General features: G+C 46.0%; 1 protein-coding gene across 6 annotated transcripts; it reads left to right on the forward strand.

Moving 5' to 3' along the window:
• The first annotated feature begins 27009 nt into the window (after positions 1-27009).
• Positions 27010-58327, forward strand: e2f6 (E2F transcription factor 6). 6 transcript variants are annotated; one of them, XM_038800311.1, is made up of 6 exons: positions 27010-27277; positions 36449-36653; positions 40854-41012; positions 43976-44090; positions 51259-51427; positions 55451-56419. In XM_038800311.1, exons 1-6 carry the CDS (start codon positions 27235-27237, stop codon positions 55480-55482), a joined length of 723 nt encoding a protein of 240 aa, XP_038656239.1. In that variant the 5' UTR covers positions 27010-27234; the 3' UTR covers positions 55483-56419. The 6 variants fall into 6 exon arrangements, with proteins under 6 accessions (XP_038656239.1, XP_038656243.1, XP_038656244.1 ...); XM_038800315.1 differs by having other exon boundaries at positions 51259-51397; XM_038800316.1 differs by lacking the exon at positions 55451-56419 and adding an exon at positions 56427-58327 and having other exon boundaries at positions 27011-27277; positions 51259-51397.
• Positions 58328-72089: the final 13762 nt, after the last annotated feature.

Below are 72089 nucleotides of genomic sequence, written 5' to 3' on the forward strand. Positions count from 1 at the left end.
TTCTTCCAAGTCATTTATATATATTACAAAGATCAGAGCTCCCAGCACTGGCCCCTGCGGATCATCACTAGTTACAGACCTCAATTTGGAAAAACATCCTTCCACTGCTACCCTCTGTCTTCTATGGCCAAGCCAATTCTGGATCCATCCAGCTAATTCACCCCTGACCCCATATGATCTAATCTTTTGTACCAACCTGCCATGAGGGACCTTAACACATGTTTTACTAAAGTCCATGTAGACAACATCCACAGTCCTTCCCTCATCAATTATTTTTGTCACCTCCTCAAAAGATCCAATCAAATTTGTGAGACATGACCTCCCTCGTACAAAACCATGCTTTCTGTTGCTAATAAGACCATTCACTTCCAAATGTGCATAGATCCTATCTCTGAGAACCTTTTCAATAATTTCACTATCACTGACGTCAAGCTCACTGGCCTATAATGACCTGGATTATCCATCAACCTTTCTTAAATAAAGGTACAACATTGGCTCTCTTCCAATCCTCTGAGATCTCACCTGTGGCCAATGAGGACACAAAGATTTCTGTTAGAGGCCCAGCGATTTTATTTCTTATCTCCCTCAGTAATCTAGGATAGTTGCCATCTGGCCCTGGGGATTTGTCTACCTTAACACTTCCTCCCTCGTAATAATGACCTGTTCTAAAGTGTTTACATATCCATAAGACCATAAGACCATAAGACATAGGAGCGGAAGTAAGGCCATTCGGCCCATCGAGTCCACTCCACCATTCAATCATGGTTGATTTCAACTCCATTTACCCGCTCTCTCCCCATAGCCCTTAATTCCTCGAGAAATCAAGAATTTATCAATTTCTGTCTTAAAGACACTCAACGTCCCGGCCTCCACCGCCCTCTGTGGCAATGAATTCCACAGACCTACCACTCTCTGGCTGAAGAAATTTCTCCCCATCTCTGTTATAAAGTGACTCCCTTTTATTCTAAGGCTGTGCCCCCGCGTCCTAGTCTCCCCTGCTAATGGAAACAACTTCCCTACGTCCATCCTATCCAAGCCATTCATTATCTTGTAAGTTTCTATTAGATCTCCCCTCAACCTCCTAAACTCCAATGAATATAATCCCACGATCCTCAGACGTTCATCGTATGTTAGGCCTACCATTCCTGGGATCATCCGTGTGAATCTCCGCTGGACCCGCTCCAGTGCCAGTATGTCCTTCCTGAGGTGTGGGGCCCAAAATTGCTCACAGTATTCTAAATGGGGCCTAACTAGTGCTTTATAAAGCCTCAGAAGTACATCCCTGCTTTTATATTCCAAGCCTCTTGAGATAAATGACAACATTACATTTGCTTTCTTAATTACGGACTCAACCTGCAAGTTTACCTTTAGAGAATCCTGGACTAGGACTCCCAGGTCCCTTTGCACTTTAGCATTATGAATTTTGTCACCGTTTAGAAAATAGTCCATGCCTCTATTCTTTTTTCCAAAGTGCAAGACCTCGCACTTGCCCACGTTGAATTTCATCAGCCACTTCTTGGACCATTCTCCTAAACTGTCTAAATCTTTCTGCAGCCTCCCCACCTCCTCAATACTACCTGCCCCTCCACCTATCTTTGTATCATCGGCAAACTTGGCCAGAATGCCCCCAGTCCCGTCATCTAGATCGTTAATATATAAAGAGAACAGCTGTGGCCCCAACACTGAACCCTGCGGGACACCACTTGTCACCGGTTGCCATTCCGAAAAAGAACCTTTTATCCCAACTCTCTGCCTTCTGTCTGATAGCCAATCGTCAATCCATGTTAGTACCTTGCCTCAAATACCATGGGCCCTTATTTTACTCAGCAGTCTCCCGTGAGGCACCTTGTCAAAGGCCTTTTGGAAGTCAAGATAGATAACATCCATTGGCTCTCCTTGGTCTAACCTATTTGTTATCTCTTCAAAGAACTCTAACAGGTTTGTCAGGCACGACCTCCCCTTACTAAATCCATGCTGATTTGTCCTAATCCGACCCTGCACTTCCAAGAATTTAGAAATCTCATCCTTAACGATGGATTCTAGAATTTTGCCAACAACCGAGGTTAGGCTAATTGGCCTATAATTTTCCATCTTTTTTCTTGTTCCCTTCTTGAACAGGGGGGTTACAACAGCGATTTTCCAATCCTCTGGGACTTTCCCTGATTCCAGTGACTTTTGAAAGATCATAACTAACGCCTCCACTATTTCTTCAGCTAGCTCCTTTAGAACTCTAGGATGTAGCCCATCTGGGCCCGGAGATTTATCAGTTTTCAGACCTTTTAGTTTCTCTAGCACCTTCTCCTTTGTGATGGCAACCATATTCAACTCTGCCCCCTGACTTTCCTGAATTGTTGGGATATTACTCATGTCTTCTACTGTGAAGACTGACGCAAAGTACTTATTAAGTTCCTCAGCTATTTCCTTGTCTCCCATCACTAGATTACCAGCGTCATTTTGGAGTGGCCCAATGTCTACTTTTGCCTCCCGTTTGTTTTTAATGTATTTAAAGAAACTTTTACTATCATTCCTAATGTTACTGGCTAGCCTACCTTCATATTTTATCCTCTCCTTCCTTATTTCTCTCTTTGTTATCCTCTGTTTGTTTTTGTAGCCTTCCCAATCTTCTGACTTCCCACTACTCTTTGCCACATTATAGGCTCTCTCTTTTGCCTTGATGCATTCCCTGACTTCCTTTGTCAGCCATGGCTGCCTAATCCTCCCTCTGATAACCTTTCTTTTCTTTGGGATGAACCTCTGCACTGTGTCCTCAATTACTCCCAGAAACTCCTGCCATTGCTGTTCTACTGTCTTTCCCACTAGGCTCTGCTTCCAGTCGATTTTCGTCAGTTCCTCCCTCATGCGCCTGTAATTACCTTTATTTAACTGTAAAACCTTTACATCTGATTCTACCTTCCTTCTTTCAAATTGCAGACTGAATTCTACCATATTATGATCACTGCTTCCTAAGTGTTCCCTTACTTTAAGATCTTTTATCAATTCTGGCTCATTACATAACACTAAGTCCAGAATAGCCTGTTCCCTCGTGGGCTCCATCACAAGCTGTTCCAAAAAGCCATCCTGTAAACATTCAATGAATTCCCTTTCTTTAGGTCCACTGGCAACATTATTTACCCAGTCCACCTGCATATTGAAGTCCCCCATGATCACTGTGACCTTGCCTTTCTGACATGCCCTTTCTATTTCGTGGTGCATTTTGTGCCCCTGGTCCTGACCACTGTCAGGAGGCCTGTACATAACTCCCATTATGGTTTTTTTGCCTTTGTGGTTCCTCAACTCTACCCACACAGACTCCACATCGTCTGACCCTATGTCGTTTAGTGCTATTGATTTAATTTCATTTCTAATTAACAAGGCAACCCCGCCCCTTCTACCCACCTCTCTGTCTTTTCGATAGGTTGTAAATCCCTGGATGTTTATCCCTCTGAGACACCCCAATCAATGTGTCCCTCTCCTTTATGAATACTGTTATAACTTGCCTGCTTACCACTGGCTAGGGACTAATGGCAATCCCACAATCCTATGGGAGTATGAGCTTTCCCAATGAGGGGGACGGAGAAATTATTAGCAGATTCCCTGCATAAATAGAGCTGGCAAGTTTGGAACCAGCTAGAGAGGAGTGAGCAGCAAGTGAGTTGTTGCTGCTGCTGCTGTATATATATGTTATTGTAAATAAATGTTATTTCTTTCTATCCTTCAACTCGTGCTGGATTCTTTGTGGCCCTCACAAAAGTTGCAGTGCAAAGGAGCGAACGGATGGAGTGGAGCGCGTCGGGGAGAACCTCCTGCCTGCAGGAGACCGGGAGATTTTTAGACCGCAGGGCCAGCAGGACGGCCTTCCAGACCATCCCATTCTCCCTCTCCACCTGCCCGTTTCCCCAGGGATTGTAGCTGGTCGCCCTGCTCGACGCGATGCCCTTGCTGAGCAGGAACTGACGCAGCTCATCGCTCATGAAAGAGGATCCCCGATCACTGTGGATATAGGTGGGGAAATGGAACAGAGTGAAGATGCTGTGCAGGGCTTTGATTACTGTGGCAGAAGTCATATTGTTAGACGTATTAGATGCTGTGGTATGAAGAGACAAAAGTTCTGTTCCTTTTTCACCAACACACTTTTATTTCTTCCAACAGACTCTGCACAAAACTCTACACATCACCAGACCCAGAGGCCACCTGAAGCCCCTTTACCTATCAGTGTCAATTATTGGACACTAACATAAATGAGACAACTAATTGCAATGTCTCTTAATCCATTACTTAACAGTCTCCCCTTCCTTGGAGAAAAAAAAACAATTAGGTGAAAACAAAATTTCAAGAAACTAAAACACACACATGATTTCCCCACCTTTTTTCCAGTTTTTTTTTGTTTGGAAGAGAAAACAAAAAGTCAAAGAAACAAGCGCCCTTCATTAACAATATCCAAAAGTTTCCGTGAACTAGCCCCTCTTTTCGTAAAACAGTCTGGCAGTTGATAGCTACTGTCGACCCATTTAATTTTTGTTATTTCCCCTCTGTCCAACGTCTGCTTAAAACTTGTGATGTCTATCCGTAACCTCTTTTCATTGACACTTTTTGTAGAGTGCACATTTTCCCGCAGGGGTTTATTGTCAATATGACAGTCAATAGGTATATTACCCAAATCCCCTAATCCCAAAATTTCTGTCAATATCTGAGATATATAAAAGGCCACATCTACCGCTTCCACAAGGCTTAACATCTCAGCAGCCAAAGTGCTTTTGACCACTCTCCTTATTATCTTTGTTTCCCACACAAGAGGGCAACATTTCCCATTGTTCCCCAAAAGGAAAATTATAAAACCTCCTGTGCTTGAAACCCCATCGCATAAATTTGCATAGGACGAATCACTATAAACTATGAGTTTCAAGTGCCGAAGGTCACCTTAAACCGGGAACTTAAAAACACACTCCTGCATTTTTAGTTTGGCCAACGCTTTATTTGCTCTTATTACTTTGGGATCATTCATTTTTGTACTCAACTCTAAGACATCAAAACTCACGTCCGGTCTAGTCTGTCTACCTAACCAGTTCAGTTGCCCAATTAAACTTCGTAGTTGCTCTTTTTCTATCTTTGAAACAATTGCGTCTTTTTGTGAAACCCGGCCACGACTAATTGCTATTGGGCTGATGCTTTCCAAATAAGATTGCTGACGTAAAGTTGCCCCTAACTTCGTCTGTCCGATTTCCAGTCCAATATATTTAAATGCACCGGAAGCCTGACTTCCAACCCTGAAATCTTTTCTCAAACCAGAGATTACAATAGCTTCAAAATCACTAGTCCCACCCCACAAAAAATCATCGACATGTATCATAAAGATGCCAGCAAGATTTCCTTTATAGTGCCAGTAAAACATTGCAGGATCTGCTTTCAACTGGCAACAGCCTAACTTTAACAAAACTGACCTTACCGAAAAGTACCACACTCTAGATGCACCATTTAATCCATATACACCATATACACATTTGTTCAACTTCCAGAGTACTCCTTCTGTGTTAGCTGCTTCTTTAGGAGGACGGAGAAAAATGTCTCTCTGGAGCTGATGCCCCTGCAAAAAGGCAGCTTTTATATCTATTGATTTGCATTCCCATGCCTTTGTGGCTAATAGAGCCAAGAAAATCTTTAAAATAACCTTTCCTGCTCTAGGTGAATCTACCCTTAAATCCTGATCTTCTAAGTTTTCTTCAAATCCCCTCGCCACAAGCCTGGACTTTGCCTTATAAGATCCATCCGGAAGAACCTTTTCCGTGTAAATCCATTTGTGGGATAGAGTTTTTTGTCCCCTATCCGGTACTTCCATGTATACCCCAAATTCACTCCAATTATGCAATTCTTGCTTTTTAGCATCTTTGATAACTTTTTCATCTAATTTATTTGAAGCCACAAAAATCTCACGTGCATGTGGGCTTCTACTCCTATTAGTATTCGTAGTCTACTCATGTTCCGAGATCTTGATAAACTACGTCCCCTCTCCCGCCTGGTATCTCGTTCTGTACTGCTACTGCTTGATCTTTCCCTTCTGTTGTGGGATGTCCTTTCAATAGTTCTCTACCTTTTCCTGCGAATCTGTTCATTATCCAATGTTCTATCTGAACTAGCACTGCGTTTCTGTGCCCTCCATTTTTGAACTTCGTTTTCCCAATCCATTGTCTTAACTCTCTCCCCTGAATGCTGTACATTCAACCAATGTTTATACTTTCCAGTGGCCTTCCCTGCTCTACTAATAACAGTTGCATCCTTCCATTGACTAGACCCTTCAGGCAAGTATGTCACTTTTGTACCAACTTTTGCCCGTTCGGAAAAATGGCCTGTTCTAATTTATCAGAAGTGTTGGACCCACAATTGTTCACAATTTACAGAGATGATTTAGAGTTGGGGACCAAGGGCAATGTTTCCAAGTTTGCAGATGACACTAAGATGAGTGGTAAAGTGAAAAGTGCAGAGGATACTGGAAGTCTGCAGAGGGATTTGGATAGGTTAAGTGAATGGGCTAGGGTCTGGCAGATGGAATACAATGTTGACAAATGTGAGGTTACCCATTTTGGTAGGATTAACAGCAAATGGTATTATTATTTAAACGATAAAATATTAAACCATGCTGCTGTTCAGAGAGACTTGGGTGTGCTAGTGCATGAGTCACAGAAGGTTGGTTTACAGGTGCAACAGGTGATTAAGAATGCAAATGGAAGTTTGTCCTTCATTGCTAGAGGGATGGAGTTTAAGACTAGGGAGGTTATGTTGCAATTGTATAAGGTGTTAGTGAGGCCACACCTGGAGTATTGTGTTCAGTTTTGGTCTCCTTACTTGAGAAAGGACATACTGGCACTAGAGGGTGTGCAGAGGAGATTCACTAGGTTAATCCCAGAGCTGAAGGGGTTGGATTATGAGGAGAGGTTGAGTAGACTGGGACTGTACTCGTTGGAATTTAGAAGGATGAGGAGGGATCTTATAGAAACATTTAAAATTATGAAGGGAATAGATAGGATAGATGCGGGCAGGTTGTTTCCACTGGCGGGTGAAAGCAGAACTATGGGGCATAGCCTCAAAATAAGGGGAAGTAGATTTAGGACTGAGTTTAGGAGGAACTTCTTCACCCAAAGGGTTGTGAATCTATGGAATTCCTTGCCCAGTGAAGCAGTTGAGGCTCCTTCATTAAATGTTTTTAAGGTAAAGATAGATAGTTTTTTTGAAGAATAAAGGGATTAAAGGTTATGGTGTTCGGGCTGGAAAGTGGAGCTAAGTCCACAAAAGATCAGCCATGATCTCATTGAATGGCGGAGCAGGCTCGAAGGGCCAGATGGCCTACTCCTGCTCCTAGTTCTTATGTTCTTATGTTGTGTTCCTCGACAGAAACCCTGTCTATATCAGTTAACTGGTCCTCATAGTTCTGTAACACGTGCATACCAGATGACTCTGGTTCCTCGTCATGTCTGTCTGCTCTGTATACATTTGAAAATTTGTAATCGGTATCCATTATCCTTGATTCATGTACCCTAACAGTTTGATTACCATGTTGCAAAATAATTGTTTTGCTACCTATGCCTATGATCTTCCCTGGGCCTTTCCATTCATTAGAATTGTCTCTCTGATAGTACACCATGTCTCCTTGCTGAAAAACGGCATCTGATGGCCGTACATTATGTCTTAAAGCTCTGCGAATTCTTTCAGAGACTTCTGCTTCCAAAAAAACTTTTCTACTGCTGTGTACTGCATTTAAATGTTCAGCAAAACCAGAGCTAATTGTAGTCCCCTCCCAAGTTGGAGTCTGGTCATCCAAAATGGACGGAATTTTAGGAGTTCTACCAAACACTAATTGATAAGGACTATAGCCCCCAACCATCTGCAATGAATTCTTTGCATGTACCACCCATGCTAAAGCTGAATTGAGCCTGCAGTTTGGTCGATCTGCCAAGATTTTCTGAAGCATGTCATCGATGACAGCATGATTTCTTTTGCAGACGCCATTACTAAATGGTCTTTCTGCAGCCGTGTTCATTAATCTGATATTCATGTTTTCACACATATCCCTAAATTCATCATTAGCAAATTCTCCCCCATTGTCCGTCAGGAATTTTGCTGGTGGACCCTTTCCTGTCCCGATCCATTTTTCCAGGGTTTGATCCAGAGTTACTCTCTTTTCTTTACTTCGTACAATCATTGATTGACTAAATCTGGTTCCTAATCTACAAAATGCAAAATAAATATATTATTTGCTTTATCCCAGATCTTAAGGTCCATGGCCACAATGTCGTTAAAATCCCTGGCAAAAGGTAGGGTTACTATCGGTCGTGCTGGTGTCCTTCTGTACTTCCTACAAACTTCACAGTGATCACTAACCTGTTCTATCAGTTTAGTATTGTTGTCATCCCTTACCCCTGCATCCTTTAATAAATTTTTCAGCCTCCGAGGAGACGGATGTGCAAATTGCCTATGCAGTTTTACTGCAACAAGCATTTTATCAGCTAAAGTCCCATTTTCAACTGCCATTAACACACCCTTAACCACTCTACTTGAAATATTATTTGTCAGTAATGGAATACAATAGTGTCCCGACTGTGCAAATTGTAAGTCCACCGTCTTTCCAAAACTGTTCCCTTATCCTGTTCCATATCCAGTTTCATGAGTGCTTTCTTCATTGATGGTCTGCTCAGAAGCAAAGGTATCTCACTTGATACAATATCCGTGCGAATGAAATGATTCACTCCAGCAATATTGCAAGGGATCACCACTCTTTTCAGCGACTTCAGAGTATTATCACCCCCAAACCTGAAACGTGTGGAACTTTCAAATTCCTTAAACTTGTTACGATTTTCAGCATTCAAGGAGTCCAGGTAACATTTTAACCAGTCAATCCCACACACAGTCAGGGCCGGCTCAAGGCACCGGCAACTCGGGCAGTCGCCCGGGGCGCCATGTGCTAGGGGGCGCCAGAGACTCGGGTCCCGCGCATGCGCAGTTGGGCCGGTGCCAACCAGCGCATGCGTGGTGGCCGCCCTCCCCCAGGGCGGCCCCCCCGGCTCGGTCCGCCCCCCTGGCTCGGTCCGCTTCCCCGCTCGGTCCGCTCCCCCCGCCCCCCCCCCCTCGGTCCCCCCACCCCGCACCCCCCTCGGGTCCGCCCCCCCGCCCCGCCCTCGGTCTGCCCCGCCCTCGGGTCCGCCCCCCCTCGGGTCCACCCCCCCCCGGGTCCGCCCCCCCCTGCCCCCACCTCGGGTCCGCCCCCCCGCCCCCACCTCGGGTCCGCCCCCCTGCCCCCCCTCGGGTCCGCCCCCCCCCGCCCCCCCCCCCCTCGGGTCCGCCCCCCCTCGGGTCCGCCCCCCCCGCCCCACCTTCGGGTCCGCCCCCCCGCCTCCCCCTCGGCCCCGCCCCCCCAAGGGCGCCGAAGTTCAGCTTGCCCGGGGCGCCAGCAACCCTAGGGCCGGCGCTGCACACAGTAGATGTGCAGCCACTGTTAAATACAGCACAGTTGAAGGATTCTGCAACCCACACCCTTTTATTTCTTCCAACAGACTCTGCACAAAACTCTACACATCACCAGACCCAAAGGCCATCTGAAGACACTTAACATAAATGAGACAACTAATTGCAATGTCTCTTAACCCATTACTTAACAATATCAGGGCATGGGATGGCGAAAGGGAACCTGGAGGACTCATCAATTACATTGAGGAAGTACATTTTCCCCCTCGAGGTCTGTGTTGTTGAACTGATTGCCCTCAATTACCACGTGACGAGAATGGTGGAACAATCGAGGCTTTATTGAACAAGATGTTGTGCCTCCTGTAGCTGGAACCAGAATGGCTGCAGCGCCGGAGAGCACACACTTTTATACGTCGCCTGCTGGGCAGAGCCAGCAGGCAGAGATTTACCATTGTACCTCTAATATACGGGCAGTGCCGTAATACATATAATATAGCACTAGTGGTGACTACCACTTGGGGACTAATGGCAATCCCACAATCCTTTGGGAGTATGAGCTTCCCCAATGAGGCGGGGGGGACAGAGAAATCATTAGCAGATTCCCTGCATAAATAAAGTTGGCCAGTTTGGAACCAGCTAGAGAGGAGTGAGCAGCAAGGGAGTTGCTGCAGCTGCTGTTATATATATATATTTATGTATTTGTTATTTATTTCTATCCTTCAACTCGTGCTGGATTCTTCGTGACCCTTACAAAAAATATCCATCTCTGTAAATTGACATCTGCTCACTTCAAAACTCCATGCACTCAATCCTACTCCTAGTACAGACGTACATACACAATAAAAAGGAGTGCTATACTAAATCAAAGCAGCACTAGTCATTTCTCCAGATGGGCGCTGATGGACTATCAATTAAGACGAGACGAGAGTAGAATGTAATTGAGGCTTTATTTCACAGAGATGTGTAGCCTCCTGCAGCTGCTGCCGAAATGGCTGCAGCTCGGTGAGCACACACATTTATACTCCACCTACTGGGCGGAGCCAGCAGGCAGGGATCTACCCCCGTACCTGTAGTACAGGGGCCTTACCATATATACAATATAATACAACAGTGGTGACTACCACATTCACCCCCTGTTAAAAATGAGTCCAACGGGGGTGGTGGAAAACTATATACCTGCAAATTGGTTTTAAATTTACAGAGAAGGTTACAAATTGAGACGATCGGGCGCCTTAATCTGTCGTTGAGAGTGACGCAGTACTGGTGGTGACTCAGGCGTCGGCTTGGTCATTGGTGACTCCGGGAGTGAGTCGAAATCCTCTTCATCCCCGGGTGGGAGCAAGCGGAGGATAGATTGTCCTGGAGCAGGGGCTGCGGTGCGGTGCGCCGGGGGACGGGAGGGTGGCGCCAGGGCAGGGGTGTGTGTGTGTGTGGGGACCCAGCTGGTGCAAGATTCCTGAGGGAGACTGTGTCTTGGCGGCCGTCGGGGTACGCTACCTAGGCGTACTGCGGGTTTGCGTGGAGTGGCTGTACCCTCTCAACCAATGGGTCCGCCTTATGGAGCCGCACGTGCTTGCAGAGGAGAACGGGTCCTGGAGTTGCCGGCCATGTTGGGAGCGAAACCCCGGAGGTCGGCTTCCTGGAGAAAGCAAGGAGACGTTCATGGGAGGTTTCGTTAGTCACGGTGCATAGGAGCGACTGAATGCAGTGAAGTGCGTCGGGGAGGACCTCCTGCCAGCGGACGGCTGGGAGACGTCTGGACCGTAGGGCCAGCTGGACGGCCCTCCAGACCGTCCCATTCTCCCGCTCCACCTGCCCGTTTCCCCTGGGGTTGTAGCTGGTCGTCCTGCTTGAGGCAATGCCCCTGTTGAGCAGGTAGTGGCGCAGCTCATCGCTCATAAATGAGGATCACCTGTCGCTGTGGACGTAGGCGGGGAAACCGAACAGATGGTGTTGAGGGCTTTGATGACGGTGGCAGACGTCATATCGGGGCATGGGACGGCGATGGGGAATCGAGAATACTCATCGACCACATTAAGGAAGTAAGTGTTGCGGTCGGTTGAGGGGAGGGGCCCTATGAATTAGACACTGAGGCGTTCAAAGGGGCGGGAGGCCTTCATCAGACGCGCACGGTCTGGCCGGTAGAAGTCCGGTTTACACTCCGCGCAGACCTGGCAGTCTCTGGTGACAGCCCTGACTTCCTCGATGGAGTAGGGCAGATTGCGGGCCTTAATGAAGTGGCAAAAGCGGGTGACTCCTGGGTGACGGAGATCGTCAGGCAGGGTGCGGAGTCGGTCCACTTGTGCGCTGGCACATGTACCTCGGGACAGGGCATCGGGGGGCTCGTTGAGCTTACCGGGGTGATACAAAACCTCGTAGTTGTAGGTGGAGAGCTCGATCCTCCACCTCAAGATTTTATCATTTTTGATCTTACCCCGCTGTGTGTTGTTAAACATGAAGGCAACCGATCGTTGGTCAGTGAGGAGAGTGAATCTCCTGCCGGCCAGGTAATACCTCCAATGTCGCACAGCTTCAACGATCACTTGGGCCTCCTTTTCGACGGAGGAGTGCCGAATTTTGGAGGCATGGAGGGTGCGGGAAAAGGATGCCATGGGCTTGCCTGTCTGGTTGAGGGTGGCGGCCAGAGCTACGTCGGATGCATTGCTCTCGACTTGGAAGGGGAGCGTCTCATCGATTGTGCGCATTGCGGCCTTGGCGATGTCGGCCTTGATACGGTTGAAGGCCTGGTGAGTCTCGGCCGTCTGTGGGAAAGCTGTGGATTGAATGAGTGGGCGGTCGTTGTCCGCATAGTTTGGGACCTACTGGGTGTAATACGAAAAGAACCCCAGGCATTGTTTGAGGGCCTTGGGGCAGTGGGGGAGGGGGAGTTCCATGAGGGGGCGCATGTGATCGGGGTCGGGCCTAGAACTCCGTTCTGAACCACATAGCCGAGGATGGCTAATCGTATCGTGCTGAACACACACTTCTCCTTGTTGTAAGTTAGGTTGAGGAGTGTGGCAGTGTGGAGAAATTTGAAAAGGTTAGTGTCGTGGTCCTGCTGGTCGTGGCCGCAGATGGTGACGTTGTCCAGGTACGGTAAAGTGGCCCGCAGCCCGTACCGGGCAACCATTTGGTCCATCTCCCTTCGGAAGAACGAGACCCCATTGGTGACACCAAAGAGAACCCTAAGGAAATGGTAAAGGCGGCCGTCTGCTTCAAAAGCAGGTATGGGCGGTCCGCCTTGCGGATGGGGAGCTGGTGGTAGGCAGATTTCAGGTCCACTGTGGAAAAGACCCAGTACTGTGCAATCTGATTAACCATATCAGATATGCATGGGAGGGGGTACGCGTCGAGCTGCGTGTACCGATTGATGGTCTGACTGTAGTCAACGACCATCTTGTTTTTCTCCCCGGTTTTCACCACAACACTTGGGCTCTCCAGGGTCTGTTGCTGGCCTCGATGATACCTTCCCGCAGCAGTCGCTGAACCTCATACCTGATGAAGGTCCTGTCCTGGGCCCTGTACCGTCTGCTCCTGGTGGCGACGGGTTCACAATCGGGGGTGAGGTTTGAAAAAAGGGAAAGCAGGTCGACCTTAAGGGTCGCGAGGCCGCAAACAGTAAGGGGTAGTAGGGGCCCGCCAAATTTCAGTGTTAGGCTCTGGAGGTTGCACTGGAAGTCCAGGCCGAGTAGGAAGGCAGCGCAGAGGTTGGGGAGGACGTAGAGCCGGAAGCCGCTGAACTCTACGCCCTGGGCGGTGAGGGTGGCGATGCAGTACCCCCGGATCGCCGCGGAGTGGAATCCGGAGGCGAGGGAGATTCTTTGGTTCGTGGGGTGTACCGTGAAGGAGCAGCGCCTTACCGTATCGGGGTGGATGAAGCTCTCAGTGCTCCCGGAGTCCAGAAGGCAGGATATCTTGTGCCCGTCGACCTTCACCTTTGTCGAAGCGGTCACGAGGTTTTGTGGTCGAGACTGGTCGATCGTGACCGAGGCGAGACATGGCTGGTCGTCGGCGGTTGCAGGCGATGAGCAGCCTGATGAGGTGCCCGACGGGCAGGAGTCCTGAGGCGGGTAAGATGGCGGCCCCCACGGGCCGCACGTGTCCTGGGGCAGGCAAGGTGGCGGCGCACACGGGTCGCACGTGGTCTGAGGAGAGAAAGATGGTGGCGCCAACTGGCCGCACGTTGGGGGTGCCAGGACAATAACGGCGATTGAGTGGGCCTGGCACACTGCAGCGAAATGTCCCTTCTTGCCACATGCAGAGCCGCTCTGCGCCGGCAGCACTGCCGGGGGTGCTTTGCCTGCCCGCAGAAGTACCATTTGGGTCCCCCGGGGTTGGTTGGCCACCGCACAGCACAGGCGTGGGGTTGGCTGAGGGCGGTCGCTGATGGGGTCCATGATGGGGTGGCCGCTGGCGGGGTCCATGATGCACAGGGGGGGGTAGGCCGTGCGGTTGGGGGCATAAGCCTGTACGCTGCGTGAGGCGATCGTGAGCGTGAGTGCTAGTTTCTTGGTCGCCGCGAGGTCAAGCGTGGCTCCTTCTAAGAGGCGCTGGCAGATGTAGTCAGACCCTATGCCCGTAAATAACGCGTCTCTCATTAGCTGGTTCAAATGTTCAATAGCCGAAACGGCCTGGAAGTCACAGTGTCTCACCAGGGCGAGCAGGGCACGCCAGAAATCTTCCACAGACTCACCGGGATGTTGGTGCCGTGTGGACAGGAGGTGCCTGGCGTAGACCTTGTTGGTCTGCTGAGCGTAATTCTCCTTCAGTAGCGCCATGGCCTCTGCGTAGGTAGGAGTGTCCCGGACGAGGGGAAAAACATTGGAGCTCAGCCGCGTGTACAGAATCTGGAGCTTCTGTGCTTCTGAGATTGGGTCTGGCGCAGACCCGATGTGCACTTCAAAGCAAGCTAGCCAATGTTCGAAGCCGTTTTTGACAACAGGGAAGGATGTCCTGAAGCGTGGTACATTGGCGAGACCATGCAGACACTGCAACAACGAATGAACGGGCATCGTGCGACAATCACCAGGCAGGAATGTTCCCTTCCAGTCGGGGAACACTTCAGCAGTCAAGGGCATTCAGCCTCTGATCTCTGGGTAAGCGTTCTCCAAGGCGGTCTTCAGGACACGCGACAACGCAGAATTGCCGAGTAAAAACTCATAGCTCAGTTCCGCACGCATGAGTGCGGCCTCAACCGGGATCTTGGATTCATGTCGCATTACATCCACCCCCCACCATCTGGCCTGGACTTGCAAAATCCTACCAACTGTCCTGGCTTGAGACAATTCACACCTCTTTAACCTGGGATTACCCCTATCTCTGGATCGGTAATGATTTGATTACCTGCAAATGCTCGCATTCTAAGCATTGTCTGGCATCTCTGACTTTGTCTGTATAAATGTTTCTGGAAAATACCTCTCCATTCACCTGAGGAAGGAGCAGTGCTCCGAAAGCTCGTGTTTGAAACAAACCTGTTGGACTTTAACCTGGTGTTGTAAGACTTCTAACTTTTTGGCATTGTTTGCTTGAGGATGCAGCTGCAGGCGATCCGGCTTGATGCGGATCCATCTCTGAAAAATCTCTGTGTAATAAATTGATGCACTACCAATTACGATGAGATGAGAGTAGAATGTAATCGAGGCTTTATTACACAGAGATGTGAGGACTCCTACAGCAGCTGACGAAATGGCTGCTGTTCGGAGAGCACACACATTTATACTCTGCCTACTGGGCAGAGCCAGCAGGCAGGGATCTACCCCCATACCTGTAGTACAGGGGCCTTACCGTGATACCCATATATACAATATAATACAACAGTGGTGACTACCACAGGCGCAGAATCCTATAGCACATGCAATGGCAGTTAATTCAGCATTTGACTGTTACCTCTCACAAGGGTGTGATCTTCGTTAGCTGACAGTTCACTGTCATGTTGCAAAATGGCACTGAAAACTAAAGCAGGATAAAGTACAGAGCTGATTTAAACTAATTCAGCAGGGGGAGGGGACGCAGACTGTTAGCAGAGTAAGGAGACAGCATAACACAGAAAAGCAGGGGGACTACAGAAGTAATACTTTTCAAGGCAATAAGGCAAGGCTGGATGGCCTCTACTTTAATACCAGGAGTATTACAGGTAAAGCAGATGAGTTAAGGGCAAGGATTGACACATGGAATTGTGATATAGTAGCCATCACCGAGAAGTGGTTGAGGTTGGCAGCTCAACATCCTGGCTGAGGAGGGGCTAAAGGAGGAGGAGGTGTTACAATATTAGTTAAGCAGTAGGGAAAGATGATATCTTGGAGGAGAGATCAAATGAAACTGTGGTAGAGCTGAGGAATAAAAAAAGGGGCAGCCACATTGCTAGGTGTTTATTATAGACCCCCAGCTAGTCAGTGGGATATTGAGGAGCAAATCTGCGCGCAGTTCACAGAGGTGGGTAGAAATAATAAAATGGTAATTATATTAGGCGATTTAAACTTTCCCAACATTAATTGAGATATTCATTGTATCAAGGGTTTAGATGGAGTGCAGTTTTAAAATGTATACAGGAGAACATTTTAGCTTAATATGTAGAGGGTCCAACGAGGGGCGGTGTAGTGCTGGACCTAATTCTGGGAAATGAAGCTGGACAGGTGGTTGATGTGTTGGTGGGGGAGCATTTTGGTGATAGTGACCACAACATGGTACAATTTAAGTTTGTTATGGACCAAGAAATAGACAAGTTTCAAAAAAAGGGTTTGGATTGGGGGAGAGCAGATTTTAGCAAAATAAGGCAGGATCTGGCCAAGATAGATGAGGATGAGTTATTTGTGGGGAAATCTACAGAAGAGCAGTAGGGCATTCAAAATGGAAATGGTAAGAACTCTTACAACACCAGGTTAAAGTCCAACAGATCTATTTGGAATCACTAGCTTTTGAAGGATAGCTCCTTCATCAGGTGAATGAAGAGGTAGGTTACACAAACACATATATAAACAAAGCCAATGATGCAAGATGATCCTTGAATGCGTGTCTTTGCAGGTAATTATGTTTTTACAGGTCCAGAGGGTGCGACTGGAGAGAGGGATAATCACAGGTTAAAGAGGCGTGAATTGTCTCATACAGTTGGGAGGATTTTGCAAGCCCAGGCCAGATAGGGGGTTAAATGTAGTGGCACATGAATCTAATGTCCCAGTTGAGGCCGTAGTCATGCGTGTGGAACTTGGTTATCAGTTTCTGCTCGGTGATTCTGCGTTGTCGCGCGTCCTGAAGGCCGCCTTGGAGAACCCTTACCCGAAGATCAGGGGCTGAATGCCCTTGACTGCTGAAGTGTTCCCCGACTGGACGTGAACATTTCTTTTTTTTAAATGTATTTTATTATAAACATGTATCAAAACAGGTTACAGCAAATAAACACCTCGAGAAACATACTTCCCAGCAGTCAACTATACAGTCTGTACAGATTTTTTCCCTTTTTCACCCTCCCCACCTCCCCCACTGCGATGAACAGCTCCTCAAACAGCGTACCAAACATCCCCCACCTTTTCTCAAAACCCCTACAAAGCCCCTTTGACAGGAACATTCCTCCCTGGTAATTGTCACACAATGTCCCTTCATCCGTTATCGCCGCATCTGCATGGACTCGCCAATGTACCACGTCTCGGGACATCCTTTCCTGCAGCGTTTGAGGTAGACAACGTTGGCCGAGTCGCATGAGTATGTATCACGTACCTGATGGGTGGTGGTCTGACATGTAATTGTGGGTTCTATATCGATGATCTAGCACATCTTGCAGAGGTTGCCATGGCAGGGTTGTGTGGTGGCATGGTTGCTGTTCTCCTGAAGGCTGGGTAGTTTGCTGCAAACAATGGTCTGTTTGAGGTTTCGCGGTTGTTTGATGGCAAATAGTGGGGATGTGGGGATGGCCTTGGAAAGATATTCGGCTTCATCGATGACATGTTGAAGGCTCCGAAGAAGTCACAGTTTCTCCGCTCCGGGGAAGTACTGGATGACGAAGGGTGCTCTGTTGGTTGTGTCCCATGTTTGACTTCTGAGGAGGTCAGAGGGGTTTTTTGCTGTGGCGCGTTGGAACTGGCGATCAATGAGTCGAACGCCATGTCCCATTCTTACGAGGGAATCTTTCAGCATCTGTAGATGTCTGTTACGTTCCTCCTCGTCTGAGCAGATCCTGTGTATACAGAGGGCTTATTCATGAGGTATGGCTTCTTTAATGTGTTTAGGGTGGAAGCTGGAGAAGTGGAGCATCGTGAGGTTATCCGTGGGCTTGTGGTAAAGCGAAGTGCTGAGGTGACCATCCTTGATGGGGATGAGTGTGTCCAAGAATGCAACTGATTCTGGAGAGTAGTCCATGGTGCGTTTGATGGTGGGATGGAACTCATCGATGTCATTGTGTAGTCATTTCGGTGATACTTCGCTGTGGGTCCAAAGGAAAAAAATGTCCCACAAATACACATATAAACCTTTGCAATCCAGCATTGAGATAAAGGTCAATATTCCATTAGCTTTCTAAGTTATTTATTGTAGCTGCCCGTGAGCATTTTGTTTTTGGAAAAAAAATGTTTTAATTTAAAGTGCCCAATTATTTTCTTTCCAATTAAGGGGCAATTTTGCATGTCCACCTACCTACACATCTTTGGATTGTGAGGGTGAGACCCACGTAGACACAGGGAGAATGTGCAAACTCCACACGGACAGTGACTCGGGGCCGGGATCGAACCTGGGTCCTTGGCGCTGTGAGGCAGCAGTGCTAACCAGTGCACCACCGTGCCGCCCTTTGGAAATGTTTTTATTATAATATTTTAACAATTTTTACAAAGCAAACAATAAAACAGAATACAGACCAAACAGTAAAACCCCCCCAAACCCCACTTCCACTTACAATATTTCAACCTCACCACTAAACCTCCCCACCCTCCACCCCCAAATGCTGACAGTGACCAACTCTTTAAAGTACATTATAAACAGCTGCCATCTGAGGTAAAACCCTTCCACTGATCCTCTCACGGTAAACGTGACCTTCTTGATGTGCAAAAAACTCCATCAGCTTGCCCACCCAGTCACGCCAAGGCGCTTGGAGGTGTAGTCGACCCCCTGTCCAAGAGATTCTGCCGTCTTGCCACAAGCGAGGCAAAGCCCAGGACGTCTGCCCCCGCCCCCGTCCGGTGCTCCGTCACATCCAACACCCCACAGTGGGCAAGGCTCCAACCCAATGCCCAGGATTGCCGACATAGTATGAAAAAAGGACCTCCAAGAAGCCCACCAGGTTTGAGCATGACTAGAGCAAGTGCGTGTGGTGCGTTGGCTCCCTCGAACACTGTTCATATCTATCCTCCACCCCATCGATAAACCAACTCATTCTAGCCTTTGTGAGGTCTGCTCGAAACACTACTTTTAGCTGAATGAGACTCCGCCTCGCACAGGACGAGGTCATGTTCACCCTCCTCAGGGACCTGCTCCAAAGCTCCGCTTCCAAGATCAGCCCCAGCTCCTCTGCCCTCTTCACCTTCACACCCTCAACTGAGTTCATTTCCTTCTCCCCCTAGTACATGCCCAACAAATTAACCACCTCCGGCCTGAGAAGGATAAAATCCGCTTGGGCAAAGTAGAAAGCTGCTTCATCGGGAAGGCTAGAAAATGCCTTTTACTGTCTGTGGTGATATGCCTGTGAACAATATTGTAGATAGTTGATGGTGCGACCTCCAACCAGAAGGTGGCGGTACACATCCACCTTGCAGTCTCGAGACAGTGGTCATGTGACAAGGGACTCAGATGTAAGTGAGGGCAGATCTAGTGATCGAGAGAAGGTTGTAAGACGTACATGAGGACAGTCGTGCATAGGGATAGCTCCAGGGGAGAAGAGAGAAACTCCATGATAACTTGCTCTGTATCTAATCATTACTTTACCACATGTGCTAGACAACGAACACTGAACACAACACTGCCCATGAGCATTAAGTGATTTTCAAAAACTATTTAGAGACTAAATTTCTCAGCTGCTCCACAATTCCCAGTTTCTGGCCAGTTAGAAAATACTCTGGTCTATCTTTCTTCATCCAAAGTCAATGATCTCGTAGGTACCTGCACTGAAATCTAGCTGCCCCAGTTTTGCACGTTCACTTAATCTATCAATGTCACTTTGTAACTATCGGCTTCCATGTAATGTTCTATTGTCTATTGTCTATCTACACTATTTATTATCCCAACTAATTTTACGTCAGAAACAAACTTGGGTACATGACTCTGTTCTTTCGATATATATAATGCAAACCTAAAGACCTCAGTACAGATCCGTGAGAAACATCATTAGACATATCCTGTTTTTAAAAGAATATAAATTTAGAGTACCCAATTCTTTTTTTCCAATTAAGGGGCAATTTAACATGGCCAATCCACCTACACTACACATCTTTGGGCTGTGGGGGATGAGACCCACACAGGAACAGGGAGAATGTGCAAACTCCACACGGACAGTGACCCGGGATCGAATCCGGGTCCTCGGTGCCATGAGGTAGCTAACCACTGTGCCCTTAGTCGCATCCTGTTAATTTAACTAATTATTGCTTTACTGTCTTCTACCTCCTCATCACTTCCCTACCAATATCACCAAGTTGCCTCCAGTCCTATGTGCCTTCATTTTTGTTAACAATTTCTGAAGAGGAATCTTATCAAATGCCTTACGGAAGTCCTTACAAAAATATACATTGACATTCGTTTCAATAAATGCAAAATACTGTGGATGCTGGAAATCTGAAATAAAAACAGATAGTGCTAGATCAACCCAGGAGTTCTGGCAGCATCTGTGGAGAGGGAAACAGAACTACCATTTTGATTCCATGTGACTCTGAAGCTCTGGCAAGCTCTGAGGAAGTGTCATACAGACTTGAAACATTAGGCATGACCGACTGGCCTCGTTGTGCCCGGCTCGGTGATGCGACTTGGCGAGAGGCCTCTCACAAGATTTGCTGTACTCAGAATACCTCACGAGATCTAACGAGACGCCGCGATGAACATATTTAAGTGAACCATTAGGCCCACTATATGTGTCGGCCCCGATTCTCCCGAGACCTGGGAACGAATGCCCTCTTTGCTTGTTACATCTTTGAAGTCCTCCAGCAAATTAGTCACACCCGATTTACCATTCATAAAACAATGCTGACTCTGATGGATTGCAATTTGACTTTCCAAATGTCCCGTTACTACTTGCTTAATAATGAATTCCAACAGTTTCCCAATGACAGATGTCAAACTAACTGGTCTTTAGTTTCCTACGTTCTGCCTTTTCTCTTTTTGAAAATGAGTGTTACATTAGTTTTTTTCCAATCCACTGGATCCGGGGAATTTTCCAGAATCCAGGGAATTTTGGAATATTATAACCAGTGGATTCACTATCTCTGCTGCCACTTCTTTTAAGACGTATGCCATCAGGCTTGGGGGACTTGTCTGCCTTTAGTCCCAATAGTTTGCTCAGTATTTTACCCCAGTGATGGTGATTTTAAGCAACTTTTCAACAATGGTCCTTTTCAACAACTCCTGTTATTATTGGGATAGTTCTTTGGGTTGTGGGGGTTGAGACCCACACAGTGTCCTCTACCATGAAAACTGAGGCAAAATAGTAATTTAGTGTCTCTGCCATTTCTGTGTTTCCTATTTAACTCCTCAATCTCATCCTCTAATTGGATCAATGTTGACTTTAGCTAGCCTCTTCCTTTTTATATACTTATTGAACCTTTTGCTATCCGTTTCTATATCTTGCACTAGACTTCTTTCATAATTTACCTTTGCTCTTTTTATTACTTTTTTAGTAACCTTGTTGGTCCTGAAAAGTTTCCCAATCCTCCAGCCTGCTACTGTACTTTGCAATATGTTATACCTTACTTTTGCCTTTATGTTATCTTTAACCTCCTTGCATTCTCCCCTTTTACAATCTTTCTTCCTCTCTGTAGTTGTAGTTGGGAGGATTTGAATGATATCTCTTAAATATCTGTTCATCAATGGTCCCACCTTTTTAGTCTTTCTCTCCAGACCACTGTCCTCATGCCTATGTAATTACATTGATTTAGCACCAGAACACGAGTGTGGGTTTTATGTATTTGATTAAAATTTCTTAATTTCATTTTCATCTTGTTTGCTATTTATTCCTAATCCAGGAGAGATTTTTATTTAATGCAATTCGGGTCCATTTAATGTTGGTATGTACTATTTAGTTCATAGAGGTTTGGCCCACTCTGTGCTCACAGCAATGTGAGGGTGAGAATTGCACTCCCTGAGGGTTAGTGCTGGTACGACAGCTGTAATATCAATGTTTTTTAGTGTAATAAAACAACTGAACAGCAGAGAGCAGTAAAGTTGAGCCATTTAAACAGGTTTGAATGCAAGCGGAAACACAGCACCTTCACAAGCCTTTCAAAAGTGATAGAAAACCATACTATGATTATTTCCTACAATCTATTCAGCAATATAACCCATAGAATTAAATCGGAACAATGCAATCGTTCAGAAACAGATGTTTAATCTGTCAGTAGGATGAATGTATTTTTTACACAAAGGATTTGTTTGCATTCATAAAGGATTCTATACAATACCGTGTAGATGAAGTAATTCTGAAGAAAATAAAAAAAGACTATGTTTCACTGTGTCAACCAGGCTGCACTGCAACGTCTATTCACAGGCGCGATCCGACTACTGATAGGCACGGGGGCTTTGACCTGCTCCGTTTCCGACCTGGGCCGATTCACCCCTCTTTACACGACCTGGTGATCCCGGATTCCTCCGGGGACACCATATCGATGCCCAGCTTAGTGAGGACACCTGATCGGCATAGTCCGCAGCAGCCCAGAACTCCTGATCTCAAGCAATCCGATAGCCTCAGCCTCCGAGTCGCCGGATTACAGGCGCGCGCCACCGCGCCCGGCGAGGATTTCACTCACTAAAAGGATACTTCAACCTCCCGTCACAGTAGCTGTGCGTATGATGTAAGTACGTTCGCTGGAGAGTCACTGGAGGGGGGCGGAGTTATATATGAATATTAATGTCGGGCGGAGCTTCAGCGGTAGGCGCGCGTTCTGCTCCTCAATATTAATATAGGGGCAGGGAAAGACAAGTTTCTCACAATTACAAAATATATTCTGAAAAATACCTTTAAAGGACCATTAGTGTTCGCTATGGAGAGAAGTGTTTCATTGCAACCAAATCAATGTAAAATGTGTAGGACTATTGTCTTGACTTTTTTTTACCTATCCAATTCCATGAAATGTTGTGAATGAAAAGCAATCTCTGCCACAATAGCCACTTATATAAAGTATTTTATGTCCTCATGACCCTTTGTGAGTGCAAAATCTTCAAACATCCCTTCTGTTCTTCAAATGATAATCCTCAGCCTTTCTTTTCCAATTCAGCAATAATATTTCATTAATTGCACCTTTAAAACTTGTCAGAAATATAATAACCTATTTGGTCACATTTTAAAAAAACATTTTCAATATTTTGAGTATTTCTTGATTATAGAATCATAGAATCCCTAGAATGCAGAAGGAGGCCATTTCGCCCATCAAATCTGCACCAACCCTACCTGTGCACAGAACCCCGTAACCCCACCTAATCTTTTTGGACACTAATGGACAATTTACCACCTAACCTGTACATCTTTGGACTGTGGAAGAAAACTAGAGGACCCAGAGGAAACCCCGCAGGCACGGGGAGAACGTACAAACTCCACATGGACAGTATCCCAAGGCTAGAATTGAACCCAGGTCCCTGGTGCAATGAGGCAGCAATGCTAACAACTGTGCCACTGTGCTACCCATTATGAACTTTCATTCCTTTTTTAACTGTATTTTATTACACACTTGTATCAAAACAGGTTACAGCAAATAAACACACCGGGAAACATGCGTCCCAGCAATCAACTATACAGTCTGTACTGATTTTTCCTCTTTTTCACCCTCCCCTCCCCCACCCCTTGCGACAAACAGCTCCTCAAACACGGTCACCTTTTCTCAAACCCCCCTGCAGAGCCCCTTAACTCATTCTTTATCTCTTCCAAGCATAGGAAGTCATACAGATCACATCCAAGCTGCTACCCGCAGTGGCGATGCCAACCGCCACTCCAGTAAAATTCGCCACCGTGCAATCAGAGGGGCGAAGGCTATGACATCGGCCTTCCGCCTCTCCATGAGCTCTGGCTTCTCTGAAACCCTCCAATATCCTGGCTAAGACCGCGAGCACTTCCGCCCAGGATCTTCCCAATTTTTCACAACCCCAAAACATGTATGCCTGATTCCCCCGCCCACACCCCTCACATTCATCTGCTATCCCCTGAAAGAACCCACTCATTCTCGCCCGAGTCATATGCACCCCTGCACCACCTTAAACTGTATCAGACTCATCTGGTGGTACTCCCTAAACACCTTGTTTATCTTCCCTGGCTTCGACACCACATCCCCAGCCCGTATCTTTAATATTTTACTGGTCGCGGCCTGCCTCCGCAGCTGGTGCGTCAGCATGCGGCTCACCTTCTCCCCACACTCATTTTGCACTTCTCTTGGCCTACGCAGTTGGCCTCCCCGCTGTCAGCCTGTCAAACTGCTACTTTGTTCTCCTTGCCAATCCCCCATGGTAGGCACCCTTCAACATTCCCTGTCCCCCTCCACTATCTCGCTCACCAGGTGGTCATATTCCTCCCTCCTTTCCCTATCCGCACGAGCCTTAAACAAAATAATTCGAATACACCTTATAGATGTGTAAAAAGAAGGAATACTCCCTTCTTGATTGTTCTTTCCTTGGTTCTCGGAAAAATCATCCCACTTGGGTAGGATCCAATCACCGCCTGCTACTGGGCAGAACCAGCCAACCAATTAAACCAAGTCCCATTGAACTCTCGATGCCAAAAGTCTATGAGATCTGCTGTCCGAAGGCAGCACAGTGTACTATGCTCTAACTTTTGGGTTCCTCACTTCCTCTACTTGACTTAAAGATATATGTCCATTAAGCATGCATGGATCAAAATGATAGCATTAAAAATAAAGAAATGGGAAATAAGGGAATCAACAGGAAGGGGTCTTACACAGCATTTACTGTCTCTACCTACATCAGCCTGTCTCTTTATAAAAATAAACTACATTTCTCAGAATCAAGTAACTTTTACGATGCAAAAGGTGACCATTTGGCCCATGGTGCCTGTGTCGGAATTACTGCAAGGCATACACGGGAGTACTCTTTTATTGATCTTTATTGACTTGTGCACAAGGAAAGCAACACAGTGGAGGTTGCTGCATTGCTCTGGCTGAGTCCAACAAAGCAGAAAGTTATAGCTTTTTCAACCAATAGATTTACAGGTTGCAGTCTAATCCTTAATTTGCCTGTCACATACACCAATAATATCACAGTTAAACTTTCATTTTAAACCAATGAAAGGACAGTAATTCTAGTCAATAGAAAACTGGGCACAAAAGGGAAAATGCTGGAAAATCTCAGCAAGTCTGGCAGCATCTGTAGGGAGAGAAAAGAGCTAATGTTTCGAGTCCGATGACTCTTTGTCAAAGCTAACAGACAGAGAAAGTGCAAAATATTTATACTGTGGAGTGAGAATGAAAGATGAGTCACAGCCATAGAAACCCAGGGAAACTGGGTGCTAATGGCCACAGATACCAAGGGGAAAAAGTGTTAATAGCAGTCCTCAGAGAGGACAAAAGATAGAACATAGAACATAACAGCGCAGTACGGGCCCTTCGGCCCTCGATGTTGCGCCGATGTGAAAGGTCAAACAGCAGGGAAACTAGCATCAGAGGATAGACTGTAGGTGTGGGGGGAGGGGAAGGGGGAAGCAAAGAGGAGAAAGGTGCAGGAAAGGTGGATAAGATTGGGGGGGGGGAATTAAATGTATATTAAGAAAGAAAGAAATGGTAAAAAACAGTTAAAATGAAATGAAAACAAATGGGTCGAGGTGGGGCTGATCATCTGAAGTGTTGAATTCGATGTTCAGGCCGGAAGGCTGTAGCATGCCTAACCGGAAGATGAGATGTTGTTCTTCCAGTTTGCGAAGAAAACTGGGCAAACAGAGCAATAGAAAAATAAGCACTTTCAATCCTTCTTTGCATAATTATCTCCCCTTTGGCCTTGGAGGTTACAGTAGTTTACAGAAAAGTGCATTTTTGTTAAGGCTGCATCCATCATTCTGTCTCCACAGACCCACGTCATTCACTAAGAAACAGGATATTATGGTTTCCGCACTGACCCATGCCCTTCTCTAAGGAATAGGATATTATGGATTTCACAACTGCACCTGCTCTCCAAATGAGCATCATGGCTTACTGCCATTTCTCTACCTTTTCCCTGTATCCCTGCATACTGTTTCTATCCAAGTAGTCTTCTAATGCCAACTTGAATGACTCAATCAAACTGCCCCACCACACTCCCAGGCAGTGCTTTACAAGCCAATCGTGTGAAAAAGTTTTTTCTCATATCACATTTGCTTCTTTTGCAAATCACCTTAAATCTGTGCCCTCTTGTTCTTGATCCTTTTACGTGGGGGACGTTTCTCCAGATCTACTCTCTCCAGTCCCCCCCCCCCCCCCCCCTGAATATCTTTATCAAATTTCTTCTCTCAAAGGAGAACAGTCCCGAACTCTCCAAACTATCCTCGTAACTGAAGTTTGTCATCACTGGACCCATTCTTAGAAAACCTCTTCTGTACTCTCTCCAATGTGTTCACATTCTTCCTATAATGTGGCACCCGAAACTATACACAATATTCCAGCTGAGGTCTAACTAGTGTCTGGTATAAGTTCAGCATCCTATTAATAAAGGTCAGAATACGATATGCTTTATTAATTTCTCTTTCCACCTTCAATCATCTATGTACATATATACCCAAGTCTCTTTGCTCCTGCACCCCTTTTAGAATTGTATCCCTTATTTTATAGTCTCTCCATGTACTTCCTACCAAAATGCATCACCTCACACTTCTCCGCATTGAACCTCTGCCACCTATCTTCTCACTCCACCAACTTGTTGTGTCCTTTTGAAGTCCGACACTGTCCTCTTCAGTTTACAATAGTTCTCTAAGTTTTGTATCATCTGCAAACTTTGAAACTGTCCTCTGCACACCAAGATACTTTCCCCCAGTTTGAATCAGCAGTGAGCAAAGAAGTAAAACTATCGAGTATATACAGATAGAAAAAAATCGTCTTTTATAATGGAAGCATTTAAAAAATGATCACTTCAGTATTTCTCATTCAGAGTCTGAAGTTAACTCTACTTGGCCATATTATTCGACGTTTCCTTACTGTCCTGTCTCCAACCCATCTCTCATATTTTCTGAATCTACGAAACGAATGCTTAAAGACACTGGTTTGGGAGGACACTTCTTTTTAATTCCCTCAGGTTCCTCGCAGTGATATCCAGAAAATTGAAATTCAGCTGTCGCCAGCCCCACGGCAGCGCCGCCAGCTCCATGGCAACATTGCCAGTTGAAGGCAGAGGGAAGATGGCGGCGGAGCGCCGGCTACCGGCTCAGAGCGCATGCGCCGAGACTCCACCCGTCCCACCTGCCTTCTGTGCATGCGCGGCGCCCTATTGCCATTTGCGGCGGAGGGAACGGGAGGCGGGAGAGAGAAAAGGCGACAGAAAGAGAGTGAGATAGAGATAGGGGGAGAGTGAGTGGGCGGGGCAGGCGGCGAGGTGACCGGCGGAACTCGGGCTGGTCCGGGAGGCCCGGGCTGCGGCCGGCGGCCCTGAGCGAGCGGCCGAGCCCAGCGGTTGGTGTGATCACAACAAGCGGTTCGCAGCATGGAGGAGGACTGCAGCCAGGCAGCCCCCAGCGCCAGTCACTGTGAGTATTACAGCCCGGCCTGCTTCCATCCTCCCCCAATCCTCCTCCCTCTCTCCATCCTCCCCTCCAGCCTCCTGCTCTGTGTGAAACCCGCCTCAGCCGCGGGACCATTCTCAACACCCGGGTGGGTGGCTTTGCTCCCTCCCCTCGGCCTTGCTCCCTTTCAGCCTGCTTTCAGACCAGCCGTCTCGGTAAAAAAAAAACAACCCGCATTTCGGGCTCTACTTGGAAAGGTGGGAGCACGTGTGCACCACAGGCCGGGATTGTTTACATTCACTCCAGTGTTTACTCCACCGTGAAGGCAAATCCTGGCATGGGTTGCTATTGAATTGCATCAGAGATAGGAATTAAACAGAAGTCCAAGTACGGGGAACAAGCCTGGGTTGTGGGGATGTCTGCATTGTATGGATAGATATTGTTTGTTTCGATCTCTGGGTTCTGGACCTGGTAGTTATTTTTTGGGGGGTGGGGGGTTGTACTCTGTGTTCTCTGCGTTCTCTGCAATGTGTTTACAGAGTAACAATAACTCTTCAGTTTTTTTCGTCACGAATTGGTGAGGTTTTCAAATGGATGTTCCTTTGGAATTTACTTCAGTTATTTGGATGCAAACAAATCGCATCTCTGAATGCACACAAAACAAACGGGTGCTGCCCACTGCATGCCCTTTTACAGCTAGTTTTAAAAAATTAATCCCAGGGACGTAGGCTTCACTGGCTGGGTCAGCATTTATTACACATTCCTTTTTTAAAATAAATTTAGAGTACTCAATTCATTTTTCTAATTAAGGGGCAATTTAGTGTGGCCAATCCACCTACCCTGCAGATCTTTGGGTTGTGGGGGAAAAACTCACACAAACATTGGGAGAATGTGCAAACTCCACACTGACAATTACCCAGAGCCGGGATCGAACGTGGCACCTCGGTGCCGTGATGCAGCAGTGCTGACAACTGCACCACCATGCTGTCTTATTGTCCATTCCTAACTGCCCTTGAAAATGTGGTGGTGAGCTGTCTTCTTGAATCATGTGATGTAGGTACACCCACTGTGCTATTAAGGGGGAGTTCCAGGATTTTATTTATTTTAACGTGTAATAAGGTACAGTGAAAAGTATTGTTGTGTCCAGGCATTTTGTTCCATACATGACAAACATCGGGCATACAATAGATACACAATGTAAATACATGGACATTGGGTGAAGCATACATTGAGTGTAGTGCTACACGGTTTTGAACCAACACCAGTGAAGGAACGGTGATATGTTAGAAAGTCAGGATGGTGAGTTGCTTGGAGAGAAACTTCCATGTATTGCTGTTCACATGTATCTGCTTCCCTCGTCCTTCTATATGATAGTGGGTTTGGAGGGTGCTGTCTAGAGCAGGGTTTTTTTCAAAGTGAGGGTGGGTGTCAAAGATCGCAGAGCTAAGGGTCGCAATGTTCCTGTCACAGACTGAAATAGCTTTGCAACGGATGGATTTTGCATACTGTTTTTAGGATTGGAATATCTTGCCCTCTGTGCTTAATTTCTGATTGAGCGAGCGTTACCTCCGCCACCATTTTTTTACCTGGCAGATAACTAAGCAATTTTGACTTTTTGCACCATTTTAAAACAAAATGCTGAAGCTGCACTTTTATTCTGAAAGCGCAATGTAAGTTTCCCCTGAGACAATGAGGATATTAGGATGCAGAGCCATTCCAGCACGGATAATATAAACATAAACAATATTACACCCCACACCTAATCATTCCCCTATAAAGCACATTATAAATTTTACGCTATCTGTAATGTTAAGTGGTGGTTATATTTAGGGGGAAATGGGTGAGAAATTTTTTCTAAGTTGCTGAATTTTTGACAACTGCATGTTCAAATATAGAACGGAATAAATACAAGACAAAAAAAAATTGATATAGTGTTGGGATTTAGGCCCAGAACTTGTAATGGAATCCTACCGCAATGCACACATTTGGATTGTGTGCAAAGTGCCTATCAAAGTGTATAATATTCACACAGAGAATACAGATATTCAGGCTCCTATGTCAAATAATTGTTTTATGTATGAATTTGGAAGCTTTTTGGAAAATTGCGTGATTTGTCATTTATTTGCAATATTTTTTCCATTAATAGCCAAGAAAAACATCTTAACTTTCAGGCCATGCTTGAGAAACAAAAAGTTAAAAAGCAGGAAGAAAATGACACATCAGACAGATCTTTTTGTGAGCTTCCAAATTTGTACATAACAGTTTTTTGGAGCCAGAATGTCTGTATTTTCTCAGTGAATGCAAAATAAGGTGCAGATAGTGGGCAGATCTGACCTCAATGTTGGACGAGGCAGTAATAATGTTGGGGAATGGTTCAAATGGAGAGGCCTGAGGCCGGGAAAAGTGGATGGAGGTTCAAGGTGAGTTGGCAGTAGTTGGCACAATGGCAGCAAGAGATACTGGAAGTGGTAGGTGGCAAGCAGCCTGAAATTCAATGGAAGGGTGCAGACAGGAAATTAAACAAAACTTGATAGGCAGGCGAAAAGACATGAAACCTGATTGGAGTGAGATTTAGAGGACCAAGCAGGCTCACTTGTCACATTAAAGGTCAGTGAACAGTACATGGGCTCTGAAGGTTGGCTGGCATAGGCCCTGAGGGTCAGCTACTTGGAAAAAATGGGTGGGGGGGGGAGGGGGGGTGGCGGCGGCGAAAGAGAAGTGTGAAAAACACTGGTTGAAGGAGCCTTGGTGAGTTCCTGCAGTGCATCTTGTAGAGGTTACATACTGCTGCTACTGTGCATCAGTGGTGGAGGGTGTTTGTGGACAGGGCTGCATTGTCCTGGATGGTGTCAAGATTATTTTTTTTTTAAATTGAGAGTACCCAATTTATTTTTTCCAATTAAGGGGCAATTTAGCGTGGCCAATCCACCTAGCTTCCACAGTTTTGGGTTATGGGGGCAAAACCCACGCAAACACGGGGAGAATGTGCAAACTCCACACGGACAGTGACCCAGAGCCAGGATCGAACCTAGGACCTCGGCGCCATGAGGCCGCAGTGCTAACTCACTGTGTTGCCTTGTGTCAAGCTTCTTGAGTGTTATCGAAGCTGCAATAATCCCGGCAAGTGGAGAGTATTCAATTACACTCCTGATTTATGCATTGTAGATAGTGGACCGGTTTTGGGGAGGTGAGTTACTCTCTGCAGGATTCCTAGTCTCTGACCTGCTGTTGTAACCGCAGTATTTGTATGGTTAGTCCAGTTCAGTTTCTTATAGTAACCCCCAAGATGTTGATATCGGGGATTATATGTCCTGTTAAAATCAAACTCAGCATTTTGTGATATAATTTTGGCAATGGTTGAGAAAAGATGGCTATACATTACTACAAATCCTTTAAGGATAGTTGTTGACAAGTCACCTACAGTCTTGAATTGATCTTGCAGCACTTTGTTTTTCTATGGATACCTTTTCTTCTAAAACCCTGAGGAGACACGAGAATCTGAGTTACTCCTGGTGCTTCAGGATCATTTGGGCATGGGCAAAGCAGTGGAAGAGAGGCAGGCAACCTTAGCAACCACCCAATTTTGCAACACCTTCCCTGGACCTGTAGCTGGTAATTGTGAGCCCCAGGAGCATCTCTGAATACTGACTGACCTGTGTTTACATTTTCTGTTTTGGCATTGGTCATTATCCGTTGCCAGGTTTTAAAGTCGGATGATTAGGAGTGGTATTCCATTCAGGATAATGTACTTTCCTCAAAATTTGCATCATTTTGAAAAAGTGACGATCTTGAGACAGCTCGGGTGTAAGTTGTTGGTATCTTTGGGATACCTGATGTACTCTTCTTTCACTCCTGAATAAGGACGATATTCTACATGGTCGCCATTTCCTTATTTTCATTGACAGTATTGTTACCATCAGTTTTGAGATTATTCTCTTTTGCGTCTCATTTTAAAAAGAATAGTTGATTTTGATTTCCCTTGTACATGTCACCCATATTCTCTTTTTATAACTCTTACTTTGTATTGCCACACTTTGCTGTTCTTGATAACTTTCCATTTACCACAATCTTTTATGTTCTTTTACTTTATGTTTTGTGATGATTCCTTTGTTGGCCATGCCTGCCTTTTTGACAAGTAAAACTGTTCCTCCCTTTAGGGGTATAAACTGGTTCTATAACACCCAATTACTTTTTTTAACACTTATCTTCTGCCACTTCACAATTAACAGATTTGTCCAATTTACAATGGACAGTATCTCATACCATTAAATCTGTTTTCATTTTCTCTTCAAGCATGACGTTAAACTCTGATCAAATTATGACCATATTTGATAAATATTCACATATTTAGGCTGTCAACTAAATCTGGCTCAATATCTTCACAAAATCTAATATGGAATGCCCCTTTGGTGTGTCTGAAACATATTGCTCCAGAACACTCTCCCAAACACTCAAAATCACTTAATTTCTGACATGCCCGTTGACTTAGCCCAGTAGAAATGAGAGAGAAAAATTAAAATTGCTCTGGGACTCAAAACATATTGATCAGCTATGATCTTATTGAATGGTGGACCAGGCACAATGGGGCCGAATGGCCTACTTCTGCTCCTATTTCGTATGTTTGCATGCCTTGGTCACATGCTTGCCTAATCTCTGCATTTATACCATCCCCCCACCAGGAGGCATTTATGTAACAGTTACAGCAGTTTTAAATCCATTTGTACTTCAAAGAAAGATTTGCATTTGTATAACTTTTCATGATCACCTGACATCTCAAAGTTTTCGAAGTGTAGTTACTGTTGTAACGTTTCTTTTTTATTCGTTCATGGGACGTAGGCATCACAGACTAGGCCAGCATTTATTGCCCATCTCTCAAGGGGGACAGTTAAGAGTCAACCAGTTTAATGTAGGATACAGGGCAGTCAATATACCTACAGTAAACTCGCACAAACAGAATGTGACAACCAGATAGCCTGTTTTTGTGACTTTGATTGAGGGATAAATATTGGCCAGGACAATGGTGATAACTCACTTGCTTTTTAAAATAGCGCTGTTGGATCATTTTTATCGAACTAAGCAGGCAGATCAGACTTGGTTTAACGTCCCATCCAAAAGATGACACCTCCAACAGTGCCTTGCCAGCATTGATTTTTGTGCTTAGACCTTGGAATGGGACATAATGATAGAGGCAACAGTGCTACCAACTGAGCCATGACTGCACCTGTCCACCCTTTAGGTTTTACAGCCTGCTTCAGGGCAGCATGGTGGCGCAGTGGTTAGTACTGCTGCCTCACAGGCACCGAGGTCCCAGGTTCGATCCCGGCTCTGGATCACTGTCCGTGTGGAGTTTGCACATTCTCCCTGTGTCTGCGTGGGTTTTGCCCCCACAACCCAAAGATGTGCAGGCTAGGTGGATTGGCCATGCTAAATTGTCCCTTAATTGGATAAAATGAATTGGGTACTCAAAATTTTTTAATTAAAATAAATGAAAAAAAAATACTGCCTGCTTACTCATATCTATTATATCCTGTCAAATCATTGAAGTGATTTCATCTTTAATTACTATAGCTTCTCCTCAACTTCAACCTTTACCATCCTCCCTATCACTTATAACTTGGTATATTTAGTTCCACGTTCTGATAGTGGCCATTACTGAGTTAGAGTTACAAGACTATGTTATACCCTTGGAAGTTGAATTTCTGATTGTCAGGGTTCACCGCTTGGGTAAAGCTCCTGTACAACGCTCCCATGGCGAGTGTACAGACCAACAATACCAACTCCCAATACTTCCAGCTGCACAGGGGCACCAGACAAGGATGCCCACTGTCCCCGCTGCTGTTCGCACTAGCAATTGAACCGCTAGCAATCGCGCTCAGGGCAGCAAAAAATTGGAGGGGGATCCGAAGGGGAGGTAGAGAGCACAGAGTCTCACTCTATGCGGATGATCTGCTCCTCTATATCTCGGACCCACAAAGCAGCATGGACGGAATCATCGCGCTCCTGAAAGAGTTTGGAGCCTTCTCGGGCTACAAACTCAACATGAGCAAAAGTGAGATCTTCCCAGTACACCCGCAAGGGGGGGGGGGGGGGGGGGGGGGGGGGGGGGGCAGCACTAAAGGGGCTGCCGTTCAAACAAGCCCGACATAAATTCCGCTACCTGGGGATCCAAATAGCCCATGACTGGAAAGGGATCCACAAATGGAACCTCACCAGCCTGACGGAGGAAGTTAAAAAGGACCTGCAAAGATGGAACACACTCCCGCTCTCCCTCGCGGGGAGAGTTCAGACGATCAAAATGAACGTACTGCCCAGGTTCCTCTTCCTGTTTAGATCCATTCCGATCTACATCCCCAAGGCCTTTTTCAAAGCGCTGGACAAACTCATCATGGCGTTCGTATGGGGGGGTAAAAATGCTAGGATCCCAAAGAAGGTCTTACAAAAAACAAAAACCAGGGGAGGGTTAGCCCTCCCGAATCTACAATTCTACCACTGGGCAGCAACAGCCGAGCGAGTAAGGGGATGGATCCAGGAGCCAGAAGCTGAGTGGGTGCGTGCGGAGGAGGCCTCCTGCATGGGAACCTCCCTCCGGGCCCTCGCCACGGCAGCACTCCCATCCCCACCCAAAAAACACTCCAGCAGCCCAGTGGTGACAGCCACCCTCCAATCCTGGAACCAACTGCGGCAGCAACTTGGCCTGACCAAAATGTCGAACAGGGCTCCCATCTGCAACAACCATAGGTTCAAACCAGCACTGACCGACGCCACCTTCAAAAGGTGGAGGCAGGACGGGGGGACACTGACAGTCAGGGACCTATACACGGACGACAGGATCGCAACACTGGACGAACTGACAGAGAAATTTCAGCTAGCTGGGGGGAACGAGCTACGGTACCTGCAGCTCAAAAACTTCCTACGAAAGGAGACAAGGACGTACCCACAACCGCCACGACAGACACTACTGGAAGACCTACTGGACGCAAGTATCCTAGAGAAAGGGAACTGTAGTGACATGTATGACCGACTGGTAGATAGGGACGACACCGTACTGGACGCAACAAGGAGGAAATGGGAGGACGACCTGGGGATGGAGATCGGGTGGGGACTCTGGAGCGAAGCACTGCATAGGGTCAACTCCACCTCCACGTGCGCAAGGCTCAGCCTGACGCAACTAAAAGTGGTACATAGAGCCCACTTAACAAGAACCCGTATGAGTAGGTTCTTCCCGGAGGTGGAAGACAGATGTGAACGGTGCCAAAGAGGCCCGGCCAACCACGCCCACATGTTCTGGTCTTGCCCCAGACTCGTGGAGTACTGGACAGCCTTCTTCGAGGTAATGTCCAAAGTGGTGGGAGTGAGGGTGGAGCCATGCCCGATAGTGGCGGTCTTCGGGGTTTCAGAACAGCCAGATCTATTCCTGGGGAGGAGGGCAGACGCCCTTGCCTTTGCCTCCCTGATCGCCCGCCGTAGAATCCTGTTTGGCTGGCGGTCAGCAGCACCGCCCAGAGCTGCGGACTGGCTGTCCGACCTCTCGGAATCTCTCCAAATGGAGAAAATCAAATTTGCCATCCGAGGGTCGGACGACGGCTTCCACAGAACGTGGGAGCCATTCATGCAACTGTTCCGGGACCTATTTGTGGCCAATGTACAAGAGGAAGAATAGTCGGGGGAAGGTAGCGGGAGGGGGGGGGGGGGCTACAGGTTCGTTACGGGGGTTCGATGGCTAGCTAAGGCCCAAAACCAAACTAAATAAACATGTTGAAGGGGGGGGGGGGCGCAGTTACTACTACGAAGATGCTTACCTGTAAATATGTATGTTAATTTTTGCGTGTTTGTTTGTTTTCTTTTTTCTTTCTCCTAACAATTTGTAATTTGTTCAATATAAAATATGAAAACTGAATAAAAACATTTATAAAAAAAAAGAATTTCTGATTGTAATTCATTCAGTTTATTTCCTATACTCTGCTTGTATATAGAACACGTATTTAATAACTTTCCCATGGTTTAATTTCTTTCCAGTGGTTTAATTATTTCTTATCTTTTAAGTTTCCCTTTTACCTGCAGTGCCTAAACCACAATTTATAATCTCTCCTTTGTTTGCTTTTGAACTATTACTTATGCTAACTTCTCCTCCCAAGCCCTCCTCCCACCCCAATTACAGTTTGGCGTCCTTGTGACTCCGCTAAGAGCCTAGTCCCAACCCAGTTCTGTTGGTTCCTGCTCAACAACACAGCTCCTTCTTGTCCCAGAACTGGTGAGGATTTTCCATGAAAATGGAACCCCTCTTTCCCATGAAAATGGAACCCCTCTTTCCCACACCCCTACTGCAACCACGTGTTCACCTCCTTAATCATTTTATCCCTGTAACAGTTTGTATGTGGCTTGGATAATAATTCAGAAATTATAACCCTTGAGGACTTGTCTGAATTTAGTTTCTAGTTCCCGATGCTCTCTGAATAAAACCTCTCACCTACTCTTACCTATTTTGTTGGTCACAATATGGATCACAGCGATTGGATCCTGCCCCTCCAGTATATTTTTAAGTCCGTTCAAGATGCCCTTTCAAAATGCTCTCCTTGTTTTCAGATTGCACCATTACCTCACCCCTTTTTATCTCTGTGACCTTCTTCAATCTTACAATTTTTTTTTTCAATCTTACAACTTGATGAGAACTCTTCACTTGACTAATTCTGGTTCTTTGTGCATCCCCAGTTTTAATCAGCCCACCATTGGCGGTGTGTCTTTGGCTGTGTAGACTTTAACACTAGAATTCCCTCCAACAACCTTTACATCTCATGCCACTTTCCTCTTCAGATTCCTCTTAAAACCTACTTCTCTGACCTGCTGTTATGTGGCTCAATGTCACATTTTGTTTCATAATGCTCCTTTGAGCATTTTACTATGTTAAAGGTGCTATAGAAATGAAAGTTGTGATACTGTCTCGCAGATAAGTGATATTAAAATAAGTACAGTATAAATCTTAACACCTTAGTTGCATGATATTGATTTGCTATTTCTAAATGGCATTTTTTGGGGAGTAGATTTTTGGCATATTGACAATAATATGTTTCTCCTTTGTGGTATAAAGATACATCAATGTCTAATTTCAATTGCTTTTCATTGAATTATATTTCAATATTTTTAGCATCATAATTTTCAAAATTGACGGTTGATCTAATTTTCCTCTTTTTGTAACAGCAAAAAAGCCACGTTTTGATGTATCTCTAGTACGTCTAACACAACAATTTATGGAACTTGTTAAGGCAGCTCCTGATGGTATTCTTGACTTGAACGATGTTGCAAGAGTGCTTGAGGTGCGAAAGAGAAGGGTTTATGATATCACCAATGTACTGGATGGGATTCGTCTTGTGAGAAAAAAATCTAAAAACTTAATTGAATGGATGTAAGTTCCCTTTTACAATAAATTGGTTTCTTTTTTAAAGTTCAACATTATTTATTGGATGTACCTTTACTTCATTTTTTGTTGATTGAATAGCTGGGCTCCAATTTGGACCCAGGTTCAATTCCAGTCTTGGGTAACTGTGGAGTTTGTACGTTCTCCCCGTGTCTCCATGTGGTTACTCAGGGTGATCCGGTTTCCTCCCACAGTCCAAAGATGTGCAGGTTAGGTGGATTGGCCATGCTAAATTACCCCTTAGTGTCCAAAAGGATAGGTGGGGTTACGGGGATAGTTTATGGGGTTTATGTAGGGTACTCTTTCAGAGGGGTGGTGCAGACGCGATGGGCCAAATAGCCTCCTTCTGCACTGTAGGGATTCTATGAATTTGAATAAAGCACACATGTTTTTCAGAGCCCTCTTGACTTTTGTATCCTGAAATAATTTTGGTTAGAGGTTTACTTCCCTTTTACTTTGAGGTGAATGAGACTTCTAAGTCGTCACACATTATTATGCATTGAAACCGGTTTACAATTTTATTTGCTCTGAATCAAAGTTTGAATTCAAAGTACCGTGCTGCAAGAGTCCATAAAAAAATGTAATAAACAAATGCAGCAGGTAACAGGGAAATGTCAAATTGAACACTAAAGAGAAGGGTAAAACTAAATTTAATAAGAATTTTGAAATGATGAACCATTACATCGGAACATAATAGGACTTCGGAGCAGAAGTAGACTATTCACCCTTCAGACCTGCTCCACCATTCAATAAGATCATGGCTGACCTGGTTGTGGCCTGAACTCTATTTTGCCTTCTGCCTCCCCATGTCTATCAAAAATCTTTCTAACTCTTGCCTTTAATAAACTCAATGATCCAGCTACCACTGCTTTCTGGTGAAGAGAATTCCACAGACCTAACAATCCTTTGAGAAAAAATTTGTATGTATGTCTTAAACGGTATACCTCTGTGTTCCTGGTTCTAGTCTCTCCCATAAGTGGAAACAGCTTACTAGTATTTGCCATATCAGATTCTTTCTTATTCTTCTAAACTCCAATGGGCATAGGTTCAACCATTCTTAACAGAATAAGCCCTTCTCAAGAATGTTGAGTGAATCTTCTCTGTGTACTGCTAATTTCAAATAAGGAGAGAAAAACTGTACACAGTATTCCAGATGTAGTTTCACCTAGATCCTATTCAGCTGCAGTAAAACGTACTTACTTTTATATTCCGTTCCCTTTGCAATAAATGCCAACATTCAATTTACCTTGCTAATCACTTGCTGCACTTGGATACTAACCTTTTGAGATTCATTTACCAGAATGCCCAGAGCCCTCTGTAACATCAAGTTTTGCAATCTCCCTCCATTGAAATAATATGCTTCTATTCTATTCTTCCTGCCAAAGTGGACCTGTTCACATTTTCCTACATTATACTCCCTTTGCCAGATCTTTGCCAATTCACTTAACCTGTCCATATCAATTTGCAGACTCTCTCCTCTTGACAACTTAATTTCCTATCTATCTTGGTAGGAGGGTGATGGCAAGGGAAAGGGTCGGTGAGGTAAGTGGGAGGCAGTGAGTTTGGGATAGGTGCGAGCTGGAGATAAGTTTGAAAATTTAGTTACCATACATTCCTATGTTACAGGCAGTGAAGTGCATATACGCTTCATAATGTAAATATTTTACTCAGGACCCAAGGCCTAAACCCTGAGCTCTGGAATTGCCCCTCTAAATCTCGTTGCCTTTCTACCTTGCTTTCTTCCTTTAAGACACTCCTTCAATACTACCTCTTTGACCAAACTCTGGTCAGCCGCGACAATATTGTAAATTGTGATGCATTAGTCAACATTTGAAGCCTCCAAAATTCCTTTTAGAAAACTAGAGTCGGCTAGTACGCAGAATAAAATCTCAACTGCCATTGGGGGTGGTCGAAATTTTGAGATTGAAAAAAAAAACTAGTAATTTATATTAAAATGTTGCAGTTTATTGAATGAATGAATTGTAAAAATATACCTATAACTGCAGTCAAAGCATTTTCAAATCATTATTGTCATTGTCTTGGGCATCCGCTGTGCAGCATTCATCGAATCAATTCGGAGTCACTTTGGTTGTGCTGTCATTGTAATGATCCCACCCTGGATCAGATGTGGCTATTTCTCTTTCAGAATCCCCCCCTCTGCACCAAATCATAACAGTTCCACAGAGTCATTGGACGCAAAATGTTGACTTTGTTTCCCTCTCTACAGATGGGCCAGACCTACTGAGTTTTTCCAGTATTTCTTGATTTTATCTTCAGCACTAGCTGGAAGTTGTTAGGATACTAGCTTTAGCTGTGTTCCATGCACTAAGGCATTTCTTAATACTGACCGGAATTCTCTGGTCGTCAGGATTCACTTTTTCTGCTTGCAGCACAGCCCTGCCAGCAGATTTTGAAGCGGCGTGGGTGGTTTCAATTGGAAATCCCATTGACAAGCCACGTGAGTTAAGTTTACTGCCACTCGAGGCCACAAGCAAAGAACTGGTAGACTCTGACTCTCTCTCTCTCTCTCACTTTCCCCCTCCCCGCAGCAGGAAATTAAAGGGTGAGAGCCAGGCCTGACATTACTGGGGCTGGTTTAGCACACTGGGCTAAATTGCTGGCTTTTAAAGCAGAACAAGGCAGGCCAGCAGCACGGTTCAATTCACGTACCAGCCTCCCCGAACAGGTGCCGGAATATGGTGACTAGGGGCTTTTCACAGTAACTTAATTGAAGCCTACTCGTGACAATAAGCAATTTTCATTTCACATGATTAATCCGGTGGAATTACAGCCAAAATTCACTGTTCAGTTCCTGGAGCCCAAAATTCCATCAGAATTTAAGTCTTCCCTGTGGCCCTTTCCCGGACATTCTGGTTTGTTACTTTCCTCACCAACTTTCCCACTCGCGGCTCCTCTCACTCTGTTTCTCTCCTGAGCCCTTGCTTACTGAGGGTTTTCAGGAGGGTGATGGCAAGGGAAAGGGTCGGGGAGGTAAGTGGGAGGGAGGCAGTGAGCGGAAGAGTTTGGGATAGGTGCGAGCTGGAAATAAGTTTGAAAATGTTGTTCAGCTATTGCAATGCAGAAGAATTTCAGGACAGTTAATACCACTATTCTAATCAATTTGCTGAAGCTGGTTATTTAGAATTATTAAAGGAAGATTAATCCCAAGACATTCGACACATTTAAAATATAGGGGCATTTCTACAGTTTGTGGAAAGTTTTGCATTCCTAGTCCAGTAATAATGCAAAGATTGTGAGGTTACCTTATAGGACATTTGAAACTCTGTACTTCAAATACTATTGCTCCCTCCAATTCACTTCTTTCTGCATTGCGAGAGATAGTTTACTTCACAATTCATAGATTTTAATTTTTAAAGCTCTAGATGGAATATATGCCAAGATCATTTCCCCCTGCCCCCCACCCTCCTTTTATCTCTGCCTGTGTGTGCGTTGTTGTGAAAAATTACTGTGCTACATTCCTTCATATTCATAGCAGTTTAAATAAAGGAAACACTGAATAAGCTGAAAAAATAAAAGCTGCTTTTTCCATATTTTCTGTTAATTCAAAAGGCAAACCTCCTTGGCACTTCCTATTTTGAGCTTGTCAGGTTGAAACAAAGGATACTTGTCTTATGGCATCACTACCAATTCAACTTTTCTGTCAAATGACTGAAATGCAAGCTACAATATAAAAACCATGCCTCCCTTGCGCATGGTGGTGTAGTGGTTATGGTACAGAAACTAAAACTATGCGGTAATGAGTTCAAATGCTGCTATGCCCCTCGGCTAGATTAATCAGTAGTTGTACTACTGAGTCACTCATGGTGATGGACAGTGAAATCCCTTGCCCAGAGCTCTTGCTATCTACCTTTTTAAGTCATGTTCAAAATGAAAGAGTACTGATGAATAATTTCTTTGATAATTGTCCATTACAACATTGTGCTAACTGTTTTATTTGTGCTTCATTCTGACCCCTAAAACTGCTGTAACTGCTCTATCCAATACCTTCCCTTTATCTCATATCGCCACGGCCATTTGAGCTTGGACATTGAGTTTCAAAAGCTATTTAACTTGTGATAACTGCAATTAGCCCATTTGTTCTCCTTCCTCTCCTAGAGATGCTGCTGTTAATGGTTGATGACATAAATGCTCCTCTTCTAAATGGAATTATATTTTCTCTGATTTTAGAGGCAAGAACCCAGAGGAGAAACTAGCATATGAAGCTCAGTCTCGAAAACTGAGAAAACAACTGGCAGACCTGACAACAGTGGAGAATTCATTAGATGAATTAATTAAAGACTGTGCTCATCAGTTGTACACATTAACAGAAGATAAAGAAAATGCAAGATATCCTTTTGGTTCTTAAGGAAGCTGTTTCTGCATGCTTGCTTTTTTTGTTGAAAGTTTTGAAATTCTTTACTTTGTTTAGATAATTTAATTGAAGACTCGGTAATGGGTGTGACAAATGTAGTTTTTGTCTATAATAAATATCTGATTAAGATCTTTTATGGCTAGAAAATGCATGAAGATTTGAATCCCACAGACACCCCAAAGTTATTTCTCAAAAAAATAAACCATAAGCACATTGGACAAGTTTGCTACAGTAATCTTCACAAGGGCAAAGTGACAAAATTCAGCATGGTGTCATATTTGATTAGAAGCATTTAATTCAATTGTACTTATTGCCATTGCCAAGATTAGCGATCTAGTCATTATTGACAAGGAAATGGGCATCTTTTGTTTTTCTGTAGATGGACAGCTGTACCTAACACCTTTGAAATGATAGATGGTCATTGACGTCTTTGGACAGTTTGTAGCCAGGGATACTCAATGACTGGGCTTCATAGCTCAAGAATCAAGTCTCCGCTATCCAGCCAGCAGGACAGGTCTGTGTTTCAACACTGCATCAACCAGCTGAGAAATAAGATTAGTATAAAAGCTGTGACCTGTTTAATAGTGTAGGATGAGCTTTTTTAAAGTTTATGTATAAAGAGAAAGTGAATAGTGTCTTCATTATGTTATTTAATAAAGAGGATAGCGAAGCGTATGATTAGCGGCTTTATACTGTTCCTTTGTCCTGTTTTTTGAGGCTCTGTCAGTCTGCTAAGAGTGTAGAATTAGTTTGCTTTTCGAAGCAAGGAGAATCTTGTGGTAGAACCTTGTTATGTTCCAATTGCTGTTCTGTGTCTACCTAGATAATTGGCCAGGTTAAAGCATGCTGTCAACTGTAAGGTATATGATGTCCATTTATCATAATGCATATTATGATAAATGGACATTCAGCCACTTGAGCCTGCTCCGACAATCAGAAAGATCGTGGCTGATCTTGATTGTGGCCTTAACTCCACTTTGCTGTCTGTCCCTTCATAACCCATGACTCCCTTGTAGCTGGTAATGAGAAATATCTAAAATTTGAGAATGTGATTTTGCCCTTGGTTTGGATTGCAGAAATGTTGAAAGATTTGGTGGGTGGACGGGCATGGTAACTATAGGTAAAGTACCAATGTAAGAATTGCAACTCCTAATGTTTACTGTACATATTTTCTTATACATTTGGGTTATGACATCTAAGGAGCAGAGTTTCAGGTCACCACCGCTTCTCTGAATAGTACCACAAGTAGGATTGACTTTGTGACTGTACTTCTGTGTAGGCTTTTGGGGACGGGTGAGAAAGAAACCTTGTAATGCTGTTGTATTAGCTAATGCGTTCCTATCTTTGAGTGTTAGCAGCTCTTGTACTGTTCCAGTCAACTCGAGTGACAAGTGCTGGAGGGGGAGGTTGTAATTGGCTTCACAAGGATGATAATATTGTTCTAATAAAGTCCGTCTATTTTTGGGGCAATATTGTTATTACACTGCATATTGGGTCAGATATGAAATAGATGGAGCTCATCATTAGATAGTGGAATTGGCCTTTTCACCACTGACGCTGGTTTAATATCCAGCCCATACTCATGGGATGGAAGTCTCTTCCTTCTAAGTAAAGATTAGGAAATTAATTTGAAATCTTCATTCATTTCTTGTTGCAATGCGCCAACAGAACAAATACTCTAATGTGGCACAGAAATGATAGGCCGCAGGAATGCTGGTGTAAGAAATGGAAAATGTTATGTAATCCATTCTGTACATTCAAACTAAGGGACATTATTGGGACACCTTCACTGTGTATCTGACTGCATTATACCATATCTGGGAGTGTTTACTGACTGTTCCATGAGCACAAACAATAGCAAAGTATACTTATTTTTTCCATTAGTGCAATAAAAATAATTAAATATATTTTGGGGGGAAAGCAAAAAGGTAAGCAAAAGTGCAATATGGGTTTTGATGAGGCCTTTTCATTGTGAGGAGTGAAGAAGCAAGATTGGGGGAGAATTCCCAAAGTTGAAAGAGACCCTTATTGCATCAGCATGGCATTTTCTATTCCCCACACTAAGCTATGGCTTGGCCTCTCTAAAATTGACAACAGTTATGACTGAAGACTTTGTACTGATGTTGAAGTGGGGTAGGGGGCCATCTCGTGGCCTGGACATGGTTGAATGGAGAATGTGAGTTGATTTGTGGGAGTGGAGTGAGGCCATGGGGAAATTTATTCATCAGGAGCAGTCCTCATCTTGGTGAGAGCATTTCCACTAAAATGGCTATGTGAATCCCTACAGTGCAGGAGGTGGCCATTTGGCCCATCAAGTCTGTACCTACCCTCTGAAAGAGCACCCCACCTAGGCTCACTCGCATGTAAAGTCATAACCTTACCTAACCTTTGGACACTAAGGGGCAATTTGGTGTGGCCAATCCACCTAACCTGCACATCTTTGGACTCTGGGAGGAAACTGAAGCACCCGGGAGGAAACCCACGCATGCACAAGGGGAATGTGCAATCTCCGCACAGTCACTTGAGACCGAATCGAACGTGGGTCCCTGGCGCTGTGAGGCAGCAGTGTTAACCGCTGTTGTCTCAATGTCTCAAAAATTAACCTTTAAATCCTGTTGTATTAATTCATTTTTGGGGGTAAACCTGCATTAAGCTGCTATAATGGAACTTGGAAAAAGGAACAAAATATGCTGGAACGTTAATTCTGTTTTTCTCTCGACAGATGTTACCAGATGTTTGCATTTTTCCAGCATTTGCTGTTTATATTTCAGATTTCGAACAGCCACAGTATTTCTGCCTATGATGAAACTTGAATTTGCCTCAATAGATTTGAATATGTGCTTTCACATAGAATTTCAAAATACATAGACATCAGTGTATCATCGAAGTCCCTGTATTTTCCATATATCTCAATCAGTTTAACTTAACAAATGAATACGCTAGCATATGTAACTTACCAGGACGTACGCAGCCTGCAAGACTTCGAAGAACAGATTATGATTGCAATCAAAGCTCCCCAAGAAACCAAGTTGGAAGTACCTATTCCTAAAAAGGTAAAATGCAAGTTAACTGTTTATTTCTAGTATACCTGATGACCTGGAGATATCTGACTGCATTTGTGAGCTAATTGTTGAATTAGCATCTTAAAATGGAGCGTCACTACTGACTGCTGTCCTGCATATATTATCAGCTGGCTAAGAGAAACATTAGCTTTGGTTTTGGAGCAAACTGCCAACATTGACTTTTCAAATGGATAGGGATGTAAAGCCCAGGGAATAAGATTTTTTTTCATTAATTAATAGACGTTCTAAAAATTTATATTGAGTACTCTTATGACATTGGAATTCAGAAATGTTGATGAGCGGATGAGGGTGTCTAGAATGGAAACGTGTTTTGTTTTCAGTATGTAGAAACCAGTAACTGCAACTTCAATTGGAGGATGCAAATTTGAATCTCAAGATTAGCATTGTCTGGCTTCCTCGAGGTCATGACAAGGTTGTACAAGTGAGGAAAGGAGAAAGTGCTCTTACACCCTTCACCAAGATGTTCATTGGTGGGCAACTGTGGAGCAAGAAAGAATGTTCAGAGCTAGAAGGTTCCTGGCAAGAATTTCCATTGCCTTGTATTGGGGAATTGGTACTCTTCAACTAATAGTTACATGAGGGGCAGAATCAGTCAAACATGAGCTTTACTAGCTCCGTTCCAGCACTAAAATGTACATTGCAAGCTGATAGTTTATTATTGCAACTGCTTGGAGTTAGAATGGATTAAAAAGGACCTTATTCAGATATATTTTCTCCAGGGTTACTAATAAAAAAGTAAAGATGTCATCATTTGTCGTCAGTCCCGTTCTTTACGGTGAAGCTCATATCTGTGATTAAACATTTTGGCCTGTTTGGCTCTGCTCAGTGTAAATTTTAGCCATCAATGGGAATGCCTGAGGATTTCATCCCGACCATTAAGATAACCAGCGCTGTAATGGAAGAGAGCATCCCATCCAGCTTTGTGGACTGCCAAGGAGCACTTTAAACAAATGAAATCACAGGCAGATGATGATGCAAACTTAACTAGAGGTTCCTGATCCAGTGCTTGATATTTTTCTGTTTTGTAGTCATACGACATTGTGGGGATGTTTCATAAATGTGATGCTGACTTTGACATTTTTCTTTTTAAATGGCAACTGACAACTTAAGTGAGCCGGTTTGAAATGCCGACCCAGAGTTTCTGATCCTGAAATCGGCTAAAACAGCTTAAGAGATAGAAGAATTTTAAGAGCAGGGTATGTCAAGTGTAACATAACTTTCCACAATCTTTAACATGGTTTTTAAAAATAAACTTGTGCTGGAAGCCAGTCCACCCACACAAACCCCCACCCATTGAAATAATGAACACATCCAAATGTTGTCAATTGACCCTATTTCCAACTGTTTTAAAAAGCTGGTCAAATTAAGCTTTTTGTTTGGTACTAAAGCACTAATGGGCAAGTTAAAACTTTTAAAATATTAAAACATTTAATTTACGCACAATAGCGCACTGGTGCTTCACAGCACCAGGGTCCCAAGTTCGGTTCCTGGCTTGGGTTGCTGTTTGTGCAGAGTCTGCACGTTCTCCCCGTGTCTGCGTGGGTTTCCTCCCACAATTCCCGAAAGACGTGCTGTTAGATGAATTGGACATTCTGAATTCAGTGTATCCGAACAGGTGGCGTGGTGTGGCAACTAGGCGATTTTCACAGTAACATCATTGCAGTGTCAATGTAAGCCTACTTGTGACATAATCAAGATTATTATTATTAAGAAAGTGACCAGTATGCAATGAAACTAATAAATGTTACAATATAGTTTTTTGAAATTATTTTCCAAGTCATGTAAAATCATGTTCGCCACAGCTGGCAGGCCAGACACTTTGAGCGTGATTTAACCAAAACATTTCTACGTGTCATTTTGGGCGACTTTGCGGGTGTGTTTCTGTCGGCTTTTTGGGGGAGATCCACATGGTATTCACCCACACTTGGGGTGCGATCTACTGGCTTGTCCCGCCGGAGTTGGAGCGCGAGATGGCTGTTAAATGCTGGGAGAAGCCTCCTGCGGGAATCCCAAAGGTCGTTAGCCTCACACAAGATCTTCTTAAAAATATTTTCATTAAGGCATTAAACACAAGAGCAAGAGCAAACAGGAACATTATCGTAAATAAATAACTGCCATTCCATTCCTCCCAACCTGCCTTCCAATTTTAGCCCCTTTATTCCCCCTGCCGCCTCAATTTTCCTCGAAGAAGTCGATGAACGACTTCCACGTACGGGCAAACCCATCAACCGACCCTCTTAAGACAAACTTTATTTTCTGCACCCATAGGAACTCCGGCAGGTCGCTCACCCACTCCACTCCCGGTTTCAGTGGCTCTGAGTCCCTCCACTTCAGCAAAATCCATCTCCGGGTGAGCAGGAAGCAAAGGCCAGAACATCGGCCTCTTTCACTCCCGGGTCTTCTGACATTCCAAATATCCTACTTCTGTACTCGGGGCTACCTTCACCCTCAACACCTCATGTGGGCGGGGAAAACTCCACGGGTTTAGACAGTGCTGTTGGAATGTGGATGGGGGCATTGGCCTTGCGAAACATAATGATTTATTATTGGGTAGCAAATATTGCTGTGGTGAGGAAGTGGGTAGTTGGGGGAGGAGTCGACGAACCCCTGCCAAAATCACTTCAATTTTGGACATGCCCAAAACATGTGACCGTGGTTTGTGGGCCTCCCATCGGACAGCCCACACCTGTCCTCTACCCCCTCTAAGAACCTGCTGATTCTGGCCACCATCATGCACACTCTATGAAGCTACCTTAAACTGGATAAGGCTGAGACTCGCTCACAACGAGGATGCATTCACCCTCCGAGCTTCCTCCCTCAACCCGGCCTCCATTTCTCTCTCTCCTCCACGCCCCACCCCCAGTTCTTCCCATTTCCATTTGACTTCCCCTGTTAAGGCTCCCTCCCAGTTCATTAGCTCTTTGTAGATCATGGACACGCTCATCCACTCCGCTGAATAGCACCTTAATCTGTAATCCCAAGGACGGCAAACCTGGAAAGGATGGCACCTGCTTCCTTACAAAATCTCGAACCTGTAAGCATTTAAACCTGTTCCCACTGGGCATCTCCCATTCCTCCAAGTCCTCTAAACTTGCAAAGCTGCCCTCCACAAACGGGTCCCCAAACCGCTTGATCCCTGCTTGTCGCCACCCCTGAAACCTCACGTCAAACACACGCCCCCCCCCCCCCCCGGGGCCCGGTGCCAATCTGTGATTGTCGCAAATCGGTGCCCACACCGAGGCACTTTCAAACCTCCGATGCTGCCGCCACCACTGGGCTCGTTGGGTACTTGGCTGGCGCAAACGGCAAAGGTGCTGTCAAGAATGCCTCTAAATTGGTACCCCTGCAAGAGGCCGCCTTCATCCGCCTCCACGTCGACTCTTCCCCAACTATCCACTTCCTCACCACAGCAATGTTTGCTCCCCAATAATACATCTTTGTTTGGCAAGGCCAACGCCCCCCACCCACGTTCCAACAGCATTGTCTTAACCCGTGGTGTTTTCCCTGCCCCCACAAACCCTGAGATCAAAATATTGACTTTCTTCAGACTGATTTTTGGGACGATGATCAGGAGGTTCTGAAAGACAAGAGCCTTGGCAGCACCGTCATTTTCACTGTCTGCATCCACCCTGCCAGAGATAGTGGCAGCACATTCCACCTTTTTAAAAATAAATTTAGAGTACCCAATTATTTTTTTCCAATTAAGGGGCAATTTAGCGTGACCAGTCCACCTACCTTGCACATTTTTGGGTTGTGGGGGCGAAACCCACGCAAACATGGGGAGAATGTGCAAACTCCAGACGGACAGTGACCCAGAGCCGGGATCGAACCTGGGACCGTGGCGCCGTGAGGCCGCAGTGCTAACCACTGCACCACCATGCTTCCTCCCATTCCACCTCTTAAAATCCCCCCTCATCCGTTCCACCAACCGCAGCAAGTTTACCTTGTGCAGCTGCTCCCCACCCCACCTGAATAGCCAGATATCTGAAACTTGCCCCCACCACCTTGAACACCTTGATGGGGAACACCTCACTCTTCCCATCATAGAATCATGGAATTTACAGTGCAGAAGGAAGCCATTCGACCCATCGAGTCTGCAGTGGCCCTTGGAAAGAGCACTCTACCTCATCCCACATCTCCACCCTATCCACGCAACTTAGTAACCCCACCTAACCTTTTGGACATTAACGGGCAATTTAGCATGTTTATCTTATATCCGAAAAACCAGCCAAACCCCTCCAGAATACTCGTAATTCCCTCGATACCTCCCAGTCTGAGATATAAAGCTGCAGATCATCTGCATATAGTGAAACCCTGTGCTCAACCCCCTCACAGTCCCTTTCCAGCTCCTTGACGCTCTAAGTGCCATTGCCGATGGCTGTATTGCCAAGGCAAAAAGCAGCAGGGAGAGCGGGCACCTCTGCCTTGTCTCACGGTATAGCCCGAAGTACCCAGAGCTCACCCAATTAGTCAGCACGCTGGCTATTGGTGCCCCATACAACAATCGTACCCTGTCCGAACCCGAACCGTCCTAACACTTCCCACAAGTACTCCCATTCCACCCGACCAAAAGCCTTCTCTGCATCCACTGCCACCTCCACATCCTGTCCCTCCGGGGCTATCATTATCACGTTTAGTAGTCTCCGAATAATCGGCATCCGTTGCCTCCCCATTACAAACCCCGTCTGATCTTCACTTATCGCCCCCGGCACACAGTCCTCAATTTGCCAGGACTTTGCCAACAACTTAGCATCCACATTTAATAGCGATATCAGGCGACAGGACCAACACTGCTCCAGATCTTTATTTTTAGTATTAGGGATGTAGATGCCTGCGATAGAGTTCCCCTGTTTCCCTCGCCTCATTATGTACCCTCACCGGCAGCGGCCCCAGGACCCCCTAAAACTACTTATAAAATTCTACAGGGAACCCATCTGGGGCCTTCATTACCTGCATAGTCCCCATGCCCTCCATCACCTCTACCAGGCCAATGCGGGCCCCCAGGCCCTCCTCCACCTTGGGGGAACTCCAACCCATCCAGGAACCACCGCATCCCCCACCCCTGGCCAGGGGCTCGGATTCTGCACTGTAAATTCTATGATTCATAATCTTCCTGTACAACTCCTTGAATATCCCATTCACCCCCACCGGGTCCAGCACCACTCTTCCCCTCCCGTCCTTCACCTTTCCAATCTCCCTCACTGCCTCCTCCTTCTGTGTTAGTGGGCCAGCATTCTACTCTCCTTCTTCCCAAACTCATACACTGCAACTCTGGCCCTCTGCAACTGCCCTACCCTACATCCTGAACTCCATCTGGAGCTTCAGCCTCTCCTTCAAAAATCCCGCCTCCAAATGCCTCCAGTCCACCTGCAGAATTTCATTCATCAACCTTGCCATCTCTGCTCGCACCACCTTTTCCTTATGCGCCTAGATTGATGTGAACAGCCCCCTAACCACTGCCTTGAGCACATGCCATAGCATGGCAGCTGAGACCTCGCCTTCATTCAGTTCCACATAGCTCCGGAAGGTGACCGGTACCCGCTGCCACACCTCATCCGCTAACAACCCTACGTCCCGTCTCCGTTGTGGGCGCTGCTCCCACCCGGCCGCCGCCTCCTACCGGTCCACTTGCAAGTCCACCCAGTGCAGTGTGTAGTCTGAAACAACAATCAGCGAGTACCCCGAGTCGACGAGCCTGCCAGCAGCGTCTTGTCCACCACGTAGAAATCAATCCGAGAGATACCCTGTGAACATGGGAGAAGTATGAGAACTCCTTCGCTCTCGGCCTCTAAAACCTCCACGGATCCACCCCCACCCATGCGCTCCATGTAAACCTCCAGTTCCTTCGCCATTGCCGACACCCTCCCCGTCCTCGGGATCGACCGGTTTGGACCTGGTTCAATAACCGTGTTCAAGTCCCCTCCCATGATCAACCAGTGCGAGTCCAGTCCGGGATCTTCCCCAGCACTCGCCTCATAAACTGCCAGTTTGGGGCATGAACATTTACCAAAACCACTGGCATCCCCTCCAGCTTACCACTTATCATCACGAACGTCCCTCCCAAATCTACCACAATATTCTCCATCTCAAACGTTTATTTAACAACGCTGCCACCCCCTGCGTCTTCATGTCGAATCCGAATGAAAGACTTGCCCTAGCCACCCTTTCCTTAGCCTGGTCTGATCCCCGATCTTCAAGTGTGTTTCTTGCAAAAAAGCCACGTCCACCTTGAAGCAAACACACACGACCGTTTAACTGGCTCATTCAGCCCCCTTGCGTTCCATGTGACCAACCTGGTCGGGGGACACCCTGCCCCCTCCCCTACCGGTCAACCATATCCTTGGGCCAGCTCCCGGCCCATATCACGTGCCCCTCCAGACCCACCCTTCGATGCCCACCATCACCACTCCTTTTTTGCTGCAATCACATCTTTGTCAGCAGCAGCCCCCCCCCCCCCCCCCCCACACACACACACACACACACACACACACGCCTCGCAAGAGCTAACCAGACCTAGAGATGTTGTGGGCAGGACCCAGCCTTGCACAGTTAAGTGGGTGTAAGTTAACTGCGGATGCTATATCTAATCGGCTCCTGGAAATCATTGGCTTCCCCAAGGAGACCCCAACGTGGTACTGGATTAGTACTGGTCCACACAAATGTGGACTAGATGGAATGGCACCTGGGGGGGGCGGAGTCTCCAGGTCATTGGAGGCCCCTGGGTGGTCAGTGACAGGGTAGGTTGGCACCTGGGCACTTTGGCAGTGCCACAACACTAAATCGGGCGTGACCAGGTCAGTAAATCATGTCCTTTATTCAGTACATATTTTTTTGTCACGCCTATAAAATTGCGGCAGATTACCACTTTATACTTACATTTTTCAATATTGGGTGGTGGGGAAAAGAATTGCCATCTTGTTGTCCTGCTTCATTGAGGATTTTACATTTGCATATCAGCAGAAACTTGAACCATGTCTTCATTTTCGAAAACCAGCACAATTTCTAGTGCAATTTGCACCCAGATCCCTGAATGTGCATAAAGTGGAAACTCTACCCAACGTTCTCTGTATTTCATGAACATTTGCACTTCATTCCTTTTCAGAATTGTTTTTTAAAAGAAGCTTTTTTGTTTGTATAGGAAACTATCCAAGTTCATATAAAAAGTACTGAAGGACCAATTGATGTCTTTGTGTGTGATGTGAAAAACCTTGAAGAATCTATTAAAAAGGAAACCGACGACAAAGGCAGCGAAAATAAAGAGATCTCTGAAGCTACAGGTGACACAGTAGCATTGCCACCTGATAAAGGTGAAGCTCCTTTATGTGTGACTTATCAGATGGAATGAACATAATTTTACTTCACAGCGCTGCATGTTTAAATGCTAGATTTTATTGGTGATGATCAAGATCTTATTTCAAAATTGCTAAATATATTTTATGAATTTTGACATATATTTTGTGAATTTTGCAAAGTTAAATATAGTAAATTAGATGAGAATAGTTCATATATAAGTAATAGGAATTAGCAAAATCTACTGTTTCTTTTTAGTCTTGCCATTTAAAACAACACAGTGCAAGTGTCACAATTCATGTCTATCATTTTTGTCTTCAGAAGTTAGATCCTATTGGGAAATATTTAACTTGATCGATTTTGATGACACTTTATCTCCCATGCAGATTACCCAAGTTGCAATTTGTCAATGCCAAAAAATTTCTGGAAGAAAAAGTTGAAAATTTTAATTGCCTGCAATGTACATTCCTGCGAATCATTCATCTTGCCAATTGCCATGTGACTGTACCACAGTCCAGAAATTTGATATACTGTACCTCCTTTTCTCTTTGCTAAGCCTCAGTAGAATACCGTTACGCACATATTAATATTGTTCTTGCTCAAGTGCATGCATGAATTGAGGCAGAATAGGTTGGCAGGCCACTTGATATGTCATCACAGCCAAGCCTGATGCACTCCTTATCTCAACATCAATAAAAATCTGGAATTAAAAGTGTAATGATGACCATGAAACCATTGTCAGTTGTTATAAAAAAAACATCTGGTTCACTCATGCACTTCAGAGAAGGAAGTCCGCAATCCTTACCTGGTCTTGCCGACATGTGACTTGTGACCCACAGCAATGTGGTTGACACTTGGCTACCCTCTGAAATGGCCAAGCAAGCTATTTGGTTTTAGGTTAATTAGGGATGGGCAATAAATGCTGACCCAGCCAGTGACGCTCACATCCCATGAATGATTTAAAAAAAAAATTAAATATCCAATTCCAACAGGAGTGATTCCGAGCAGGAAGCATGGCTGATGTTAGACCTGATGGAAGTCATGATTGGTTTCCCCTTGAAAATTCTACACTTTAGTTATTCTATGCTGTAGAGTTTTTTTTTATTTTGAGCTCCATTTTTTTGTATCATATTTTAGAACAATATCGTTCAATCACTTAACCGTCAGAATATTTTCTTCCAAAATTGATTTTTAAACTTTGCATGGTGGCTGGCTGCCCATTTTATCTGCTGTTTTCAAGACTGAACTATTCAGTACAAGCTCCTTTACTAGTTCCCCATGCTCAGTACGTTTCCAAGATTAGATACTTAACGGTTTTTAAATAAGATCATTGTACGGTTTGATTGTTTGATTGTATTATGCTCAATTAATATTTATTGCTTTTAAATTATCGTTTTATTCCAGATCAAAACTTGCAGAATGATTGTTTTAGACTTGCAATTTGATAGGTCTGAAGCAGTCTTCATAGTCATACTTGGATTAACTGCAAGTTTTTATTGACTCTTGACAAAGAAACAGTAAAAGGTACAAGCCCTGAGCTGTCTCCATGCTTGCTGGTTCACACTGCTCTGCCAACACTCAACTGATCCTGGGTGCGGGTCATGGGCTCACTTACATCACTGTGTGGGTGGTACTGTACTGTGTCCCACATTAACCTAAATGTGCCAGGTCCTTAAACTACAAAGATGTATGCAATTATGCTGCACTGAGACAACCTTGTAACATGATAAAGTGCAGAACCTTCAGTGTCCAGTTATGGCTCATCTTGCTGACCACTGGACAAAACCTGCTTGCAGAACCAAAAGGAAAGTAATGGGGTCTTGTGAAGACATGCAGCTGATATCTCTTGGCAAATTGTGAAAACTGCAATCTATTTTTATTGTACATCATCAAGAATTTGTAATGTCGATTTGTGCAGGTGAAAAAAAATAATATCAAGTGTTTGCAGATCTGGTGAGGTATAGTTTTTGAGAAAATGAATTGCGAGAATAACGTGTTGGCTTGAACTTGCCTTTAGTAAATATTTTAATAGATGAAAAACATGAAAAATATTTAAAGATTTACAGATTATTTTCTGTGAATGTGTACTGTAAGCATTTTTTTCATTTGCTATAAAAGCTTCAGAGTAAACAATGTGATGATTAAAAATTGGGAACTAAAACTATTTTTTTCATTCTCATCACTAAACAAAGCATTTTTCAATATATAACCTAAAACTTAGTCAGTGTGTGACATTGGAATAAAATATTTTATGCTGGCATAGGTTGCCTATCAAATCAAATCTGTGGCACTTTCCGTTTTTACTAGACTGAAGATTTTCTTTACTCTACAGACACCAGAGTAGCTTTACTGCAAATAGAAATCTATTCAACTATTATATGCATTGTTTTGCCATTTTTATATTTGTTTTTTTAAATGTTTTTTTAGTTTTCTGTGTTAACATGATAAGGTTTTTAAAAAAGCTGAAAGGCATAAAATCATTGGAACCTTTTCTTGTTATCTGAAAATTTACTCCACTAAATGGCTGCTCTTTGTTTGGAAAAATATTTACCCTGCAGGAAGTCCTTGTTTGACGTTGTTAGTTGGTTCCCAGAAAACACGTTATGCAAAAATAGATAAGATGTAATATGCATTCCCTTACTGACATGCACATCAACATTTTCAAGTTGAGAAAATGCAGAAATTATCAATAAATTTATCATAACATACGAAGGCTTAGAAAACCTAAATTTGGGTTTTTGCCAAGCTGTGAAGCCTTGTTTCACATAATGGAATGATAGTGAAGTTGGGAAGATATTTTGGAGGGAAAGGATTTCAGGAATTTTTGGAGGGCTACAAGGATTATTTGCAGCATCCGTTGAAAGGTTCTTTGCAATAGGCTTTGGTAGGGCGATTGTGTAAGGACCACGCAAATCTTGGTTTCTTTGTTTAAACTGGTTCTGGCATATGCTTAGGAACTTGTATCCAATCAAGATGGAGCACAAGTTCCCTGAAAAACTCCAAAACTATTAGGTTTATACTGATATACAGATAGTGATTGCACCAGTCAGCAGGTTACCCAATGGTGCTCTGTTATTTCAGCCCAGTTATGTCTCCAAGACTAGATTACTTCATTACATTCCAAGTGAGTACATGTGATTATATTATCCATTTGCTGTTAATACTACATTGTCCAGTCACTACCAAGGCATGTATACATTGTAGCATGTGACCACCTATGGTTAATCCTACCCATTTCTGTCCTGCTTGCTGTTAACATTTTTTTGAACCCCGACAGGCTTTTCATTTTCCCTTTCTCTGTAGATCTCCATTAGCAGTCGCCTGCATTGTTAATGCTTCTATCTACTCTTGAACCACACTGTCAGGATCTTCTTTATGAAAGGTGGCCATCTCCTCCAAGTTTTTTCAAGGCATCACAAAGTGATCTTGAGCTAAAGAGTAAACGTGGCAGGATGTTTCCCCTAGTAGTAAAAAGTAGAAGCAGAAGGCACAATCTCAGACTAAAGGGACGATCCTTTTAAACTGATGAGGAGGAATTTCTTCAGCCAGAGGGTGGTGGATCTGTGGAACTCTTTGCCGCAGAAGGCTGTGGAGGCCAAATCACTGAGTGTGTTTGAGACAGATAGGTTCTTGATTAATAAGGGGATGTGGGGTTATGGGGAAAAGGCAGGAGAAAAAAGGATGACTATCAGCCATGATTGAATGGTGGAGCAGGCTTGATGGGCCGAGTGGCCTAATTCTGCTCCCACATCTTATGGACTTCCCCACCTCTACAGCCCTTTATTACATTGTTTCCTTTATCTTTACATCCTCTGTAGACACACCTTTTGAATGGGTGGGGAGGGGAGAGAGAAGCGGGGCAAACAATCCTGCAACATCCTAAGTGTCAATTCTAACTCAACTAATCCAATTTTCTTGTCAATTTCTACAATCATCTCTTGAATTTTCTTAATAGGTTCCACATATATTCGATGAGGTAACCTCACTCCATGCCACATTATGTCCTTAACAATGTTATATTTCTTCCAAAATTCCTTTAGGGTCAGACCATCATCACCGTTGGTTTCCCTGATGGCTTGCCCAAAAGTTCTTCTTCGGTAATCGGCCTTGAAGCCAATCACCTCTTGATCTATAGGCTGAAAAATAGAGATGGTGTTATGTGGTATGAAGATCACCTTGACGTTATCACTGGAGTCATCAAGAGCTGTAGGACGGCCAGGAGTATTGTCCTAGAGGAGAAATGCTTTGTTGGCAAGATTATTTGATGAACAATAGTTCTTTATGGGTGAACAAAAGTAGGTTATAAAACCAGACCTCACTGCTTGGGTTACCCATGCCTTCTTGCTTGCCTGACACATGAGGTATCTTGTTCTTGAATAATCCTTCGTTGGCTTGGGTGTTTGGGAATGGTGACACAAGAATCGGCTTTGCTTTAAAATCACCTGCATTTCCACCAAGCTGCAATGCCACAAAATCCTTTGCTGCTTTCAAGCCTCGTATAGTCTTTGTTGAAATGTATATTCTGGAAGTCGTCCTTTTCCAGGATAAACAAGTCTCATCACCATTAAATGCTGTTTAGGAGTGCATCCGCCCTCAATGATGTCACTTAATATTTTGATTCAGCTGCTTCATCGGTACTGGCAACTTCCCCACCTAGGACAATGTAATGCAAGTTAGCAGATTTTTAAAATGGTTTCATATTTGAACATTTACCAATCTTTCTTAAGATCATCCGACAAACTCATCGCTTTTTGCTCAATAAGCATTAGATTAAGAGTCATGTGTTTGATGTTCAATTCAAATAGTTTTTCCATGTCCATCTGATTATTTCTACTTGACCTAATCAAACAGCAGCCAAGGGAGTTGTTAGGTTACCAACCCCTCATTTTATCGGTGTTTTTAATTGTTCTTGCTGGTAAGTCAAAAGCTCCAGTGATATCCACTGCATGTTTACCAGTTTCAGAGTGCTTTATAATTTCACCTGAAGTGTAACTTGTTTTCTCTGTCTTTTCTCAGCAGAAAGCACTTCATAATCACTGGCTCTTTTTGGCTCTTTATGAATGAATTTTATGGGTAAAATTAAATAACACCACAACAATTCAAGACATCCAAGATGGTGAAGGGAGGGAACTACATAGGACTTGGATGGGGAAAGTCCAGACAAACGGCGATATTACCACCAATCAGCAGCAACGCAGTGCGCGTGCAGGGTATTAATTGGAAATCAACGTTAATGTGAGGACATCCTGTACTATCCCAACATTGTCAAAATCGCCATCTTGAAATATGGTTTTTAAATCGAGGTTATTCTGTTGATGGATTAATGAGTGCTACATTAAACCATGTTTTTATGTTTATTTTACTCTAAACAAAGGATAACTGTTCAAAGAATATCTTTAATTTATAAAAGCCTTATGGTTGTCACAATGTTCAGTGCAACACATTGTGATGCCAGCATGCTGTTGCTTTGATTATTAAAATGCTCTTCCTCTTTACTGCCACCCCTCCCGCTATTTATGAATTCACCTGCAATTCTGAAATGAGGTGCCAATTGGCGAACGGGTAAATCACTGAGAGGGAGTGAAAATAGACAAATTATCACTGTGTAACTAGTGTACTTTCTCATGGTTGAGTCAGGACAACAGTAATGAAGTTCTAACTTTGGGTTTATACTCTGCCCCTCAGTCATAATTGGTATTGACCAGGGTCAACCAATAAAGAATGGGAAACAGGAGGGATATCACCTTGAAATTTAAAAAATATTTTTGACTGCTAATATCAAAATGTATGACTAGATCTCCACATTATGTCAGGTACCTTCCCTTCATCTAAGATCTTACTTTGTAATCTGAGTAGCCTCCAAGGTGTGGCTCTTAGCTCTGTTGTTTCTGGAATAATTAAAGTTAAGACCTGAGGAAACCAGTGCATGATTGCTTTTATGGTTGCTATTGAGATTAGCACTACCGATTTAGGCTTAAATATTAAATTCCTCAAATGGGCACAACTCGAAAGCAGACTATGGGTAGGAGATAAATCAGATTTCCAAAATTTTAAATGTAATAATCATCCCTGCTGCTAAAACTCTTCCCACGGAACTCCAGTCAACATTGGTGTAATTCAGCTTGATCAAGATGTACTATATATACCTTCCTTTGTAATCTTATTCTGTATAAATTGATGATGATTTTTCTACCAAAACCCATAATGTTGAGGCTTAAATCATTGTATGTATCAACCAGGGGGCTAGATCAGGTTAGCTCATATTCCACGAATGTTGATATATTCAGCCTGATTTGATATGTGGACAGTAGAATCCGTTTTCGTGCCCAGAGAGGTACCATAATCTCTCATGCTGCGGGATATCACTTTATCCACACTTAAATACTTTCTCCTTTTCACTTGTGAAGATATTAGGTTTCTCTATTGCTAATCATTTGCTAATGCCATTGATAATTGTAAGATCGGTGGCTGGCTCCCTTGTGGTTTAAACTTCAAAAAGTGCATGGTTTTACCTCAAATGTTCCTCTGTTGTAACACTACCTTTTCTTTTTACAAACTGGGATGCTTCTTTTGGAGATTATTAATTGTGTTGTGCTTATAATAAGCAGAATTGTTGCTCAGATTGTAAAACAGGCAAGTTACAATACTGTATATAAAATCTCAAGATATACTTTAGTCAGCCATTTTATACTTGTTCATCAAATGAATTGTAATTATGCCAACCTAATTTACCTGGATGAACTTTCTCAATTTTAAATTTAACTTGATTGACTTACGATCCAGCCTGCTGTTCGGTGATGCAAATATAATTTAATGCTTTTTGAAAAGTCTGCTTTTTTTTGTATTGATATATCAATATAGTAATGTTTTTTTTATCATTTCTGAACTGTAATAAAATCATGTATTTGGTATCTGCTCTTTTTGTGTGCAGTAACATTATTTAGGATTTGATTGACAGTAACAGCTGTATTGTAGTTGCAGATGCATCAAGATATTTGCCTGCAATAAAGGTGTCATACATTAATTCATTCACTGATGTATGCTGTGTCCGAAGGGGGCTATTGTCTGCTGAGACTTCATCCCAAGCCTATTTCTTGGCAGTTTGTGTCAAATGGTTTGTCATTACCTTCCATTCTCGGGGACCAAGCAAGGAGCCAGGTCCCAGAGTCTACCTCAGCTGGAACAGGAATCAAAGCTGCGCTTTTGTTTATCTTGATTCACAAGCTGGCCATCTAGCTAACTGAACTAACTGTCGTTCCACCTCCCCATAGTTACATAGAATAGAAACAAATTGAGGCACTTAGATGTTGATTTTTTAAGGAGGGGGAGGTGTTGATGGATGTAAACTAATGTAGCAGGGGGGTGGGAATCAGAACAGTAAGCCATTGAGTATAAAGACTGATGATGAGCATGGGACCAGGCTGGCTAAGAGGAAGGGCAAGCTGGGAGAGGTCGAACTGAGTGGACCTGGAGGTTGGAGTTTATCTGCTTCAATGCAGATAAGAAACAGGTAAGAAAGATGAACTTGGAGCCTTTATTCTTGCGCGGAACTTGGATGTGGTTGCGGTAACAGAGACTTGATTTAAAAAGGGGCAGGACTGGCAGCTAAATATATGGGAAATAGGTGTTTTAGGCGAGAGGGTGAAGTTGCAATACTGGTTAGAATCATAGAACTTACTGTGCAGAAGGAGGCCATTTGGCCTATCGAGTCTGCCCTGGCTCTTGGAAAGAGCACCACACCATCCTATCCCCACAACCCAGTAACCCCACCCAACACGAAGGGCAATTTTGGACACTAGGGAAATTTAGCATGGCCAATCCACCTAACCTGCACATCTTTGGACTGTGGGAGGAAACCCACGGGGAGAACGTGCAGACTCCGCACAGATAGTGACCCAAGCCAGGAATCGAACTTGGGACCCTGGAGCTGTGATGCAATTGTGCTCACTACTATGCTACCGTGCTGCCCTTGGAGAACATATTACAGCTGTTCAGAGGGAGGACACCTCGGAAGAATTAAGTAACAGGCACTGCGGGTAGAACTCACAAACAGGAAGGGGACAGTCATTATGATGGAGGTGTACTACAGGCCTCCCAACAGCCCACGGGAAGTTGAAGAACAAATATGTCAGCAGATTCAGGATAAATGTTTAAATAAAAGGGTTGTTTAGTGGGAAACTAATTTTTGACATATTGACTGGAAATCCCTTGGGGCTAGGGTCTGGACTGAAATTTGTTGTGTATCCAGGAAGGTTTTTTGGAACAATATGTGGATAGTCCAACCTAGTACGAGGGAATGAGCCCGGCCTGGTTATCAAGATTGCAGTGGGGGAACATGTGGTGAACAGTGACCAAATTTCCGTAAGCTTTTGGATATTCATGGAAAAGGACAAGTGTTGTCCTCGGGTTAAGGTGCTAATTGGGGTAAGGCTAACTACAAACAGATCAGGCAGGTTTGGAGGCTGAGGGTAAACCCACATTTGGCATGTGGGGAAAAAGAAAATGCTGGAAAATCTCAGCAGGTCTGTCAGCATCTGTAGGGAGAGAAAAGAGCTAACGTTTCGAGTCCGATGACTCTTTGTCGAGACTCATCGGACTCGAAACGTTAGCTCTTTGGTGCTGCCAGACCTGAGATTTTCCAGCATTTTCTCCTTCGTTTCAGATTCTAGCATCCGCAGTAATTTACTTTTATTTGGCATGTGAGGAATCTTTTTAAGGAGTAGTTGATGAGAGTGCAGAACAGGCATATGCTGATGAAAAGAAAAGGCAGGATTCAGGAACCGTGGATGACCAGAGAAATTGAGAGACTAATCAAACAGTAAAAAGGATGCATACGTGAGGTCTAGACAACTAAAAGCAGATGAAGCACTTGAAGAATACAAGTAAAGTAGAAAGCTCAAGCAGGGAGTTTGGAGGGCAAAAAAGGGTCACAAAATGCCCTTGGCAGACAAGATGAAGGAGAATCCCAAGGTATTTTATGTATATTAGGAACATGAGGGTAGCTAGAGAAAGAGTTGGTCCACTCTACGACAAAGGGAAATTATGCGTAGAACCAAAGGAAGTAGGTGAGATCCTTAATGAGTATTTTACATCAGTATTCACAAAGAATAGGGACATGTTGATTGGTGGTGTCTCAGAGGGAGGTATGTAATTCTTAGAACAGGTCGTTATTAAGAGGGAGGAAGTGTGAGGTGTGTTAAAAAGCATTAAGGTAGACAAATCCCCAGGGCTAAATGGCATCTATCCCAGATTGCTGAGGGAGACGAGAGATGAAATCGCTGGCCCTCTAACAGAAATATGTTTCCTCGTTGGCCACAGGTGAGATCCCAGAGGACAGCCAATCTTGTCCCATTATTTAAGAAAGGTAGCCACCGGGTTTCCTCCGGGTGCTCCATTTTTCTCCCACAGTCCAAAGATGTGCGGGTTAGGTGGATCGGCCATGCTAAATTGCTCTTAGTGTCCAAAAAAATGTTAAGTGGATAGGGTAGATACATGGGCTTCAGTAGGGCTTTGTAAGGGCCGGTGCAGACTTGATGGGCCGAATGGTCTCCTGCACTGTAAATTCTATGATAACCCGGCTAATTATACGACAGTGAGCTTGACGTCAGTGATAGTGAAATTGTTGGAAACAATTCTCAGATAGGGGGCTGGATTCTCCGATTTTGAGACTAAATGCTCACACCAGCGTGAAAACTGGTGTTTTACGACATCAAAAACAATGCAATAGCTGCACGGATTCAGCAATTCTAAATGGGCTAGCACCATTGCCACATGAAATGCAACTGTTTCCAAGCAAAGCGGCGCCGGATTCGTGGGGTCTCATACGCCGCAGCTGCACAACGATCCATTCCCCTACACACACTGTCCTGGTCAACAAGATGGTTGCAAGGAGAGCAGCGCCATGGTTCAGGGACCCTGAGCTGGATGCTATGGAGGAGGGGCAGATGATCCTGTACCCCTGCCCGGGAGGAAGGCCACCAGGTGCAGCCATGCCTGGGCGCAGGTGGCAGACGCGGTCAGCGCCATGGGCAACATCATCCGGACTGGCATTTGGTGCAGGAGGAAACTGCATGACCTCCGGGTGAGTAGACAGCGCTGTGCCCCCCCCCCCCCCCACACACACACACCAGCAACCCCCCTGGGGAACGGCTGAACCCCCACCCTGTCCCACATGCCAGCACCTGACCTGTGGCCCCTCACCGTGAACGAGCAGAGGGCATTGCATGTGGTCGGCGGCCCAGAGGAAGGCGAGCAAGTGAGACCCTGCTCAGTTGCGGATCCCCATGACGCGTGTGGGCACCCTCCCCCTGGCCCATTGTCTAACCATACATGTCGTCTTGTGTCTAACAGGACCTGCCTGAAATGGGGCCGGTCCATCCAGAGATCCCCAGCCAGTGCCAGAACCGGTACACCCCAGATGGCTGAGCACTGATGAAAGAACAGCCTGAGCACCAGGCCTCTTCCCGAGACCCAGGAGACCCCAGAGTTCAGGTCAGAGGAGGACACAGACTTTTCATCACAGCTATCTCCAACACTCTCCGCCCTCTCACAGGCAGCCACCTGGACATTGCAGCACCACTCCTCAGTGTGGCCCAGTCACAGCACGCCATAGCTGAGAACATCGGCGGCATTGTCCAGGCGTGGCGCAGACACTGGGCAGGGTGGTCCAGTCCCAGAGGGAGATGTCCCAGTCACAGAGGGATGTGGCCCAGTTCCAGAGGGCGTGGCCCAGTCACTGGCTGATGTGGCACAGACCCTCACGGGGGTGGCACAGTCGCAGACGGAGATGGTCCACTTCCTGTGTGACTGATGGCGGGGGGGCCTTGGAATGGCTCCGCTCACACCACGGTCCCATGGAGTAGCTGGGGGGGACCATCGGGCACCCCAAGGGAGGAGGAGATGTTGGGGCCGGTGACTCTCGCAGGGGAGGTGCCGGAACAGCGCAGCACCTCGTCAAAAGGCAGGAGTCACAGCAGGCCGCTTCCACTCCTGCTGTACCGCCTGGGAACCACCTAGGGGTAGTGTTAGGGCCCGTGAGGCCAGAAAGTTCGACACCATTTAAGTTGGCACGGTTGCAGGGCACAGTTGCTTTATCGGGGCTAGGGCACAGACTGTATATATTCCTCCACAAGAAACACCTGTTAACACAGTTAAACCCTGCCTCGGTGCTCTGTCTGATGGGCCAATCAGTACTGGCCAGGAGGAGTGGGGAGGTGGGGGACCAGTGCAGGCCCTGTGGGTCGACCATGCTCCCCACACTCCCTCCTCCACCCACTGCCCCGACCGTCCCCAGAACCCCCCCACCCCAGGGATTCGAAGGGAAGGTGTGGTGATGGCCAGCTCGCATGCAGGGATCACCCAGGTGGAAGGTGCAACTGTGGGCATGAGTCAGATATTGTCCAACGACGATGAGCACCGGAGCTCATCGCAGAGCAGGTTGTCATCATCCTGCATCCCATGGACCAGACCCGCTGTTAGTGCCAACCCAGTGTCCCCAGCTTGTCGTGCCGCAGGTATGTGGAGGGGATGTGCATTCAAGTGGTGTGGGACGGGACGGGACGGAGTGTGGGTCTGGGATGGTGGTGTCTGTGCCCCTGCCCAGCACCCCCCCCCCCCCCCCCGGCCCCGGTGAACGCGTCACGATGAGGATGGCCTGTGCACCCTGGCAATGGCGTTGTGGGGCCTCCCATGTCCCCCTCCCTCGCATCCTCCTCATCGGGCGAGGCCTGTCCTTTCTCCTCATCCTCCTCCAGCACATCGCCCCTCTGCTGGGCTGTATTGTGGAGGACGCAGCAGACCACCATGATAGATAGATAGATAGATAGAAGAGTACAGCACAGAACAGGCCCTTCAGCCCTCAATGTTGTGCCGAGCCATGATCACCCTACTCAAACCCACGCATCCACCCTATACCCGTAACCCAACAACCCCCCTAACCTTACTTTTTTTTTTTAGGACACTACGGGCAATTTAGCATGGCCAATCCACCTAACCCGCACATCTTTGGACTGTGGGAGGAAACCGGAGTACCCGGAGGAAACCCACGCACACAGGGGGAGGACGTTCGGACTCCACACAGACAGTGACCCAGCCGGGAATCGGACCTGGGACCCTGGAGCTATGAAGCATGTATGCTAACCACCATGCTACCCTGCTGCCCCTGATGCGGACGGCCCTCCTAGCCTCATATTGGAGAGCCCCTCCAGAGCAGTCCAGGCACCTGAAGCGCACCTTCAGGACTCCGAAGTACCGCTCGAGTACATCCCTGGTCGCTGTAAGGGCATCGTTGTATCGGGTCTTCATATCGGTCAGTTGTCTCCATATAGGCGTTATCAGCCACGAGTGCAATGGGTCACCCCTGTCACCCAGCACCAGCCCCATAACTGGGGGGAGGGGGGCCTGAAACCCCTCAAATCTCTCGAGGTTAACCGAGTGTGCCAAAGGTGAAGGAGTCGTGCACGTTGCCCGGGTACTGGGTGCAGTCGTGCATGATTCGTATCTGTTGGTCACAGACTAGCTGGATGTTCATGAAGTGGAAACCCTTCCTGTTGATGTCTGACAGCCTGTTTTCCACAGGTAGCCATAGGGTGACATGCATGCCATCGATCATCCCCTGGACCTGGAGTATCCTGGCGACGGCAGCGAACCCCGGCACACTCGGTGATCCTCGCAGGCCATGACTGCAACAGATAACCCCTCCCCCCCCCACCCTGCTACGGGCTTGGCTGCTGGGTGACAGGGGTTATCCGTTGCAGTCATGGCCTGCGAGATCCCGGACAGGTCCCCACTTGGCAAGGAATGACCCTGTTGCATAAAGGTTCAGGGCGACCGTCACCTTGACAGTCACCGGAAGCGGGTGTCATCATCTGGCATATGTGTCTCAGAGACCCTCTGTTCATCCGCAGTCTTCGTCTGCATGCCCGGTCCGGAAGGTCCTCGAATGACATGTTAGCATGGCGCATACTCCCGTGCCCATCCAAGTACCATGGGCTACATGGTGGCCCCAGTTGGCACTGCGGGCCTCACCATGCATGGCACCCCCACCGCAGCCCCGTTGGTGCTCCTGGTCCTGGCGCCCGCCCCTGCTGCCAAGGGTACCCTTGGCTGACACAGCCCTCACTGGGGTCTACTGTGGGTGTTGCCCTGGGTGGTCCTCCGATGGGTGGCAGCCAGTTTGGTGGGGCAGGGGGGCATCCATACGGCCGGTGTCACTGTGTAGAGCCAAAGGCCGGGATGGTGGACAGCAAGGTGGCTGCCGCAATTACAGTCGGTGCCTGGGCACCGCCCCCAGTCCTGTGGGTGGGGCATCCCAACTGCTCGGCCTATTTCCCCAGTCCCCAGCCCCTGGCAGGCCCCACCCCCATGTCGCCGTAACAAGCATGGACGGTGTCTGGTCCAACAGCCTGCAGTCTCTCCACGCCATTTACTACCTCCTCTCTCTCTCTCAGCAGCCAGGACGCCAGGTAACCACAAGTGAACAGCGTCGTCGGGAACTCGGCCCATCGGGGGCGGTGAATCTCAGAGGCCCCGGAGCATCAGGTGTCAGGCCCGCTAATGATATGACTACTGTACTTTCAGCCCGCATTTACGCCATTTTCAGCGTGCCTGGGCATCCCGATTTGGCGTCAAACCGGCGCCTATTGCAATTTAGGCGGCGGAAGCTATTCTCCGCCCAATCATGTTTCCCGATTTTGCTATCGGCAAACGGAGAATCCAGCCCAGGATCTATGCACATTTAGAAGTAAATGGTCTTATTAACGACAGACAGCATGGTTTTGTACGAGGTCGTGTCTCACTAATTTAATTTGAGTTTTTTGAAGAGGTGACGTAAATGATTGATGAGGTACCGGGTTGCTGCTGGAATGGCCAGGAAGGAGCTGGCGTGGGCCGGGGGGGTAGAGGAGAGGCGTTATCGCCATGGGGAACGGGTCAGGCGGGGCGAGCTGGCCTGGGGCAAGCAGTCGATAAGCTATGGCTAGCCGGCAGGGGAGAGGGGCAGGTTGCCCTCTGATCCGGCTGATTACCTGGAACGTGAGGGGACTGAATGGGCCGGTTAAGAGAACTAGGGTATTTTCTCATCTGAAGGGGCTGAAGGCGGATGTGGCTATGCTCCAGGAGACCCACTTGAAGGTGGCGGACCAGGTTCGTCTGAGGAAGGGGTGGGTGGGGCAGGTTTTTCACTCAGGATTGGATGCGAAGAACCGGGGGGTGGCGATTCTGGTGGGAAAGAGGGTGGCGTTCGAGGCGGCTGAGGTGGTGTCGGACAAGGAGGGCAGATATATTATGGTGAAGGGTAGGCTGCAAGGAGAGAAGGTGGTGCTGGTAAATGTATATGCCCCGAATTGGGATGATGCCGGCTTCATGAGGCGCTTGTTGGGCCGCATTCCGGACCTGGAGGCGGGGGGGCCTGATCATGGGGGGAGACTTTAACACAGTGCTGGATCCCCCACTGGACCGGTCCAGTTCAAGGACGGGTAGGAGACCGGCGGCGGCCAAAGTGCTGAGGGGGTTTATGAACCAGATGGGAGGGGTGGATCCCTGGAGGTTTGGGAGGCCGAGAGCGCGGGAGTATTCCTTTTTCTCCCATGTCCATAGGGTTTATTCCCGAATAGATTTTTTCGTCCTGAGCAGGGGATTGATCCCGAAGGTGCAGGATGCAGAGTATTCGGCCATAGCGATTTCAGACCATGCTCCGCACTGGGTTGATCTGGAGATGGGGGAGGCGCGGGACCAGCGCCCGCTCTGGCGCCTGGATGTGGGGATGCTGGCTGATGAGGAGGTGTGTAGGAGGGTCCGGGGAAGTATTGAGGGGTATCTGGATACCAACGACACGGGGGAGGTCCGGGTGGGGATGGTCTGGGAGGCTCTGAAAGCAGTGATCCGGGGGGAGCTGATCTCCATCCGGGCCCATAGGGAAAGGAGGGAGAGGAAGGAGAGGGAGAGACTGGTGAGGGAGCTCCAGGATGTGGACAGGAGATACGCGGAGGCACCGGAGGAGGGGTTGCAGGTGGAACGGCGTAGTTTGCAGGCCAAATTTGACTTGTTGACCACCAGAAAGGCGGAGACACAGTGGAGGAGGTCGCACGGCGCGGTATATGAGTATGGGGAGAAGGCGAGCAGGATGTTGGTGCATCAGCTCCGCAGGCGAGATGCGGCTAGGGAAATTGGTGGAGTGACGGATAGGGGTGGGAATGTAGTGCAGAAGGGGACAGAAGTAAATGGGGTCTTTAGGGACTTCTACGAGGAACTGTACCGGTCAGAACCTCCGATGGGGAGAGGGGGGATGGAGAGCTTCATGAACAGGCTATGTTTCCCAAATGTTCAAGAGGAGCTGGTAGAGGGGCTGGGGGCGCAGATAGAGTTGGAGGAGCTAGTCAGGGGGATTGGACAAATGCAGTCAGGTAAGGCGCCGGGGCCGGACGGGTTCCCGGTGGAATTTTATAAAAAGTATGCGGATCTGGTGGGCCCCGTGTTGGTGCGAGCCTTCAATGAGGCATGGGAGGGGGGGGCTTTGCCCCCGACGATGTCGTGGGCACTGATCTCTCTGATCCTGAAGCAGGATAAGGACCCCTTGCAGTGTGGATCATACAGGCCTATCTCGCTCCTCAATGTTGACGCTAAGTTGCTGGCGAAGATCCTGGCCACCAGGATAGAGGACTGTGTGCCAGGGGTGATACACGAGGATCAGACAGGATTTGTCAAGGGACGGCAGCTCAACACGAATGTGCGGAGACTGCTAAATGTTATTATGATGCCGGCAGTGGCGGGGGAGGCGGAGATAGTGGTGGCGCTGGATGCGGAGAAAGCGTTTGATAGAGTTGAGTGGGGGTACCTGTGAGAGGTGCTGGAGCGGTTCGGATTCGGGGAGGGATTCATCAAATGGGTGAGGCTGCTCTACGCGGCTCCGATGGCAAGTGTAGTTACCAATGGAAGGAGATCAGAGTACTTTAGGCTCTACCGTGGGACCAGGCAGGGGTGCCCCCTGTCCCCCTTGCTCTTTGCACTGGCGATTGAACCTTTGGCTATGGCGTTGAGGGAGTCAGGGAGATGGAGGGGTCTGGTGCGGGGTGGGGAGGAACATCGTGTATCACTGTATGCGGACGACCTGCTGTTGTATGTGGCGGATCCAGAAGGGGGAATGCCGGGGGTGATGGAGCTGTTAGCGGAATTTGGGGGCTTCTCGGGCTATAAGTTAAATTTAGGCAAGAGTGAGGTATTTGTAGTACACCCGGGTGATCAGGAGGAGGGAATTGGGAGACTCCCATTTAAGAGGGCAGTGAAGAGTTTCATATACCTGGGGGTGCAGGTGGCCAGGAGTTGGGGGACTCTCCATAAGCTTAATTTTACCAGGCTGGTGGAGCAGATGGAGGAGGAATTTAAAAGGTGGGACATGGTACCGCTATCGTTGGCGGGTAGAGTGCAGTCCGTCAAAATGACGGTTCTCCCGAGGTTCTTGTTCCTTTTTCAGTGTTTGCCCATCTTTTTCCCTAGGGTCTTTTTTAGAAGGGTGACTAGTAGCATCATGAGCTTTGTTTGGGCGCATGGTACCCCGAGGGTGAAGAGGGTCTTCTTGGAGCGGGGTAGAGATGGGGGGGGGCTGGCGTTACCCAATCTCCTGGGGGCGATGTTCTCTCGGCCAATGTGTCGATGGTGCGCAAGTGGATAATGGAGGGGGAGGGGGCAGCATGGAAACGGATGGAGAGGGCGTCCTGTGGAGATACAAGCCTGGGGGCCCTGGTAACGGCGCCATGGCCGCTCCCTCCTACGAGGTATACCACGAGTCCGGTGGTGGCGGCTACCCTCAAGATTTGGGGGCAGTGGGGGCGACATAGGGGAGAAGTGGGGGGCTCGATGGAGGCTCCGTTAAGGGGGAACCATAGGTTCGTCCCGGGGAACATTGATGGGGGATTTCAGGGTTGGCACAGAGCGGGCATCAGACAGCTGAGGGACCTGTTTATTGATGGGAGGTTTGCGAGCCTGGGGGAGTTGGAGGAGAAATTTGGGCTCCCCCCCGGGGAACATGTTCAGGTATCTGCAGGTAAAGGCATTTGCTAGGCGGCAGGTGGAGGGATTCCCTTCGCTTCCCGCGAGGGGGGTGAGCGACAGGGTGCTTTCGGGGGTCTGGGTCGGAGAGGGGAAGATATCTGATATCTACAAGGTTATGCAGGAGGCGGAGGAGGCATCAGTAGAGGAGCTGAAAGCTAAGTGGGAGGGGGTACTGGGGGAACAGATCGAAGACGGGACATGGGCTGATGCCCTGGAAAGGGTTAATTCTTCCTCCTCGTGTGCGCGGCTTAGCCTCATCCAATTCAAGGTGCTGCACCGGGCCCACATGACTGGGACGAGGATGAGTAGGTTCTTTGGGGGTGAAGACAGGTGTGTCAGGTGCTCGGGGAGTCCAGCGAACCATGCCCATATGTTCTGGGCATGCCCGGCACTGGAGGAGTTCTGGAAGGGGGTGGCGAGGACGGTGTCGAGGGTGGTAGGATCCAGGGTCAAGCCAGGATGGGGACTCGCGATTTTTGGGGTTGGGGTGGAGCCGGGAGTGCAGGAGGCGAAAGAGGCCGGTGTGCTGGCCTTTGCGTCCCTAGTAGCCCGGCGAAGGATCTTGCTACAATGAAAGGATGCGAGGCCCCCAAGCGTGGAGACCTGGATCAATGACATGGCGGGTTTTATTAAGCTAGAGAAGGTCAAATTCGCCCTGAGAGGGTCGGTACAAGGGTTCTTTAGGCGGTGGCAACCTTTTCTCGACTTTCTGGCTCAACGATAGGGTACAGGGACAGTAGCAGCAGCAACCCGGGGGGGAGGGGGGAAGGGGGAGGGACAAGGGGGGGGGGGGGGGGCGGACAATGATTATGTTTGTTTATTTAATTTTAATTTATTTTTAAGTTCTTTTGTTGTTCATTGGGGTTGGGGGGGTGGGGGGATGTGATACATACGGTCTGGGGGTGTTACAGTTATTATGGGTTATTTTGTTGCATTTCATTGTTTGTCGTTATGTTTTATATTTTCTGTAAAAAATTCCAATAAAAATTATATTTAAAGAAAATGATTGATGAGGGAAGGGCTGTGGATGTTGTCTACATGGACTTTAGTAAAACATTTGATAATGTCTCTCATGGCAGGCTGGTGCAAAAGATTAAATCACACAGGGTCAGGGGTGAACTAGCTGAATGAATTTGGAACTGGCTCGGCCATAGAAGACGGAGGGTAGCAGTGGAAGGGTGTTTTTCCGAAAGGAGGTCTGTAACTAGTGGTGGTCCGCAGGGATCAGTACTGGGACGTCTGATCTTTGTAATATATGTAAATGACTTGGAAGAAAACGTAGCGGGTCTGATTAGCAAGTTTGCGGATGATACTGAGATTGCAGGCGTTGCAGATAGTGATGAAGATTGTCAGAGAATACACCAGGATATAGGTAGGGTGCAAAATTGGGCAGAGAAATGGCAGATAGAATTTAACCCGGACAAATGTGAGATGATGCATTTTGGTAGATCCAATTCAGGTGGGAGCTATAAAATAAATGGCAGAACCATCAGGAGAATAGAGACACAGAGAGATCTGGGTGTGCAGGTCCACTGATCCTTAAAAGTGGCAGCACAGGTGGAAATGGTGGTAAAGAGAGCATACGGCATGCTTGCCTTCATCGCACGGGGTATCGAGCATAAAAGCTCGCAAATTATGTGAGTTATATAGAACATTTGGAATACTGTGTCCAATTCTGGTCACCATACTACCAGAAGGAAATGGAGGCTTTGGAGAGAGTACAGAAAAGGTTTACCAGGATGTTGCCTGGTATGGAGGGTATTAGCGATGAAGAGAGATTGAATAAACTGGGATTGTTCTCCCCAGAGAGAGGGAGGCTGAGGGACAACCTGATAGAAGTTTATAAAACTATTAGGGGTATAGGTAGGGTGAACAGTTGGAGGCTTTTTTCCCCCAGGGCGGAAATGACAATTACAAGGGGGCACAAGTTCAAGGTGAGGGGGGGGACAGGTTCAGCGGAGATGTGCGGGGAAGTTTTTTTTTACACAGAGGGTGGTGGTGGCACTGCCAAGGGAGGTGGTTCTGGCAGATATGTTAGTGACCTTTAAGACTTATCTGAATAGGCACATGAACAGATGGGGTATGGAAGGATATAGGCGTTTGGTCGAGATAGCACACATGATTGGTGCAGACTTGGAGGGCCAAAGGGCCTGTTCTTGTGCTGAATTGTTCTTTGTTCTTTATAAAGCCTGGGAGACGCGATAGATACATTCTTGCTTGAGAGCAATTTCACAAGGGACATTGGGAGCCTCTGGGTGAAAAGACGTTTCTGTTATATAGTAACCAGACATAACCAGTTGTACTACGTCCATGCAATATGTTATTTTATAATCATTGAATTTTTGAAATGCTATTCCCTTTATTGAAACATATTAAAATTTTGAAACCTATACAATTAGTTAAGAAATGCAGGAACCAGTCTCCATGTTAGCACCTGGATAGCTATTTTCAACAAGAAATAAAAAGGAATAGAAATGAAATTAGAAAATTATTTTTTGTTGAAAATTATAGCTATCCAGGTGCTAACATGGAGACTGGTTTCTGCTTTTTAAAAACCATTATGTTTTCATGTAGTTACAATGACACTTTGAATTAGGATTTGTTAAAGTTTCATGCATAAAGTGTTGGCATCACTGTCTCAAGTTGGCTCGAGTACAGCCGGGCACACAATAAAGCTGCTATTTTGTTCCATTTCAAAAGAGCACCCTCTGCTGTTTAAAAGGATGAATTTCCAAACAAGTCATCCTTATTTCTTTGAGTGAGATTGCTGGTATGTGTTTAACTGTATTGTGCTGTGGACTCCGCCATAGCTGAAAGGACTGGGTTAGGCATATCACAACCTCAATCTGTTTTGCATGGTACACTCTACCAGAAAAGCTAAAATTAATGATTTTAAAAGTATTTAATATCAAATGATATGCAAGTTATGTGCACAACTAGCAAGCTTGGGGACAATGATTTTCTGCTACTGTCATGCAGTAATGCAGATGTTACTGCTGCATCTAAAGATAACCACTTAGTGTCAGGATCTTGAATCAATACATGTGCTCATCATTGGTCTTCAATCTTCATGTGTTTGTGATGGCATTCCTATCAAGAACTTGACATTCTGTTTGCCTTTCATCAACACTGTGGAAGACATTGGAGAGGGTGGAGGAAAGATTTATGGGAATGGTTCCAGGGATAAGGAAATTCAGCAAATGGATAGATTGGAGATGCACAGGCTGTTTTTAGAGAAACAGAAGGCTGAGGAGAATTAAGTTTTCTGACGATTTGCGCTGTTTTTTTTCTATTCAAAACGTCCTTTGATGGGGTCTTCTGATGACAGCATGTAGGTGGAGGTCGCACATCAGGTAGCACCTGCTCGGGGCTCTGGTTTTTGAATTTTAATGCCCAGTTTCAGGGGCAGTTTCTGAATAACTTGGTGCAGGAAGGTAGGAGATGTTGAAGTCCCAGAAGAAGGCACTTGAAAGAAGAGGGCGAACGAAAGTCTGCCGTCGAGTGAGTTGGTGAGTCCAGCGAGTCCAGTCTCTCGAGGGGCACAAAAACAATGCATTCTGACATGGTCTTCCCCCAAACTGGCGTAATCACTTGTGTCCGATGGTTGGCGGGGATTAGTCAATCCAAAATCCA

This window comes from Scyliorhinus canicula, chromosome 6, assembly GCF_902713615.1.
Source record: "Scyliorhinus canicula chromosome 6, sScyCan1.1, whole genome shotgun sequence".
Classification (NCBI taxonomy): Eukaryota; Metazoa; Chordata; class Chondrichthyes; order Carcharhiniformes; family Scyliorhinidae; genus Scyliorhinus; species Scyliorhinus canicula.

Coding starts and splice junctions, on each gene's coding strand:
- e2f6 (XM_038800311.1), top strand. CDS start 27,235: ATGGAGGAGGACTGCAGCCAGGCAGCCCCCAGCGCCAGTCACT. Junction 36,654..40,853: donor AAAAACTTAATTGAATGGAT/GTAAGTTCCCTT, acceptor CTCTGATTTTAG/AGGCAAGAACCCAGAGGAGA. Junction 41,013..43,975: donor GAAGATAAAGAAAATGCAAG/ATATCCTTTTGG, acceptor ACAAATGAATAC/GCTAGCATATGTAACTTACC.